Here is a 72,089-nt window from a genome sequence, read left to right on the forward strand (position 1 = left end):
GCAGCGCCCCTACTGCGCACGCTCAGCCGCCCGCGCCTGCGCCCCGCGGCGGCTCCGTTCATTCTAAGGGAGGATTAATTCTGACAGGACGGGCGGGATGGGGCAAAGGGATCCCCTTCCCTCACAGCGCGGCCCGGCCGCGGCATGCGGCGCTCCCCGCCACTGCCGCCTCTCCGCAGGCGGCGAGGCGCCGGTCCCCCCTGAGCGCTCCCTCCGAGCAGCGCACACCCACCTGCAGCCAACACCCGCAGCTCACCGACCGGTCTGGCCCACCCTCCGCAGCAGCCACGCCGGCAGATTGGCTCTTTCCGGCGTCATTCTCCTGCTCCTTGCACTTGGAATGGCTCCGCTGGCCGCCACTCCAGGTGAGGGCCCGCCCACCTGCCCTCTCCGACGACACCGCGGGTGCCGCTCCGCCGCAGGCACCGCCTTTCCCCTGATAGGTCGCTACCTGGCGCATTCCGCTGTCACTCACAGGGCGCTCTGACATCTGGTTGGGTATTGCTCTCAGGGGCGGGGCCCTCCGCGCTTCCCTCACGCCGATTGGCTGCCGCCAGGCCCGGGGGGCGGGCGCAGGGAGCGCGGCCGGGCCGTGGCGGCGGGGCCGGCTATGGGCAGCGTGCGCTGGGCCTTCCCGTGCGGCGCATGGCGGCCCCGCCGCCGTGAGTGGCTGCTGGCCGCGCAGCTGGTGCAGCCCGAGGAGAAGGAGCGCATCGGCAAGTTTGTGTTTGCCCGCGATGCCAAAGCAGCCTTGGTACATGGGGAGCCGGGGCGCGGTTGTCTCTCTGCACAGTCAGCGGTGCCCAAGTTCCTGAATTGCCGTGGGAAGACGTGCCGTGTGAGGGCATTTCAGGGGCGCAAAGCTAAAGGAGAAGGCTTGTATAAAAGTATGAAGCCAGGAGGGACGGCAGGCTGCTGTCAGTAGTTACTCTGAAAGACTTCGCAACTTCTAAGTCGCGATACCAAGTCAGGAGACAATATCAGCATACCCCGAGGGATTCTACATGGGACATCGGGGTAACGACTGGGAGAATAAAGCTAGTTTACAACATCCAGGGTTTAAACCTCGCCTAATAACATAGTAGTACACGCTTGCTAATTAGTCTGAAAGGAGTTACTCATCACTCTTAGCTGTTGAGAATTTCATTTAGCACCTAGGTAGTAAATGGATGTACTGAAAGGAAGTCTGTTGAGACAATTTTACTGTTCGAGATGGTGTAAAAAGTATTTATTTGTGCCATAAAGTATCATGAATAAGTTGCTAATGTAGAGAAAAGAACTACTACGATTTGTATGGGCTGGGACTTATGTTAATTGTGCTAATAGTGACCGTGTGTTTGATGCTCTGATGGACTCTCCTGCTTAAACTTACTTGACACAGGTTTTATAAAAGGGAGAAATTTTAATTATTTGGCTAAAAGACACAAAGTGATATCAAGAGTAATAAAGCAACATTTTTTAGCTGGGTGGTTTTTTAGCAGCCTCGTAGCACAGTAGTTCTGTATGAATTACTTCCATTTTATTTCACAGGCTGGTCGCCTGCTGATGCGGAAATTAATGGCAGAGGAGCTGTGCATACCTTGGAACGAAGTCCACTTGCAAAGGACACCAAAAGGAAAACCTTTCCTGGCCAGTAACTTAGTTGGTATCAACTCAAATTACAGCTTCAATGTCTCTCATCAAGGAGATTATGCAGTCCTTGCAGCTGAGCCTGAGCTTCAAGTTGGCATTGATATTATGAAGACTGATTTACCAGGTAATTCATTATGGTGACTGAAGCAGATTCTGCAGTGTTTGAGTACTGAACATTTTCATATTTCCCAAAGAACCAATCTGTGTCCTAGAAATGTAGTGTAATTAGCAGAGGGTGTGTGAATGTTTTGTGTATTTGGGATTTCTAGCTGTTAAATGCACTCCTCATTGTTTATTTTGGGGTGCATTATAGGACAGATACAGTTATATTTCTCTTTCAGAGAAACAGAACTCTGGGAAAATAAGGTCATGAATCTTTTTATCAGATGGGCAGCATCTGCAGATACTTTAATTATGGATTTGCTGTGTGTGAGGCAGAAGGAGGAACATCTTTCCAAACAGGGACAATGGGATCCATCCCCATGAGAGCTTGATAGACTGTTACTCAGTTGTCCCATATGTATGGACATTTTGTGTGTCAGTAACACAGATTAGCTGTGAATGTGCAGTAATCCTCAGTGAGAAGGGATCATGAGGTGGTCTTGGGAAAAGACTACACTTTACAAACTTTAGCTATTGGCCTATTTATTAGTATGAAATGACTGGATAGGTTGGTGAACTTCAGGATCCAAATTAGGATTGTAGCAAAGTGTGTTTTTAAATACAGTTTTATGGAGGTGATTTAGCTTGCAGATGTTCATCAATGCATAGTCATGGGTTAAAGGAGAAACATACTGGGATTTATGATTCACTGGAATTCTTTTTTTCTTTAGAATCTTCCTTAAACATTTAACCAGATATGACAGTAGTAGCTGTGTTCTTAGAGGATCTTTCTTCTAATTTTTTGGAGTTGCCCGGCATTTTATGCTGCAAAATATGTTGTATTGTAAGGGAGAGGTTCAGGTAAACCCTGACTGGATAACTTTCTATCTGATCACTTTACACCTCTTTAATGACAAATACAAGTGTGTAGTTTTCCACTGTCACATTCAGCTAGGATTCACGGAAGCTTTGCTGCAATCTGAAGTTCATTCCTGTGACTCACAACTGCTGTAGACCCTCACTCTGAGCCCAGTGGTCAGCAGATGAGGCCCAGGGCAGCCTTTGGAGGGTCCTCCAGCAGAGCTGTTGTGTGTTTGGTGACAGGAGCTGTGTCCAGTGGGTAAGCCTGCTTTGGTACAGGGCCACACCTGACAGGACTGCAGGAACTCAGGGCCCAAATAACCAGATTAAGCTTGAGGCTGGTGCTTCTGTCATAGCTCTCTCAGGCAAAGCAAGCAAGGTGATGTCCCAGCTGTGTCTCCTCACAGCATCTTGCACATCCTCAGCCTCTTCACTGGGGGAGCAGAGTGACAGAGAGGGCCTTGATGCTGTGCAAACACTGCTGATACCAATGTGCTATCAACACTGGGTTATGCATAGACATAAAACACAGCAGTCCACAGGCTGCCATGGCAAAGGTAACCCCTGGACCCAGTACCCTTGGAAACACCCTGGTTGGGCTGCCACTGGCCTTACCACAGAACTCGCTAATTTTAATTCCTCATTCCAAAAAAGCTTCTCGTTTCAGCAGGTAAACAGTGAAAATCAAAACATTCAAACTCTTGTATTTGAAGCTTTTCTTGAGAACTGCAAAATTAAAATTTATACAGAAAAATAAAAAAAATTATATGTGGAAGTAGGGATATCTTACATCCTCTGCTGGTATTTTATGCAGGGGTAAATGTAGGTGGCATTTTAAAGGCATGTTGTCAATGTCCAGCAGACAAGTTTTATGAAGGGTGTTAAACTTTATTTCTGAAGTCTAAAGACTAAGTAATACTTTGAGGTCTGATGCAGACAGGCTTTAGTTTTTGAGAGATGCTGGTGGTTTCAAAAAACTGAACAGCGAAAAATGACTCATATGTGTTCCTTTTTGTAATTATAATTTCTATTTTTGAGAAAGAAATAAGAAATAAGATAAATGGAAATGTAATAATTGTATGTTGAAAAGAGAGCCAGTAAATAAGTAATATTAAGGTTAGAACTTCATATTCCAGAGACTATAATTTAAAGCTGGCCATCTTTTCACCTGAAATTATTCTGAGGAAGATTTTTGTCTTAGTAGAATCACCTTCAGCTCTATTTTGTTGCTGGGCTATGAATAAGTAGCACTGACTTTACCAGTATTATTTTATCTGATAGTTCCACTGAGTGGTGCTCTTGTCCTGCACTTGCTAAGTACATTGTATTTCTGAAGGTGCATCCACTATAAATCTCTTTCCTTGGAACGGCTACAAGGACAAAGAGTTCCCTATGAACAAAGTACATTTCAGTAGGTTTGTTTGTTTTCTTCAGACACTTGTTTAACTACAAAGTTCTTCTTCTTATGGTGTTATCCAACAGCATCTTGATTGAGGTCTGTTGTATTGTAGCTCTTATATTCCTTTATTGTTCAACCAGTGAGCATGCAAAATCTGCAGTGCAGTTATACAAGAGTATCGTGCAGCTGAAAGTTTTGAGAAATCTGCTGTTTGTGTGCTACTATGTAACAAGGAGTCCTGGTGCACATAAACATTTTATGTCACTTCTTAATCCATCCTATGCATTTTTGTTTTACTTATTGTTCATAAGAAATTGCTTCTTTCCATATTACTTGTGCTTCCTTATTAAAATCTGAGAAATGAAACTACTGCAAGACATAGCCTTCTTCAAAGGTGAAGGCTGGCCACACTAGAAGCTATTCTTACCATTGCAAAAAGCAGCAGTTCTACAGAAGTTCCACAGGTGTGCAATGGTTTATCACCTTTTTTCCTCTATTCAGATACTGCAGTAAATACTGTAGTGATGGTAGAAAAGGAAAATATCCTCTTCAGGTATTGTGTGTTGCTACCTTTTGGTTTTCTGGCAGGTTACTGTAGATTTAAATAAGTCTTTCAATTTAATTGTTTTTGAAGAATTACTGAGATCAATGGTTATTTTTCTTCTGTTTAGATCAATTTAAGATGAACTCTTGAGTCATTTGGAAAAATGCGGACTGTCCTGTAAATTTGTTAGTAGAAGTGTCTGTGTACATTATTTGCCCAGGTAATGCATGTGAGTTTATTTTAAGCCTTTCAAAAAAGACATGAGAAGGATTCTCACAATCCTATTAACTCCTGTGGAAAAAAATGAGCTTGTGTTTGGTTTTTTCACTTATGAAAAAGAAATTCTGCAACAAGTGTCAGCTTGGTTTGAGTGGTGTGTGGGATGTTGATTGACCAGTCACTTAAGCTCTGTAAAGCAGAACATTTTCAGAGACTTAGGAAATAATTACAGCTTAATAAAAATTGCTTTGAGCATTTGAAAAAAGTTTAGATCTTAGGCTCAAGAGCTTTCCTGCTGTGCAAGTGAATTTCTTTTCATGATGCTATTTTTTAGCTTAGATGGATTTGCAAAGATAAATAAATTAACAGTTCATTCCGTATATTTGAAAATCAACCTGCAATCTTTCTTACATATCCCACTATATTTACTTTGATCCAGATGTCTCCAATATCAGTTTTATTCCAGAATTAAATATTTGACATGCAGTAGAATTAGCTTTTCTCATTAATATTTTGATTTTATGCTAGGCTTGCTTGTTAAAAGACACAAAAGGGTAGATTATCTGCATGTGGATTTCACAGAAAAATTAATTTGATCTAAAAATACTCAAATAAATACTTTTTTAAGAAAGTAGGCTATTATGTGCAAACACCTAATTATTTGAAACAGGTTTTCTCTGAGGCAAGAAAATATAAAAAAAGAACTTGACTCATTTTTCTCTTTTAATTCTCATTATCACATTATTGGGGTGAGGTAATGCAAGAGATGATAGAGTTCTTCAAATCAGAGACAGGTCAAATGTGTATATAAGTCCCACATGAAGAAGCTAAATACCATACTTCAGTCTAGCTAGTGGAGGAAAGCTCTCTCTCCAGACAGTTTTAAACTTTGTGCTGTTAATTTAAACTTTGTGCTGTTAATTTTGGTGTATTCCTAAGCCTAGTTGAGTTAGGCTCACCTACATCATAGTTCAGATATTTGGCATGTCTTTTGTCTAGCAGCCATGTTCAGTTTTTTAAATTGCAATGCTTCTTTAATTGCTGCATTTCAGCTTTTCAATAAGAATTTCCTGACCTAGAAATAAATTTCAAATCAGATTGTTCTTTAGAGTGCTTTTGTCCTTGAAGTGATTTACCTTAAACAAAGTTTTAACTGTTCCTGGTTTTATTGTTGTATTTCAGTAAATCTTATAGCAGCAATCAGTATCTAATCTTTTACTGCTAGAGATAATCACCAAATTGTTAGCTAATGTTACAGCTTTAGGTGTGTAGGTGCGCTGCTTGGAATGAAGAAATTAACAAAGGGTTTGATTTAAATGTTACTTGTTACAGATCAAAGAAGTCATCATTTTTCAATACTTCTGTAAGCACATCATTTTTAGATGTGAAGGATGTTAAAACAGCTGATATTCTTGCTGAGCTAAAGAATCACAGTGATGTTATGCACTTACACTGAGTAAACAGGGAGGCATTTCTTTGTTCTTGTTCTGTTTGCAACTGGGAAGAAACAGCCATCTTAAATGTATTCTTAAAGGATGTATAATATGTAACAATTTCATTGCTGTGCTTTATTCACATTTCTAACACAGTTTTAATTGGAAATGAGACAATTCTGTAATTGATAAAGCACCAATGCTTGATAAACTGTGAAAGAGAGTTGATCTTGTGATTAAATCTCCTCTTTAAAAGAAAATTTCTTTATTTTCCAAAGAAACATTCTTAATTCTTTATGATTATTTCTTTAATAGAAAAATGTAAAACAATTTGGATTAAAATATAAACTGATGGCAAAATGCAAAACTATAAAATTAAGCAGTGAAGAATATATATTTAAAATGAGGAATAAACTAGTGATTAGGAAAAGAAATATCCTAAACTAGGAGGTTTTATTAAAAATAAGAGTTGGAATAAAGCGTAACTATAAAAATGCTTGTCAGATTGTTTTGGTGTTGTGGGTTTTTTCATTCTGCACAATAATCACAATTTATTACTGAATTGGTATTTTGGGAAATTAAGTTGCACAGTCACAATGAGCAGCTAAATAGAACTGATTTTTTTAACAAAACCAAAAGTGCTTCTCAGCTTTTGACAGTTAGCTTTGGCTTTCCAAATTAAGAAAGTGTAACAGAAGAATCTGATCCAAGGACTAAGGTGATGCAATTACTATGTAGGTGTTAAAAAATTGCCCTTTGAGGAGTTTCTTGCTAACGCTGCCCAGTTCTGATAGCTTCAGCCCTGCAGATACATCTGTTTGTTGCAAGACTGCAACATAGAAGCTGAGTTTGCTTTGTGTTGTCACAAGCTTTAGATATTGGCTGTGCAGGTATTGGAGTTTGGAGCCCTTACTGGTTTCAAGGTTGTGAGACAGCCTTTTAGTGACAGACTTGCAGATTTTTTTTTGTACTGACTTATGAAATGCTAGAAACTTATCTTAAAAATTTCACAACTCTTCTCAGTAAATATAAGAAAAAATAGCCTCAGCTGTATTTGCCTGATATATTTCCTTTCAAAGAGAAATTCTTATTTTCAACAAGGCAAATATTTTTGTATTTCCTAAATAAAGATGACAGGTTGCTTATGTCCAGTTTTCAGGAGCGTTTAGGATTGGGAGACATTTGGTAGTTCCATAGGTAGATGCTTTCTTTCCATTTATTGGGTTGGTGCTGGGAATTCTGAGCATTCATAGCCATTATGTGCTGTGTTGTATTTTGATAGAAAATCCAATTTTGTAGTGTATTAAAAAGTTATTACTTGCCCTGCACAGTTTTCTGGTTTGTTCATCAGATTTGTTGGGTTCTGTGTTAAGCATGTATATCTTCCTTTTTCTTTCCTAGTAAAAAGAAATTTAATAAAAGCAAAGCAAACACTTGGAGATGATATCTGCAAGAGTAGATACAGCTGATACAGGTGAATAGACCTTTGAAGTTCATCAGTTTTTCATCTGTGGGCCTCTGCTTTTTCATCTGCTTTTGCCATGTTGCAGCACATTTATCTTACACTTGCATCTTTCCTTGTATATTTTGGCTGGATAAAAGACAGCTCCTGTAGTGGCAAAATTTAATTTGTGTGATGTTAAGGGGAAGGATGTGGGGGGACAACATGCCAATGACCAGCTGACTGCTGTCTCTTCTCTGTGAGAAGACCAAACAAAGCAAAACATGCTGGATTTTAGCTGTCAGATGGCACAAACAGTCTTCCATCTGCTGGCAAGCCAAACAAATGGCTTTATAAGGTTTTGGTTTTTGGATTTTTGTTCATTTGTTTTTAAAGAATGTCCTTATGTAGGAGAGATTGATTCCCAAATTTGAAACACTAATACTACTTCTCTCATCATGTGGAGTTTTTAGGACTTCATTATGAAGGAGGAGTACAGACAGAAGTGGGAAAGTTTTAAGTGTGAACAGAAGGGATATTTTTACTGCATTCAGCTATGCAATTCATGTTCTGGGACAGCTTCTGTGCCGTGTCCTGACTTCTTCCATTAAAGAGCAACTCTCATCAGACCTGTTCAGGGAAACCAGCTCAGTTTGAATCAGCTTCTGCTTTCTAAGGTCGCAGAGCTTCCCAGGAAAAATTTGCATTAGTCAGATGAAGGAGGTGTTAGAAAGTATGAATCATGTAGTGAAATTCATGTGGAAGATGAGGATGACTTAGGTACTGAGAATTTGCTCCCTGCCACTCCTTTTATACAGTATAGTATTTTATATACCAAATATCAACTGGATTCCAGTGCAAACCAAGGTTTTGCAGTGGTGTTAGCTTCTTAAAGATGGGGCTACTTTCCCTATAATTACTTTGTTGCTAAATACCTAACTTTTTCTGCTTGATAAACTGTGAAAGGGAGATCGTAAAATGTAACAAAACTTTTCAGAGATCTGGTGGCTTGGTAGTACTAGGTAGTGTAAGGCTGAAGGTGGTCAGACACCATCTAGACTTTCTGTTTACATCTGTAGTTGTGTCCTCATGACTTGCTTTATAAAGGAAAACATATATTTATGTTTATTTATATTTTTGTGGTTGTGTTTTAGTGTGATGTAGCATAACTTCCTAACTGTTGAAAGGAAGTAGAGTTCCTGCTATTCTGGCAATGCAGTGATTGCTGTAACTGTTTGATATATGTCTGTAATGAGAAACTGATTAAAATGTCTTTTTTGTGGGGTAATTTTTGGTTTTGCTGAAATATTATGGCTACCTAGAGCTCTGTTAGCTGTGGTCATGCAACTTCTTGTAAAGAGCTTAAGCAAGTAAAAGGTATAAGAGTTGGCAAGCACAAATTAGGAAACTTCTTATTTTATTACTGCTCGTTTTCTTATTTGCTATCACTTATTTAGTTGTATGTGCATTTTCCTCAAAGAGTTTGAGGTCCCTGAATCATCATAGTGATTAAGATCTTTTGTATTTTACATGTTTTTATTTTCTCCACTCAGAAGTACGCTAAAACCATGAGCTTGCATCCGGGTGAGTTTGTCTGCAATCTCTTCAATAGCAAGTGTATATTCCAGCTGAATGTTTGGCATGATAAGAACATGCAGAAATATTCTGGAGTCTGGACAAAATTTGAGAGGATCTGGAATTTCTTTTTCAATTTTAAGAATAAATGACAAAAAGCATGAGTCTGTTGCAGACAGTGTGCTACTTGTCTTTAAATTTATCAGCTCTGCGATATGCTGTTAACAGCTTTTAATGTTATTTCAGGTTTTTTTAACCAAGTCATAGCTGCTGATTTTCCAGCAGTTTTAGAGTTAGAGCTATCTAAGCCATTATGACTCTTTACTTCCTTTTGTTTTATATTGTCTGTCAAGGCAGCTTGCTTAAATTTTCATCACTGCTGTTAGACCCAACCACATTAATGCAGTTGAAACCTTAGCAGTTTCTCTAATATTGCAGAGACTTAATGGTGCTATCTGCAGAGAAAATATCAAACATTATCAAATTATTTCAGTCTCTTTATGGCTGAATTTTCCAGATTGACACTTTTATAATCTGGAAGATGTTGGGTAATTCAAAGGAGGCAATGTCAAATTTTCAGGCATTTTAGAGTTAGTGCTTCTCTGGGGTATGCCAAGATAAAACACATGGAAGTTAACATGATGAGAATAGATGTTTAACATACATATAATTGGTAGAATTGTGGAATACCAACAGGAAGTGTGGAGGTCAGAGAATCTAAATCCAATTTCCAATTCACATGAAAGCTGTGTGAGCTGGTAGATTGAGAAAACATGAATTGTTAATGTTCTATCTGGTTCTTGTAAGTTACTCATTTATCTCACTAATTATTTGCCTTGTGTTGTTTCTAAATGTCTGTACAAGGGTTAGTTGATATTAATAAAAAATTAGGGCTTGGGCATCTGTTGCACAGAAATGTTTTCTCTGTATCAGGTTTCTTTGGTTTCCTTTAGAGATGGTAAAATGTGATCAAATATGGTTGTACACCAAAAGGATTGTCAGCCCAAGCATCCAGGACTTGAAACATCCATCCAATACAGTTGGTTAGTTTAGAAGCTCCATAGCTATCTTGTGTTTCACATTTTAGGTTCACATTTAGGTTTCATATTTTAGACTGAGCTGTTCATGCTTCAGTTGTTTGTTTTGCTGTGTATGAGGTGTCACACTGCCACTTTGCCTGTTTTCCATCTGAAAGTGAACTGATCATATTGATTAGATATCACTTCTGAACCACTGACCTCTTTCTTTTATGCAGTTCAAGCTGGTGAGGAGGCTGTTTGCATTCTGGGATTTCTGTCATATTTTTGGTTTGGGTGTTTGTTTGGGTTTGGTTTTGTTTGTTTGTTGTGTTTTTTCAGGAGATTAGTTGATCAATGAGGTGGCAGTGGTAGCTTTATAAGCTAGTTTGTTTGGATCTGACCAAACCAAGTTGAGAACTGTAAACTCATAAAACCTGAAGTGAAGATGGTCGATCATCTACTCTTCTCATTTTTTTTGAGAATGCATGGCATGGTTATAATAATTTTTGATACAAGTTTTGTACCATGCCTTTGTGAAGTATACACTGTGTTACCAAAGCTGATTTAAGATTAACCTGATGTTTGTAAAAATGTAAAAAATTTCTGTATTAGCCTTATAGATTGTAATTTTCACTATTAATAGCATCAGAGTTTATATGGATCTTAATTCTGATTGCCTTTATCTTCCTACAAATGTAGCTTGTTGGGATTCTTTAGCAGGCAGAAAAATGGGGGAAATTACAGTGTATTTATGTGCTATTTCTACAGTACATTTGCAAACAGGACTAGAGACTATAGTCTGTTTTCTTATTTTTCACTCCTGCCTCTTTTTAAAATCAATTTTTATAGCTGATCTGTGGCATTTCTGTTCTACAGGGAAAATGCAAAGCATATTTTTGTCTAGTCTTTAAAAAGGTTTAACAAAAACTCAGTTGTCATTGCAGTGGAAAACATGGCATTATGTATTAATTGAAATAGCTCATGCAAAAAATCCAAAATGCAGACACATATGCACACATAGGAACACACACACTTACCTGTATATAGCATGTTTACTTTACAGACTTAATATTGGAGTCTTTTTTACAGTATCACTCACTATTTCCTCTCATCACTCTTCCTGAAATTTCCAGGGTGTTGTGTGCTTTTAATTTAATGAAGAAACTTAACTTTGGGTTTAGGGTTTATTTATAACGACTAGAATGCAATTTTTGAAAGATTACTTAGTTTATATTCTTAAGGAGCTGATGTACTTAAAAGTTGATTAACAAGTCATGTGTTTTAAAATCAGACAGCAGTATGATTAATGCTCAGCATTAAAAGGAGTTAGTTTGTTATTTTGAAGAACTCTATTTCCTGACACAGGCTGGTAAGAAGTACTTACTTAAGAAGTCAGTTTATTTCTGAAACAAGTTGACAAGGGGGAGCTACTTTAGAAATGCAAATTTAAAACCAAATAATTAATTGCTATATGGACTCATTCCAGTTCTTTCAAATGAAGTTTTTTATAAATTGTGGCAAGTAGTTGGCCATAACTTGAGGCTGTTTTTCTAAATCAAACTAAAAGCAAAAAACAGAGCATTTAAACATAAACTTTCTGCTGCTTCTACTTTTGTCCCCTTCCTATGTTGTGAGAGATAAAGGGAAAATTGAAGGGGATTTAGCAAAGGGCCACCAGGTGTTAGAGGGTGGGGAGCTTGACTGACGTAGAAATGCTGATGGAGCTGTGTTTGTTGAACCTGAAAAGGTGAAAGTTCTGAAGAGGGGAACCTAATCACAGCCTCCCTGAAATGTAGCTGCAGAGAGGATGTTCATAGTTGTCTTCATGAGGGTGCACAGGAACAGGGCAAAAGGCAGCAGGCTCCGGTTGCTTCAGGGGGAATTCTGTCTCTGTAGAACAAGTCTGCACCATGAGAACAGCAGAATACTGGACTAGGTTCCCCAGAGAAGGGGTGAAATACTCTGCTTGACAGAGCCCTGGATAACCCAACAGAAGGCTCTGTTTTTCAACAGAAGGTTAGACCAGGTGGTCTCCAAAGGTCCTTTCCAACCTACACATTCCCCATGGTTCTGTGAATCTGTCTTTCTCTGATACTGAAGCACATATGGAGAAAGGACTAGGCAGGCTGTGGAACTGCAGGTAGCTTGTGGAGAATAGGAGTCCTAAGTCTCCTGATCCACTCCTCAGAGCAAAGCAACTGTACTGCCTTAGGAAACAGGGAGTAAGTGCACTTAAGGACAAAGGGGTGCCCGAGCTTCTCAAAGGAGGAATGTGACAGACGGTGGAAACGGAGGGGAAAGTGCTGTGTGAATCTGAACTTGAGTGTTGAGAAGGGTAGCTGAACAGTTGAAGAAATCTAGGCCAGGAAAAGGGGTGAACAATGAGGAAGAAAGCAGTAGCATATGGGTTTGATATGCACTTGGTGTACTAAATGATTTAAGCATCAAGTATATTTGCATGTGATAAAGCTGGGGTGGCAGGACTGACAAAGCTGGAGCCTTTCTATACCTCTGCATGCTGAAGGTAGTGTAGTGTAGTGTGAATAGTCTTGGGTGGTTTTCTCTGGTAGTCCCGGGTTATTGAAAGGAGGACAACTCTCTGAAAGTAATAGGGGAGGAAAGGTACACCAGGACATTCTGGAATGTTTTGTAGTTTGATTCGCAAGAACAGGCTGGAATCTCACAACTGATGTCTTAAATATTCAAGAAAAGAGAGAAAGGGGAGAAAAAAGTGGATTAGAGCAGGTATTAATGTAGTTATTTGTAAAATGGGCCATACAAACACAGAGGCGAAAGAAAGTACCCTTCTCCAAGTTCAACAATGTTTTTTCTTTTGTTTCAGGAAAGTTGGATTGTGTTAGTAGATGGATATGGAATTTTGCCTCGGTAATTCATTAAGGCATACTTAACGTTGTGGTTGCTTTTTTCTTCTACTTTATTTTCTTCAGAGGGAAGGTAGTCCTATCCTTAGACTGTTCTGGATCATTCCATTCATAGCTTAGTGCTTCAACTGTCAACAAAATTCTGTCTTAAGATGTTCGCTTTAAAATGCCATTGAGGGTATCTCTGAAATGTCACTGCCACGTCTTGTGGGATGTGTATGTCAGACTTTGCAGTTGGTTTGGAAATTGTGAGAAAACCTGAATGTGTGCTTTAGTGTTACATTGGTTTGGTCAGATCAGTTATTACTGCTGCCAGTACCTGTTTTAATTTACTGCTTAGATAGCTGTGGAAGACAACCACTTTATAGAGGAGGCTTGATGCCTTTACCCATGGTTGAGTATGGGGAACATAAGCACAGGAAAGGAAAGTTCCTTGCCCAGTCAACTCAAAAAAATTACTGGTACAACTAGTTAGAATCTGCATCTCGAGCAATTATTTAGTGAGTGAGTTCTTCAGAGTAGTGTGGTATATGAAGGGGGAAAATGTTTTATATTTTTAGTAAGAACACTAAGTAACTTATCAAAGAACTTGTCTCGGTATGTGGAATTGTCTCTATCCAGATTTTTATTATCCCTACTAGAGAAAAGAGATTGTTTTCTGCCCTTGTCTCTTTAGCCACCTGTAAGTCCAGTTGGACTTGGATGCTTGCATGGGATACTGATTAACACAGGCTATGGGTAGCCAAGCTTGTAACAAGGTTCACAGATTTCAATTTACTATAAAAATGCCATTGATCACTATAACTACACACCGTAGTGTCTTCTAGAAGGCAAATTTAGACTAGTGGGGAAAAGTGGTGTAGCCCCCAAAGAGCTGCTGCAGTGCCACTCAGCTGTGATTATTTTTAGAGGTAGCTTAAATTTAATCTAAGGATTTGAAGGTTTGGTAGTTTAAGGCTGGATTTTTTGGAGGATTTTTTTTTTCCATTGGTATATTTCTTACTGTTATTATGGGCACCTCTCTGTCTCCATTTTCTTCCAGAATAAATCCAATCCAAATAGCTAAATGTGTGTGATAAATTCAGAAGACTGTGCTTTTACAAGTGCTTAAAAAAGTGTTTCTTCTGTATCTCACCGTCCAAGGGTGGGAGGCAGAATAGCTTGATAAATTTTGACAAACAGCATGCTATTTTATAAAATGTTACTAGATCAAGCTGTCAGGTGCCAGAGACTGTATATCCTACTTTTGTAGTTGAATATAATTTTTTTATGTTTATATAAAAATTATCCTTGGTTAAATACTTTGCCTTTTAGAGAATGCTGGAAATACTACATCCTGTACAACCAGCAGCTCACTGCTTTGAGGCTGTATAAATTCAAATTGTGGAGCAGAGTTGGTTCATATTTTTTTTTCTCATGAGTTTTTTTCTAGAGCAATAATGTGAGGTAATTCATTTGCTTATTATTACTACTCTGTTAAAATTTCTGTAAATATCTCTGTCTGATTTATAGGTAGTAGCTCAATTCCAAATTTCTTTCACTTAATGAAGCGACAGTTTACTGAAACAGAGTGGGATGTAATCAAGTCCATGAGTAATGAATGGATGCAGCTGGATATGTTTTATCGGCACTGGGTAATACTTCTTTTCCTATTTAAAGCCTGCAAATGTTCACATTCTTTTCTGATGTAATTTTTTATTTTCATTATAGTAAAAATGTAATCCTTTTGTATTTGCGCAGAATCATAGAATGGTTTAGCTTGGAAAAGACATCTAAGATCATCAAATCCACCACTAAGCTATGTCCCTAAGCACCACCTCTACCCATATTTTAAAAAATTTCAGGATCACTCAATCACTTCCCTGGGCAGCTTGTTTCAGTGCTTGAAATGCCATTTGATGGAAAAGTTTCTCCTGTTATCCAGTCTAAACTCCCTGGTGCTACCTGGTACCATTTCCATGTGAAGATATTTGTGGACTTTATATTTCAGTGATTATTTTAATATCAGAATAACTTTGAGAACCATGGTACAGCTGACATTTCCAATGGGATTTATTAGTAGTTTTAAACACATAGCCAGAACAAGATAAAGCACTTCTATCTCTATGCACCACTGAATAATTTCAGTTGCATATTTATTTTAATGCAGCAGGTTAGGCTGGGTATAAACTATGCTGATAACTTTTTCTCTTGATAATTCCATCAGTCTACCCTCACATTTACAGTAGTGTAAGTCTTAAATTTATTTTATCTGCAATGTGCACTCAGAATTAATGTTTATAGAGCAGTAAATAGCAGTTTAAAAAACAGCTTGTAGTCAGTATAAATAAAATACATTTTTGTCTTTTAGGCCTTAAAAGAAAGCTTCTTAAAGGCCATTGGAGTTGGAATTGGCTTTAACTTGCAAAGAATTGAATTTAATGTGTCTCCATTGCAACTGGAAATAGGAAAGGTGTATAAGGAGACAAAAATGTTTCTGGATGGAGAAAAAGAAGAGGAGTGGACATTTGAGGTAAAGAAAATGTTTTCACTAGTGATAAGCAGTCTCAACTCCTTATCGTTGCATTGCATGTTTGTTTTTTTTTTTTTTTTTATAATTGCAGCTTTGCCTCTTTCCTCTGTAGAACCCCACTGAGCTTATATTAATCAAAACTTAGAATATAAATCTGCAGCATTTGAAAGATTTTTTTATATTGCAAAGACACCTCATAGATGGATTAGTCATAATGTCTTTTTGTTTTTTTCTGTGTCTGGAATATACTTCCTGCACTCTGGGAAGGACATTCCTATGCAGGAAGTTCACAGAAATATATTCAGGCCTGATTTCTTGAACAGGTCTAAGATTCTAAAGTTCTTCATCAGAAGGTGTAGAACTGTTGGTCTCGATATCTGAGTCTTAGGGTTTAGGCTTTTGTTTTCCTCCTTCAGAGTTACTGGGGCTTATCACTAAAACATCTGTCATTTCAGATTTGGTAAGAAATCATCAGTATCATCTCAGGTAGCTTAAAGGATACATAGGGAAAAAATGGATAGGGACATGTTTACTGATGGACCTGGCAGTGCTGGGTTAACAGTTGGACTTGCTGGCATTGAAGGTGTTTTCCAGCTGAGATGATTCTGATTCATAATGTTCTCAAATTATTTTGTTACCCGAAAAACAAAATAAATGACAGTCCCATATCTCTACACCCCAGAGGCATGTTTGTTCAACCACTTTAAACAAAGCAAAAAATGGCACAAACTGTCAAGTGCACTTTTCAGTAAGATTATTCAGTTTCAAATTCATATTTGCATTTTGAAAGTACCTATATTATTGTAGACAGCTGTTCCAATAGAGCTATCTGAATGAGAAATTTCTGCTGTATGTTTATTTTCTTTAGTATACAAACTACATGTACCCTGTGCATGTGGTCTGAAAGAATGAATGTTCCAGTAATGTTTAATTTCAGAGTATAAGTTTTTTCTTCACAGTTCATTCCTTCATTCAGCACTCCTGTCCATTTTTGGTTTTGTGTTCCAAGTCTACGCATAGTAAATCAGTCCCCTTATTCAATTCCTGTATAGTATAACAATATTAGTATGTCATGGAATTCACTAGTTGGAATTACACTGGCAAAGGAGGTTATTGGGAAAGCCTGTGGTAGGTCTTGTAGCAGAATGCTTTCTGTGTTACTGCAGTGTCCCATGGCCAAGGGAGCATCTGCCTGTCTTCATTGAATTCTGGAACTCCTAATTTTGGTCCTCCATGTGCCTGTGGTTCATTTACAGAAATAGCCTGAAGATGATGATGCAGATAGCTCCCTGTAATACTTAAATGCTTTCTAATTGATTGAATTTTTTCCTAGTACTTAGTAATTACTGCTAGAACATTCATGCAGTTTTTGTCTGAGGAATGTCTCCACTTCCAAGCTTGCCCACCTGCTTCCCAAAAGTGCAGTATTATAATGAGGCAGATTCTTGTATTTCAAAGAAAGGGCTTAATATCAAGTTTCCTTTAAGTACAACCTCAATTGGGATATAATTTCATTTAAATATCAACATTCATTAAAATTAAATAAATAAAATGTTTTTCAGTTACCAAGCTCTGGAGAGCCAAAAATTATGCATAGCTTTACTTTTTTGTCTCTTCCCAAGTTTTCTTTCAATTTTGTGTTTGTTTTCTTACTTAGAAAAGTCTTTATTTTCTCATCAGATTTTTTGAAATAACTTTTTAGTTGAAAACACTAATTTTGAGAAATCTGAAAGTGTCACTTGTAAGACTACATATTACTGATACAGTCTTTTCCTTAGGTTCCCTGTTGTGCCAGTTTTACTTTAGGGAGCTTTTTCTATCAAATAAAAAAATATAATGACCTCACTTCTACATTTCAGAACTGCCTATATCTTAGTGAAAGGAAATGATCAAAGTGAGCAAGACTCTTTAAAAGTCAGTTATCACATATTTTTGATTGATTTATTTCAGTTTTTAAGAGAAAGATTTTAAAGCTTCTCTTTAAATAGAAGCTAATTTACTAAAAATAGAAGGGAGAAATAAAGGGGATTTTATCCATTTAAGTTACACAAAATATTCTGAAATCTCCTTCAGAAAGTACCATGTAATATGAAAAAGATAACTTTAAATTCATAAAGACCAAGAAAAGATCCTCCACCTTATACTTGTCATGACTAAAAGGTCAAGAGAAATACTAATGAATCAGAACAAATCAAAATTGACACTATTTAGACACCCTGTAACTGTTCACAGTCAGAGCAAAGCCAATTCAAATTGGAGATAGAATTTTCTGTGAACAGTGCAGAAAGGTTTCTCTTATTTCATTGTAAATACCAAATTAACTACTATGTAGTTAATAGTTGACTGTGTGTGGTTCTTTTACCAAGGGCTTAGTTTTGCTAGAAGTATCTTTGCCCTCATTCACACCCCGCATTTTTTGGCTTCAGTGGAAGGCAGTTGATCAGAAATAGGCTATTCTTGTTTGGTCTTGATGGAAGGATTTAGCTTTAGGGTCTTGGTTTTGTATATTACTCTAGAGATTGCTACGCAGATTCCCTTCAGCTGTTTTGGAAGGAGTTGGAGGAAAAAAAGCTTTGTTTAAAAGCATCAATTTCATTTTAAGATATGACTGCTATACGTGTTGAATATGCTTTATTCATATAGACAATACATGCTTTCCTCATTTTAAAAAGGTGACTTTAGCTGTTGCTAAACAAAGGACAGCTAGCCCAGTGGAGAGTGATAACAGTATTTTGTCAGGGTGTTGATTTAGGATGGAGTCATTATGATGATGGTGATGATGATTATTATTATTATGGGTAATTCTGTATGCTCCGTTTACTTCCTTTGAAGAAAATAAACTTGGAAAATTATACTAGTTTTATTTCTGGTACAGTTAATTTTCTTCTTAGTAGCTGGTGTAGTGCTGTGTTTTGAATTCAGGATGAGAGTAGTGCTGTTAACACATTGAAACAAAGTCAAGGACTCCAGTTTCTCATAGTACCCTCCTGTGTGGTATGAGCTGCCTACTACTATGACAAGAATGAAGAAATAGTTAATTCTAGTAAAAACAAAAGAAGATGATTGAAAACAGCTATGACAAGTTCTATAATTTAAAGAGATCAATGCAAGTTTATAAGATAGACAGATTTGTAGCAGATCTTAAATATGGAAATATATATTGGCACAGGAAAAGGTTTCCCAGAGAACTTATGGATGTCCCATCCCTGGAAGTGTGTAAGGCTAGATTGGATGGGACCCTGAGCAACCTGGTCTAGTGGAAAGTATCCCTGTCCAAGGCAGGGGTGTTGGAATGAGATGATCTTTGAGGTCCCTTACAATGTAAGCCATTCCATGAGATTATAAAAAATGAATTCCTAGTCAGTGATTTGCAAAATGTTAAATATATTCGTGACCCTTTCCTTATTAGTCCCAGTTGTGTACAATTGATCAGGAAGAATAACTGGATACTACTTACTGGAATCGATGTTAAAGAAGAATTTTAAATGAGACATAACACTTATTTTTGTACCTACCTCAACTTTGGATGCAATTATTTTATACAGGAAGTACATGATTTATCCTAAACTTTGCTCTGGGATTAAGAATCACCTGGCAGGACTGCTGTTGCACAGATAACATTTTGCATTTTTTCACAACAAATATTTGCTTGTTTTGTTTATGTGCAAATAAATTACTTCCAGAATATGAATTTCAAAGAGAGATTACCTGGGTCAATTTGAAACATCTTTAGTAATTGCTGGTGTGCAACTGTAGTTGGCATCTTTCACCCTCAGTAAGAGAAGTTAATCCTGTTGCATTGTCAGGAATAAATGAGAATAGAAACTTTCATTTCTAAGACTAGCTAATCCAACTGGATTCACTCATCAATCAGTTCTACTGGCTGGGAAGGTACAGATTCATCATAAGCTGTCTGTTGTTGAGTGAATTCATAATGATTTGAATTCCAGACACATCATTCTGCCAAGTCTTTGAAATGAGATCATTGTAAACCTCTGTGTGCTCTAGTAACACTTTTGTTCTGTGCAGACAAAAACAAATTTTGGTCCATTATATGACTTCTGGTTTATAGAGAGGAATCTTAACAGAACAATCTCTCTACCCTGAAGGAATTCTGTAGGATTGTCCTCTTTTTGTTAATTATCTATTTCCATTTAAGATACTAATTTTATAAGCTGGTATAGCAATATCTCCAGGGAAACAAGCTGATCCACTGGTTTTTATAGTTTCAGTATGTTTCATTAATTCCATTGCTTAAGGTTTTGCTGGCCACTGGTAAAGGCCAGGAAGGATGTTCCTTCTGTATTTCATCTGGATTTACATTGCTCTGAAACAGCAAGGATAGATGAAGGGCACAGTTTATGTTTTATTGTAAGATGCTGAAAACTCTCTTGTGACCACAGAGGATACATGAAATAAATGAAATGGAACCTTTTTCATTTACTGTTCATTGGGCAGGGTCTCCGCAGGGAAGGTCTATCTAAACAATCACTGCCTGTTAAATGTAGCTTTGAACTGAAAACACCATTATTTTGCTAACAATATGTGAAATAGCATCTATAATATGTTTTTAGTTGAACAAACAAGAAGTAATATAAGTTGACCTCTTAGCTGATAAAAAGAAAATTCTGTGCTTAAAGCTGTTTGCAGATTTCTGATTACAGGTGTAAGCCACTGCTGAATGTGCTGTACTGTGCTCTCTGTTCTGATCTGTCTTTGACCTCTTGGACATGCAAAAAAAATGAAGAAGGGTGGAAAATGAAGCAGTTAAAAAGAGGATACAGTAATTTTTCCATCTAGAAAAACAAAACACTGCCACCCCAGAACTATAGAAATGGTTTAGCAACACCTGATCAAGCATCTAATATTCAGAGTTTCTTATTTTTGAGGAAGTTACAGAAATGTTCATGCTGACTACAAGTGGTTACCTCTGAGATAGCATTCTTTATGCTTGACTTACTTTCAGTTTTGTATCCTAGTAAAGGAGTGGAAAACCCAGTAAAATCCCCCTTAGGAAGTACATTTATAGCTCTTGCAGTTATATAAAGTACTGCTTATTCTGTAGGTTTTTTAGTTTTTCTTACATGAAATATTTTTCTTAATCTAGACAGAATTGAAATATTCATTTTCTTACTAGCACTTTGCAGAAGGGTATGACAACATGAGCTTGATGGGGTTTTTTTTTAAGTAGGTGAGGTTTCTAAAGTTCACTGCTAAAGCTGTCAAATGGGCACAGTTTTGGTGCTGAAGAGATCAAAGTAAAAGCATAGCTCTATCTCCTCACCAGCACCTCTCAGCCAAGGCACCACGTTTGCCAGAAACATTCCCCAACCTTACAGTTGTACTGGTGCTCCACATGACTGGAGCAGCAGCTGCTGCTGGGATGAGTAGATTTGAGCAGAGCAGCTTTGCATTTTTTTTTATATATGTATTTATTTATATTTATATATATATGCACAGGGCTGTTTTGGAATCACAGGAATGGTATTCTGGCAACTGAAGCCTTTGAAAATTCTGTATATTAGATGAACTGTAGAAAAGCCTGATGCCCACTGACACCATTCTTCTAAAAGACATTTTGCTTAGATTAAAAGGGGAGAAAAATAAGGCAACCGACCACCTGTCAGAGGAAATAGGAGGAAATCATGTTGCTTTCTTTATATTATAATACAGTGCAGTTAAAATAATTCCCAAGGAAGCCAAAAATTGGAGATTTAGTATTAAGTCCCAGGAGAATATCCCAATGACTTTCTAATTTTCAGATGAATGGCAATATCGAAACAGATCACCTTCCTAGGTAAAATTCTTCTTACTCTTCATTTCTAGTTTAGAAAGTGTGCAGAAAATACATGAAAGCTTTTGAATAAATAAGCAGGGAAATTTTTATTTTGTCCCTTTAGATATATATATTTTTAAAATCAATGGAATTATGGCTTGGCTATGGATTAAGCATTATTCAGAAGTAGTAAATGTCTTTGGGGTTCTTTATCCTGAAATTGTTTAGGATGAATTTTTAGTCTTTCTAGAAGAAAACATTTTCAAACCAAACTTTTAAATAGATAAAACACTACATTACTAAATATATAGTTATACATCTAAAAATTGTTGATTAGTATTTACACACAGCAGTACACAGACTGTGTCAGGAATTCAAAATTGCGCTCTTACATGCTGTCTGAAGCCGAGGGAAAGAATCCTTGGTTTAAGTTTACACTGACATCACTGTTTTTCAGAATACCTTCTTGAGGTTCACAGTTATCTCACTGGAAAAGGATAACTAAGATGGGTTATATTGTTTGGGAGTTAGAAAGGACTGGTAAAGGAGTGCTTAGGTCACAAACTTGAATACAAATATTTACAAATGGGTAAGATGGTGGCAACCTGTAGTAATCTGTCCTCAGCCCTGTGAACATTTAATGTGTCTGCATCATTGAACTCTTTAGGAAAACTGCTAAAAAGTACTATTGCTTTTTGAATTTCATTATTTTAAAGTATTTTAAATGGTCTTGTGCTATTGTTCTGAACCATTCTCTAAAAACTTATATACTCTGTACTCTGGAAACAGATAAAAGAGAATGCATTTACATTGCCATTTTTGATCTTTCTAGGAAACCCGCTTGGATGACAATCATCATGTTGCAGTGGCACTTGGGAAACAGGAGGGATTTGCACAGAAGGATTCTGATGTAAGGAATTGGGAAGTAGTTCTATCTCTTGGTGACCACTTGAAGATAAACTTAGAGTGTAGCTAAAAGTGTGTCATCTCATAAACAGGGCCAAGAAGAAGGCTTATCTTAGGCATGGTATTAACCAGAACCAAGCAGTGTTACTGAAGTGTTTTCTCTAGTTCTGTTGTGCCTATTTCAGGAAAAGTCTGTGAAGGAGAAATGGTTTCAGAGGACAGCAACAGATAATGTCAAGTCTGTAATGCATGTGTTTAATGTGTTCATTCAAGAGAAGATTAAGTGATTTTTCTCACAGCCTGCTAGTACTCATGTGGGAAAGATGGTTTTCACAGAGGGAAATGGAAACAGTGAACCAATCTGGACTGCTAAACTTGTGTGACACCTCACCAAGTTGATTATAGTGGGGGACTGTCAGTGCTTGTATCCCAGAGCAGATCCATCGCTCAAACACCATTATGACAAGATAACCCTTGAGACAAGCAGCAACAACCAACAGATGGGAAGAACAGCAGTGTTAGTCTTCATTCCATGTGGTGTCTCTGTAGAGAGAAAGAGAAAAGCTACTTAAAAGCTTTTCATGATTTTCTGTGTAATTTAAAAAATACCTCAGTCCTAAAAATAACAATAAAAGTCAAATTTAAGGGACAGGCAGATTGGCAAGTTGTAGCCAAAACAGCCAGACAGTCAACAAATGAGAGTGTGACAAATTGCCAGATTTTCTCTGTTGTTCTAGTTGCTCACAAGAAAATTGGTTAGTTGTTTTATGTTATTTAGATACAAAGATTCTACCAGGAACTAGAAAGAATAAAGAAAATTAGTATAGGAATGGATAAAAGCATGGAAGTGGTAACGCACACTATCTATCATGGTAACAAAGTCAATGTTCATGGATAGCAAAGGGATGCAGACCTTTTAACTCATATTGGTTAGATTGAGAAAAAGAGGTGTTAAACTACCTTTGAGGATTTAATGTGATAAATCAGTGGACAGATATTTTTTAAGAAATTATGTGCATTTTTTTTGGCAGGACTTACTTAAGTTAATTATCCAAGTATTCTACAGGAATCCAGGATTTTTAAGTATTGACTTTCACCATCGTGGTCACTTAGCTTAAACGTACCATAGAAAAAATAGTCATGATATCAAAGGTTATGATGAAAAATCTTTGAATCAAGAGTCTCAAAGGCTAACTTGTCCATTGACTAAATTTATGATGGGCCTAAATTTCATTATTTCAGTTCTATGAAGAAAGGTCACTTTAAGCAGAACAAGAGCGCGTTCTGTGACTCCCCAGTAAGGAAATTAAGTGAAAATTTATGTACTATTGCATTGTGCCTTTTTAGGCCTCCTTCTAACAGGAACATGGAGGAAATGAATGTTACCTTCTCTCTTTTTAAAAGAACCATAAAAATTATTATATTTATTGCTAGATGTGTTGAAAGAAAAAGTTGTTCATTCTAGCTTAACATGTGGGTAAATATTACCCAGTTGTTTTAGGATGTCAGTGTTTGTGTCGGTTTCCTCTCTGCAGTCACAGGAGTAATTCATTATGGTCTGCTTGCAGAACATCTGTTTTCAGTTTTCTTCACAAAATGATGGCATGTACCTACAATTCCCAGGAAAGATCAATTGTTATGTCAATGTACTGTAATTAAAAATCTCTAGTGTCAAGAGTCTTATCAAAATGCTAGTGACTGCTATATGCTTGAGGGAACAGAATGTTTATCTATGCTTTTAACCTAGATCTAGACATTTATCTAAGGCTAGTCTCAATAAAAGATGTCTGAGTTTAAAATTCTTTATAAATCCTGTGTAGGATATAAAGGATAGACAGTCTGTCTCTTGCTGTACTTCACAAGAGTTGTGATGCATTCTGTCAGGACACGCTTCCTTCAGACAAGCACGTGCTGAGGTTCAAACTACATCTGTTAACAACTTCTTAGCTCAGAGGCTTGGTTCATATTTGGTATGCATCTGTAATGTCACTTGCATGGCTCTAGGCACCATTCCTGCAGCTTTACCTCATCTCCAGAATGTCAGATGAGCAGAAATGTCTCAACACCATGTCACTTGTGTAAGGACGTAAAGTGAGAGGCAGCTCAATCTTTTTCACTTTCAGTCTGCATTGACAGCTAAGAGTTCTTCTGTGCTGTTACAACAAGCACAAACCATTTTGTTGTCTCTGCATTTATTCTTGATAGTAGCCTATTGCTCAAATACTGACGTGGAGAATTTTTGCTTTTTGCCTATTTACTGACCTACCTTCACTGATGTGACAGAAAGGAATAACAAAATCCTCAAATTTGACCTTGGACCAAGTCACCTCCAGCACTTGGATGTAAGGAAGGAAGGGTCTACAGGGCACAATTATGAACAAATTCCCCAAATCTTCTCCTGAAAGTCAATGTGCTGGAGTGCTTCTGGAGTGCCTGTACACCAGTGCACTCAGGATGAGGAATAAACATGATGAGTCACAGATCTGTCTGTGGCTGCAGGGTTCCAACAGCACGAGATGCTGGAGTTCAGGATCCTAGGGCAGTGAGGAGGACTCACTCCTTAACATGAGGAGAGCAAACTTTCTCCTCCTCAAAGGACAAAGAGGGGTCCTGTGGGATAGGGCCTCAGAGGAAAGCTGAGGCCAAGAAAGCTGCTTTTGATTCAAAGATCATCTCCACTCTCAAGATAGTTCCATCTCATTGCCTATGAAGTCAGGCAAAAATACCAGGAGGTCTGCATGGATGAACAGGGAGGTCCTAGCCAAACTTGGACATAGAAAGGGAAGCATACAGAGGGTAGGAGCAAGAATGGGTAACATGAGAAGAATACAGAAATATCTGAGCATCCAGGGATGAAGTTTAAAAAGCTAAAGCTCAAATAGAATTTAATCTGACCAGGGATGTTCAAAGCAACAAGAAGCACTTCTGTAAGTGCAAAGAAGCCAGAGGGAAGGGTTTTACTCAACAAGACAAATGTTGAAAGAGGCTGTGGTGCTGAATACCCCTTTTGCATCAGTATTTGTTAGCAAGACTGGATGTCAGGAATCCCAGGTTGCAGGGATGAAAGAAGAAGAAGGAGCAAGGAAGATGTGCCCTTGGAGGAAGAGGATTAGGCCAGGGAATGCTTGAGCAAACTGGATGAGTGTAAGTCAGTAATATTTATGGGATACAGCTGGCATTGCAAGGCCCCTCTCAATAATCCAAAGATTATTGAGTCCCCAAATATCACGGGGACTGGGAGAAGTGCCCGAAGACTGGAAGAAAGCATGGGAGAAGTAGGACTCAGGCAATTACAGATCTGACAGTTTCACCATGACTGCTGGAAAGGTGGTAGAACAGCCAGTCCTGAGCACCATTTCCAGGCACAGGAATGACAAAGAAATCACCAAGACTGGTCAGCCTAGCTTTGCCAAGAGAAAATCATGCTCTACCAACTTGGTAAATTTGTGTCATGAAATGACTGGCCTGGTAGATGAGGTTAGAGCAGTGGGTAGTTGTCTGCCTGTATTTCAGTACCTTCTGTCTCTGGCACTGTCTCTCATAAGATCCTCCTAGAAAAATGCTGAGAGCTGGGTAAGCAAACAGTGATGTATATTGGAAACTGGCGGAATGTTTGAGCACAGGGTGTGGTGATAGAGGTACAAAGTCTGGTTGGAGGCCAGTTACCAGTGCTGTGCCCCAGGGGTCAGTACTGGTCCAGTCCTGTGTCACATCTTCACTAATGAACTGGATGATGGTGCAGTGCACCCTCGGCGGGTTTGCTGGTGACACCAAACTGGGAGGAGTGGCTGATGCACCAGAGGCTGTAGTGCCACACAGAGAGACTCTGACAAGCTCATCAAAAATGAGTCAGTTTGCCTGATGTACTGAGTAACACCACTGCAGAGGAGCCCTACTGAATTTTATGAAATATTAAACATTAAGAATAGGTTGCTCCTGCAAATGCCTATTTAGAAGAATCAGCTATATTTATGCTTGATTTGTGCAGGCTGTACTATCTGCCCTGCTGTCTCCAAACAATTACATTTGGAGATGGCATACAGCAGGCTGCACAGTAGCGTGCTAAAAAAAAAAAAACCAAGCAAACAAAAAACCCTAATCTTTTTCTTCTTTGAATTGTGATTTTTTTTTTTTTGTTGGAGTGATGAACCTATCATGGAGACCCTGACACCATCATCTCTAATATCTCAGTCCACATTTAATTGGTTTTAACATGGGGAATTGCAGGTTGATTGTGACCACTTCAGTTTTTAAGTAGTACTTGAGTCTGAGAGAAGCATGCAAAACATCAGTGACTACTGTATTAAAATGAGTACAAATAGGCACACCTAGTGGAATAAATCCTCACACAATTGACTCAAATAATCTTATCCGCTGAAGAATGAAGAATGTTTGATGGTGGTCTTTCTCTTTACTCGACTTAAATAGTCATTCTGTCATACTTGCAGCATTCTGTAGCCCTTATTCCATCAGTTTTGTGAACTGTGTTTGAACAAAAAGCTCAATTTTTCTGTGTGGCCTGTTACATGCTTCTAATAGTAACTGTATAGCCTAAATGAGGGGAAGTGATATTAGTCTCAAATATAGACTGTCTTCTTTCTTCTTCAGTTAGCAATGTGTAGTTTAAATGTGACAGAGAATTTTACAGGAAGAAAATTTATATTTATTGATTCATGTTGTGCTAATATGTTTTTTCTTTAGGTCCATTCCATGGAGCCCAACCAACCACAATTTACATTATTGACTTTTGAAGACTTAGTTGCATCTGGTATTCCTGTCGCACCCGAGGATTCTGCATATTGGGACAATTTCTGTTCAAAGCAGGAGGGTCCAGTGAGACAGAGTTCACATTCAAGATAGGACTGTGTATAAGAAAAAGAAACTTGACAAAGTTCTTATGCTGTTATCCTGTTTAATTTGAAGTACGTGAATAAATGCACATATGTAAATGAAATGTATCTTTCTCTATTAAAGCTGACAACCTGATTTTCATGACACTTCATTGGAATTCTAAGGAAAACATGTTTCCTTTCTGAAGGAATTCAGAATTAGAAGCCTAAACCAACATGCCTTTTTGCATCTCCTTGCCTGTGGTTCTTACACTTCAGTAATTATCCAGGCTAGGAACAGAAAGCAGCTGTATAATAATGTTGTTTATAATGAACAAGTGTTTAGTATATAAAAATGTGTTTCCATACTAATTTATGCTGAAACTTAAATTATGATACTGCTTTTTCTCTTACAAAAATTATTCATTTATTCTCAGATGGACGAATAAAAAAAATACTACAAATTCTTATGCTGTACAAAACTTGGTGTTTGTATGTAAAATCTTAGTTTAGAGTGGTTCATAAAGAATTTTCTAGAAGACTGCTGTTTCTCAGGGTGTGATTTTTTTCTGTGTCTTTTAATTTACACTGAAGTGTTTGAAAAATAAGGTCAATCTCATTTTTAGTTTTAATAGCAGTTAGGTTAGATGATGGTAATGCCTTTTGAAGAACCACTTGAGTCAGGTTGTTTTATGTCATTGCAAATGGACACAATTGTTGTACTTGCTTTTACCTCAGTGGGAAAGAGCAGCTAGATCATTATGGAATTTTTGGCTAAAAGCATGCTGCTAAAAGGCCAGCAGGACATTCTGACTCCTTAGAAATGTGAATGATCCTTCTTAAAATCAGAAGTAAGTTTTTCTGGATATCTGTGCTGTGGAGGCACATACTGAAATTAGTGTTGTTAGTGTGTACAAATAAATTAATGTTATTTCACAGTTCTAAGATAAATTTCTTTTTTAATTCACTGTCACACTTTTCGCTGATAAGAAGATAATTGAGTCTTTTCTCCACACAAGGCCAGAACACTAACTTACTTGCATTTCTACAGAATACAGAGCCAATGGCCACAGAGCCTCTCTGCCATTTGAGAGCAACTCCAGCTTCCCTTGCTAGGTCAAGCTGTCGGCCCAGTCCAGGCTAGGTGAGCTGACCTTTGCTGTCTCCCATCATTCTTCTGTCCCATTTACATCAAAAAGCCTCAGCGCCTTTTGATTCCTTCTCCAGAGCTCCATTCCTTCATCTGTTTTGTTTTCTGCATAGTGTCCTTGACATAACCCTACCACATGCCTATGAGGGTAAGAAGCTGTAAAAACACAAGCTCTGCTCCACATGAGCCTTTTCCAGCAGTGGCTGCAGCTAGGTAGACTTTTTCCCTATGGAACAGCATTGACCCATCCTCCCATTTCTCAAATTCTCAGATTTCGGTCTTAGATTGGATCCTATGTTTTCCTAGGTGGCAAATCAACACAGTGTTTCTGAGAAGTATTTCTTAAGTCTCTGATCAAAAAATAAATTTCAAAAGTTTTGGTCTGCGGTGAAAAGATGGTTAAAAGTGAATAGATGTGTTTTAGTTTGGACTTGTTCAAAACTTTTTGTATCTTACATCAAAAACGGTTGAGCGGATTAGGAACTTCAGGGGGTAAAACTGGGTTCAAGGCACTTAGCAACTGTGTGACAAGAGACAGGTGCCATTTGATGTGAAAATCTGTAACTGAAAAGTGGATCATGAGAGTTCCCTCAGCCTTCTACGGAGTCTGTAAACTTACACAAGATGTAGATTGTTACTATCTTATGGGATCAAGTCCACTGGTGTTAATCAAGTATGCTCATCTTAGACAAGAAATCAGAGGTGCATCAACAGAAGAAATGTATATATGGTTGTTATATGTGTGCTCTGGGAAACATCTGGGGAACAGCTCAACTTTAAACTACCATCTCTACCCAAGACACTGCAATAAGGAGATGATTTGTGGAAAAGTTGAAAAGATGGTTATGCAAGTCAGCATAGAGTGGCCTTTGTGGGAGTTTTTCACGATTATAGTGCTACATTCTACAAAGATAAGTGGTTCTCGGCAAAATTGAAACCATGTCTAAAACAGCAATTGAGACTGTCAGCCTTAACTGCTGCCTAATTCTGCAGGTGTACTTCATTATCCTCCAGAATTCAGTTAGTTTTGATTACTTTGCTCTTTGTAGAAAATGTAAGCATGAAAATGAATTCTGAATTTTCAAGGGAGACAGACTTTATTTATTTGAAATAAAGTTTCTTTTTTCAAAAAGTCATTTTTTGCAATATGTTATTTTCTTGCTCTGCACAGGCAAATTATTGTTATGAATCCTCTTTCTTCTAAGATTGGGTAAAATTTCTTTACTGCAATAAAATGTGGACTATTTCGTGTTTGAGTTGTTTGTTTGTGGTTATTATTTTATCTTGCTATTACTTAGATTAAGACAGAGGTAAGATTATTGAAACACTTGTCTAGCACTCCTTTGCGATTTTGGAAACAAATTATGGGATCATTAAACTGTACATTCTTAATGACATCCTTTGGATGAATCATGAAGCCAAGGTCTGGACCAGTTCTCCACTACTTAGCTTTCAATTTTAATTTTATAACATGCAACCCAGTTTCTGACAAATAGGACGTAATATTGGTGCATTCTGTGCTGGAGTCTTTCTCATCTTGTGGTCGAAACTGGCATAGTGTGAAGTTAACACTCTTAGGAGGATGAACATTTTCAAATACTAGACTACAGTGCTGCCCAGTGTTGCTTAAAATGAAATTTCTGAAGATTTGTTTTTTAATTAGGACATGGAACTCAAAGGTTTTTTAGGCTGTAGTAGGAGCTTCTTCATACAGAAAAAGCTCTTTTACTTGCACAAGACTTTCTTTGAAATATGTGAAAACTTGTTTGTATTTATAAGTGAGTTAAACAATAAGGAAACGCATTGAAATGCATCAATTGAAATGCATCTTCTGTTTTCCAACACCTCTTAGAGTACTTCAGAGGTTTGCCAGGATGCTTGCCAGATATGTCCTAGGGATTTAGTGATGCCTTTTGACATTTGGAGCAGGAACACCAAGATTCCCAGCATTATCAAGATGCAATGCCAGATCAATAGGCGATGCCAGAACTTGGAAGGACTTTAAGAGCTTTGATAAATGGTAACGCTATAGTTATAAATGGCAAAGCTCTGAAGGGGTTGTATAAGAGTTTTCTTCAGGTTCATACTTTTAAAAGTTGTATAAATGTCTCACTTTGGACTTGGTAATTACCTCATAAACACAGGCATTTAATTCTAGCCAGATATTCTGCAAAAACACTGAGATTTTCATTTTATACTTGCCCCTTTTTGTTGAAACATCTGAGTAGACAGGTACCTCATTTCTGTCCTGTTTCTCTGTGTGTTGGTGTGCCTTGTGCTGTGCCCTTGGTACCATAGGACCTCTAACACACCCACCTGAGGTACTTTTGCTGCAACAAATTTCAGTAGGGCTACTCCCATAATTCCCAGCATGCTGAGAATTCCTGCTGGCAAAGTTGTCTTTGAGCTGAGAAGAAAATGTATTGTTACCATTACAAAACTCTAGTAGATTAATTGAAAATATGGGTAAAGAAATTACATGTAAAGACTTTAATGCTGTAATGCAAATGATGAAAAGTAAATATAAAAGAAAAGGTATACTAATGCTAGCTTTTAACTCACAGAAGTTCTTAGTTTTGCTTTGTTCTAAGTTTTCAAAGCAACTGAACTTGCTTCGATGCTATTATTTGGGTTTCTGGGGTTTTTTTCCCCTCAAGGTTAAATAGCATCTGTGTTACAACTTCAAAGTCCCGGTTAAGATTTCCCCACTGTGAGTTTCTCTTGTCCCTGTAGCTTAATGTTTCCAGACTTGGTTCAGTGTTCTAAGAAATTGCTTTCCTTTAATCATGAAATAGGCTGAAGTTCACCCAAGTAGCCAGTCACATCCACTTAATCCCTGGGAATCTTTGTCCAGAGGCAGAAGTCAGGAGCTTGGTGTGCCCTGCTCCAGCAGCCTGGTGCTGCTTGAGCAGGCAGTGATGTCTCAGCTGTTGGGTGTGACACTGGCTTGCTCAGAGGAGGAGAGGACATGCTCCTGCTGCAGGGGCTCTAAAGCTGCCTCCTGGTTTCTGGAATTACTCTCTCTGCTGAGTGATATTGCTGCATTATGTACCAAATATCAAACTCTCCGTGGCATGACTGTTTTGATTTTTTGTTTCGCAGTGTTGGAGTTCTGCCCCATGAATTTGCTGCCACCTGTTGTCACCACTGTTTTCAGTTTTTGCCTTTGCATGAATATACTGCTGGTTTTGGCTTTAAGGCATCATAGATAGCAATCTTAATAACTAGTGCAGAAGGGAAATGCAATAAGAATAGCAAAAAAAAAAACTTAATAAAAATGATTGCAGATTTTATATGCATTATTGCATGTTATATGTAGTAAGCTGTATATGTAATATTTTACATCAATAATTTAATACATGTATTCTATGTTTATAAATGCGGACTTCTATATAAATGCGCACACTGCTTATCTTATCTTTCAATTAAGCACAGGTCTGTGTTTTCCTCTGCAAATAAGTACACAAATATCTGTACGTAGTTGAAATACTCATTTGTTATTTTTCATCATAGGGGTGTTTTGATATATTTAAATGATTCCCTATTGAAATTACTTGGGGTTTGCATTTAAAACAGCACACAGGCAAAAATCAAAAAATACTCCCATGAAAATATTTTCTCTTTAAAATGAATACCCTATGTTTTCTCAGCTTCAGTAGCAAAGTTTTCAGTAATTTATCACAGCTGCCATCAGGTGAGTGGATTCTCAATCCACTCAGTTTCTGTATCTGTTGTACAATGTGCTCCTCATCCTGATTGAGAGCTTTTGTGAAAGGCACAGTGAAATGCTTATTCAGTGAGGTCACTGGTCTCTTTGTTAGAGAAATGGAATTTTCCTGCAGTTATTAAGTTCATACACTGTTTACTGAATAGAATAATATTCTCAGCAAGCAGTGTTTACTACCTGCATAAAAGCATTTTGTTAATCTTGTGACAATTATGTGGTCTACAATTAATTAGCTGCCTGTACAACATTAGGAAAATGTGTTAGATTAATTTTGTATAGTAAAACTGTGTGGGTAGAGGTTGGTTGTATTCTGGTTTTGTATTTCCACATACCACAATTACTGTTCTCATGTGAGTGAAAACAGTGTATTACAAAGAGACTGATCTTTCTGATATCATTGTTTCTGCCTAATTGCTTGTTAGGATCTTTAGATTATTTGCTTTGTTAATTTAGAACGTTTTCCCTAGAGTGCAGTAGGATATTTATTTGTATTTCAAGTCTAGCAGTCAGACTTCTCCTATTTGCAGAAATCATTGTTATCTCTTGGCCACCTTTTGGGATAAAACCAGAAAGTAAGAAATTGTTGATTGCAGTGGAAGCACATTAGTTTCAGTTGGATTGGATAAAGTCAGATGTGCTGGCCATAGGGCTATAGAGCACTGCTTGTGTAAATGCCTTTAAGAAATCAGAAGATACTTTTATTCTCTGAGGTGAGCCTTCAGAGAAAGGAAGGAAGGAAGGAAGGAAGGAAGGAAGGAAGGAAGGAAGGAAGGAAGGAAGGAAGGAAGGAAGGAAGGAAGGAAGGAAGGAAGGAAGGAAGGAAGGAAGGAAGGAAGGAAGGAAGGAAGGAAGGAAGGAAGGAAGGAAGGAAGGAAGGAAGGAAGGAAGGAAGGAAGGAAGGAAGGAAGGAAGGAAGGAAGGAAGGAAGGAAGGAAGGAAGGAAGGAAGGAAGGAAGGAAGGAAGGAAGGAAGGAAGGAAGGAAGGAAGGAAGGAAGGAAGGAAGGAAGGAAGGAAGGAAGGAAGGAAGGAAGGAAGGAAGGAAGGAAGGAAGGAAGGAAGGAAGGAAGGAAGGAAGGAAGGAAGGAAGGAAGGAAGGAAGGAAGGAAGGAAGGAAGGAAGGAAGGAAGGAAGGAAGGAAGGAAGGAAGGAAGGAAATGTCAGATGAAGGCAATAATTTCTTCTGAAGGACTGCTGAAAGAGTGAAGATCTGAATGTAGTAGGAATTCTAAAACACGTATGATTTATTTATAGATGCCAATTTGAGGACTTGAGAAGTCTTTCAATAGAATGATTATGGTTTTGGTTTTGTTGGGGTTTTTTTTCTTTGAGTGACAGCAGTTGGAATGCAGCATTGATTGGATTGAGTTGTTTAGTTTGTATACACAGACTTTTAAAAGGCAAATGAAAATTCAATTGCATTAGAATTTAAATGTGTTGATGCAAGCATCTGTTTGCTACATTGATACAGATATTTAGAGTGCACACATATACATACGCATATATATACACATAATAAGCCTTACAAGAACTAGAAACCAACCCCATCTTTATTACCTCTGTAACCAAGAAGTGTCAGAGAAGTGCTTCAAGAGTTGGTAATACAAATGGTACAAATAACTTGGGCTGATGCAGAAAATTTGGGATCCAGCAGCTGAGAAATAAAAAAACGGTGCCTTGAACAAACAGGAGAAGGAGCAGATTAAGATATAATTTTTTTATCTGTTGGAAAGTTTTGTTAAAAATACAAGAGTTAAAATACTGCGCAAATGAGTGAATATAGTAGGTAAATATCTATTTTCTTTATCATTTAGGGATTGATATGAAGGAAGTCAGCAGGAACTGAAGCAACTGCACTGAATTTATTTTGCTTTAGTCCATTGCTCTTAAAGGCTTTCCTAGTTCAACATCCAGTGGGACACAGGAAAAATCCATGGTAGCTTTACAGGACATGCTTGCAATTTTTTTTGAAAAGAGAGACCAGAAGCAACTGTTTCAGAAAACAAATGCTTCTGGAAAAGAGAAGCTCATGGTGGCTTGGCAGGTAGCAAAACACCTATTAATTAGAAAAACAAGTGGGCACATCACAGTCAAATGACTACAGTGTCCTGCTTTGAAAGGGTGGTTTCGTGGTGCTGGTATAAGGCAGGGTATCAGAAATGCTGCCTACATGTTCTTTGTGCAGTACAGGTCCTTAGAACTTAGACAAACGTGCTCTCGGTGTCTGTAAAATTATTGATAAAAGAGTAATCAAGAGCATAAGTGTTAATGGAAATCTGAATCTGAATCTCAACTCTTGTGGATTCTTCAGTCTTGAGCTTCTGAGAATGGACACCTGTTTTCTGTTGTGTGTGATGATTCCCTCTCTAAAGTTTCCCATTTCTACCATAGGACACTGAGTCAGATGTTTGTCCATTACAGCATGCAGGGCTTCCCTCCTGGACCCACGAGGTTCTCTAAGAACTCACATAGGTTGGGGAAATTGATGAGAAAAATGAATCAGGCCAAGCACTGCAAACCAGTCTAGCACCTGAGCTGACATCAAACAAGACTTTGGAAGAAGAAGCTTTAATTCTTAAGGTAAGTACAAAAGCAGCTAAAACTGGAATGTCTAGTGTGCTATTTGTGGTGAAAACTACTGTTTCAGGATTTATAGATTCTAAGATAAGAGCCCCAGTCTGTCACTTTTTCATTTATGTACATCAAGGCATGCACTTTCAATTACAAATAATACAGGACAATAGCACAGTGGGGAGATAAGAATTAAGGAGCTTCCTATTCTGGTGATAAAGTATTTTTTAAAGAGTCTTCCAATTCTGGTGGTAAAATATTTTTCTCCATTCCTTTAGCTTCCAAAGTTTAGGATTTCTGCATGTGTAACATACATTTTCTTGTTATTGTGATATATGAGTTTTTGTTTATTTTATTGGTCTAAAATTACCTTACTTCTATTTTAACTATTGAAGGGTATGTAGTTATGTTTTTACTGGATGTCTGATAATATAAAAGTGTCATTTTAGAATTAGTGTCTTCCTGCTGCCTGTATTTCTGTGCAACCATAATAAAATCTCTTCTTGTTGCCTCTGTTTTCCCTCTGTCTGTGTATCATCAGCTGAAACTGCAAGCCCCTTTTGAGAAAAAAAACTGTCTCCCAGTAAAATGGAGGCTTTGTCCCAGCTGGAGCCCCTTTGGATTACTCTTACATAAATACTGCAGGAATAATTGAATCCCACCAATAGCAAACTTAATAATCCAACAGCAGCTCCTTCGAGCTCTGATGATGTTGTTGTGCATGGGGATCATCCTGAGCTGCTGTGCTGATACAAGAATGATTTGATGTTTGTCTGCTAATACACTAAAGATATGGGCAGAGACCTTGGGTGACTCCTGTGAGTGAAGACATTGCTGCCACCCTGGCACATTGCATTTCTCTGTCTGAAGCAGAGGTGGGTTTCAGATGAAATTTCCAGCTGGTTTCATTCCTGCCTGCTCCTCCATTTGAATTAGTAAGTCTGTAATGGAATTATAGAATATCTGTGCCAGTAATGTTTATACAGCAGGCAGTATGCCAAAGGCTTGACAATATCATAAGTTAATTAAATGTGAGTGTATGTATGAACAAAAAGATAATTCAGTTGTGCTTAGGGTATATAGCCTCTGCTTGTCAGGCTTTCCTGCTTAACCTACAACTTCTTGGACAGGATATTTTTATCTTCTGCAGGCCAAGGTCTCTTTTGTGATGCTGCTTGCATCCCAAGCCAGTTCACAAACACTTTGTAATCACAGCACATTACCAGCACTCTCTTCCTCCTGCTCTTATTCTTTTACCCATTTCTGTTTAATTTCCCTCCATGGGCGACTGAGTCCGAGTCCCTCCTTGCAGCAGAGATATTCCTTCCCTTGACTGCAAAGGTGTTCTGAGCAATAGGGTCCCATTTTGTACAAGTGAAATTGAATATCTGCAGTGTGAGTCTGGATATTTTCTTTCCCAATTTTATAATTTCCCTTTTTTCTTTCTCAATTCCTTTTTTATTTCTCTGGATACGTTTTCCTCTTCTTCAATCTTAAGCTACTTCTATTTTGTCTCATAGAACATATCCACATTTTACTTCCCAGTTTGCTCCCTCTTCACAGCCTGAAGGTCTCACACTGCTGTGTTCTGGCTACAGAGGTGGGGAAGGTGCATTGAGTTAGACTGACTCAATCTGCCCTGTGACACTGTTTCCAGGTAGGGGTAGAGTCTTCCAGGTTCTGGCATAGATGATGTTCACTCTTTTTGAACAGCAGTCAGACTAGGGTTATGTTGATTTAATAAATATTTTTTATTTTATCTTTTTGGGGCAGGACCTGAATTTATAATGAGGAAAGGAAAGTGTAAAGGTTTGTACCACATGGGTCTCACTGGCCTTGTTTTCCTCTTCACATGGGACCTGCATCAAGTTATCAATGCATTTGCTTCCTCACGTGTAAAATGGACTGAGACAGTTCTATTACCCAGTGGCTTGATTTGTTTAGTGCCTCAGAGCCCTTGGATTCAAGCTTTTAAAGAGATGAAAATGTCCTAAAAAATTGTTATTCTGGTTGGGTCTATGGGTTTTGGAAATCAATGGATTTCTTTTATTTTAGAAAGAAATTGGCACACACCTTGGCTGTGCTCAAGCAGAAATCAGCATAATCCACTGTGAAGGTTTCTGAGTGCATCCACACACACTACCAGCAGAATAGAGTTAAGTTTTAGACTATACCTGAATGGATTTAGGTGACAGCCTACCAATTTCTTTACTTCTAGCAGTGCAGGCAGAGCCAAAAAAGCCAACTACACAGCCACTGTCAACCCTCTGGGATGCACTATACGAGCTCTCTGGGATCCACTGAGTCTCTGCTGCTTCTTTGCACCTCCCAGGCTGGTCCAGTCTGGCTTTGAGTCAATTAAACAAAAATGTTCAAATTATCGGTTTGATGGAAAGGGTGAAATCACCCACAAAATAGTTAAGTCTCCTCACTGACGTGGCTGATGCTAGCCAAAAGACTGCAAAAAGCAGATAACCCCACCCAAAGACTTTAAAAAAGAAGTACCCCAACAGTGTGGCAAGTCAAAAGAGAACACTGGTTTCCTGTGGATTGTGTGAGCAGTCTGAGTGCAACTGGAATTTTTGATGAGATCATTTGCATAAAGGACATATAAAGTTTCATTTTAAGTCTTAAGGTATTTAGAAGTTTTAAGGATAAAATTATTTCTCAGGGGTATCAAAATGTAGTAGATAGCTGGAGGTCACACAGCTGAGCTGTAGGAATTGGATAAATGTTCATTTAATGTGACAAGTGAATAATTTTATGTTAGCTTAATGTTTTCAAAAGCTTGGGTTTTATTTTAATTGCTTATCAATGATTTATGTTGCACACCACAGGAACAGAAACAGTGACTAGCTTAATTATGCATAAAAAGTAAAATGCTTATGAGTTTATTTGTTTCTGCACTACATAATAAGTTTTCTATTGTTTCCCCATGAGAGAAATATGAATATTTCAGTATATTTGAATATATTATCAAATAAATATAAACTGAGCCATTGCTTCTCTTCAATCTTTGTCCAACAGACTTATGAGGTCCAAATCACTCATTATGTCATCTGTGGTAGAGAATCTGTATCTGGGCATTGACCTTCTGGCTGCTGACTTGTATTGGACAGTGAACAAAGCTGTAATCAAAGCAGCATTTAAACTTGACATATAACTATTTTGCTGCTTCTCTTCCACTGGATATATAAGCCATAAGAAATGAAGATTGTCATTGTGGGAGTAGCATGAAGCAATCTAGAAAAGATACCTTTGAGGTTTTAAAATACCAGCTGTTTTGATCGGTCTTAAACATCCTGGGGCAGGTTCCAATGAGGGTCTCGGGAGCAGCCATGTCCAAAAGGCATGCATGAGCTGATGAAGAGAAGCTACAACCTAGAAGCCTTTAAATAGCATTCTCAATAGAAGAGATTTTGGGCACAGATGTATATAAACTGTGAAAGAGGAAGCAATATCTTCTGGTTCCTGGACAGGTCAGACAGGTCAATGTATGAGATGAAATTCCATCATTGTAGGTGACAAAGCCCAAGAGGCAGAGACCCCAGACCTTTTATGCCTACAACCATTTGAGAAATAAGAGCAGTAGAGGCAAGACAGAACATCCCATGCCCCTCTGGGCACCCAATGAATTTCATAAACTGTTACAGGTTACAGGATGATAGGTTTGAAATTCTGTATTGTGTTAATTTAGTATTATGTTAATTTTTTAGTTCTTAATATTATGTCTGACTAGAGCAGGAAGATGTAATAAGCTCTGACTTACTGAACTCTGGTAAGAGCTGGGTGATTCCATAAAGTGGTAGCTCATAAGAAGCAGACCTCAGATTCCTCAAAAAGTATAGCCCTGTACAGCAATGGAGGCAAAATCAAATTTTGCCACAAAGAGGATAAAACAAATAATGAGAATGCACTGCCTGGGCTAGAAAATGTATCATTGCCCTGCAGAGAAGGTGAGATGAAGAGAATATGGTTATCCTGTGCTTCCCTCCTCTGCCAAGGGAGGTGGTAGAGTCACCATCCCTCAAAGAGTTTAAAAAAAGACTGGATGTGGCACTTGGTGCCATGATCTAGTTGAGGTGTTAGAACATGGGTTGGACGCGATGATCTTAAAGGTCTCTTCCAACCTAGAATTTCTGTGATTCTGTGATTCTGCTCCATATCTAATGTAAAGACATTCCTCTATTGTGACCTTCTCGTGTCACTGTCATATTTTCTGGAAAAATCCCCTTGCCCAGGATTCTTCTCCTGGTTAAGAAGAAGCCTCAGTGAAAAAGGAAAACAATATTATCTCATTTGATTCTTCTGTGTTTTGCTGCTTTGGAATGTGGTTTGGAGATTGTTTATCCAACAGGTGGTTGTTTGATTGGTTTGATTTAATGACCAATCACGGTCCAGCTGTGTTGGGACTCTGGTGAGAGTCACGGGTTTTTAATTAGTATCTTGTTAAGCTTTCTGTAAGTATCCTTTCTCTATTCTTTAGTATAGTTTTAGTATAGCATAATATAATATAGTATAATATTGTCGCAGACATTTTTTCACAGAAATCCTTTCTTTCAGATTTCTGTGTCTTCTGGAGGGCAGAGGCCTCAGAAGATAATGTAAACAATTGTTATCAGCTGCGGTGGAATGCGATAGGATGCACCTATTTTGATTGGTGATTGGTTCATGTTCCCATGTTTATAATTAAGGGCCAATCACAAGGAACAAGCTAGGGACAGAGTCCTTGGACACAACTTTGTTATAGATTCTCTTCTTTCTATTCTTAGCCTAGCTTGAGCAGCTCTGCAAACCTCTCTCTTATTTCTATTTAGTATAGTCATAATGTATTATATATGATATATCAATAAATCCAGCCTTCTGATCAAGAAACAAGATTCACCATCTCTCTCTCACCAGCAGCGACCCACTCAGGGCACAGTAATATAATATAGTATAATATAGTATAATATAGTATAATATAAGCCTTCTAAGAACATGGAGTCAGATTCATCATTTCCTTCCTGCCATGGAGGACCCTAAAAATACCACATTCTCCCTCTATTTCAGGGGTGGCTCACGGACAGTCACGGGGTGAGGACTGAGCTGGATATGCAGCAGGGTGGCCCAGCTGTCACTGGCACTGGGGAGGTCCTTAGATGGAGTCACACAGGAGTGGTGCCTACCCCTGCCTCTTTGTTTGCAATGGCAGCTGAATTCCTGCCTCTCCCTGAAGGCAGCTGGGACTTGTGTGATCGCTGAGGTGACCACAGTGCTGCAGCCAGGAAAACTTGATAAATGGGATCAAAAGCTTGTGTTGGCTGTTGGTACTGGACCTTTTCTGCAAGTTCCTTACTGTCCCACATTTACAGGATCAGCATCCAGCTTAGCCTATAGTTAGTCCTACCTGGATGCAGCAGAGGAGAGTGTTAGAGGCAGCAGAGATGTGAAACAAGAGGAGTGTTTGCACTGGCGCACATGGGTGATTGTCCTGCAGGCACTGACTGACAGATGGGCCAGGAGAGAGTCAGACCCTCGTGTGCGAGCTGCACTGCCATGTGGGAGCAAATGAGACTTTCTCCTCCTTGATTCCAGGCACTGGAAATCTTCAGAAAGAATCAGAAAGCAAAGTTCACTCATCAGCTTTTTCTCTGTGACTTGTCTCAGCAGTTGCAAAAAGGAGAAAACATCTCAAAATTTTACTTAGGCTTCTGCTCTAGTTTTTGGCTAGTACTCACAGGTTTATCCTCTCCCTCAAGTCAGAAGTAATCATAAAAATGTAGAGAAGTTCAAATAGTGTTTGGGAATGCTTTCTGGAGAAAAGCCTTTCCTGGTTTCTCTTCTCTATTCCATATACTAGGCTTCTGATTACTTTTAAATTTTTTTTTTTATCCATGAATTTTTGTTTATAAAAATTGTGTCCTTTAAGTTTGACCAGACTAAGTCTTTTCTCTAACTTTCCTTACTTCAATGCCACATATTTTACTTTTGAATTTGAAACAACTTACAGAATATGATGAAGGAATAAGAACTGTTCATATAAATCAGCCTTGGCTGAACGACCAATATACATTTACCTTTAAATTATTTCTACAATATAATTATTATTTAAATTATTGCAGGAGAACACATTTCTGGTGCTATTGCCAGACAGCTTTTGATGGATGTAAATGAGGATGAGTTTACCCTGAATCAGCAAAGGCAGATATGTGGGCAGACCTCTCTGCCACTGAGGCGTGTCAGGCTCAGAGGCTTCCAGTGGAAACACTGGATTTGAATTTCCAAAGGACCTGGAGCTATGCCTAGGAAGAGCAGGGGCTGTATCCACTCAGTCTAGTTAGGTGGGTGCTGTATTTAATTTTTTGTTTCAAATTTATTTTCTAGTCGCACCATTTGTACAATTGTCTCAAAGTCCTCCAGCTTATTTCTATCAGATTATAGTTAGGCCCGATATTCTGGAAATAATGATCCCATTCAAAATCCACACCTTGCCTGATGTTTTCAAGGCTGGCCTTGGTTTGAATGTAGAAGTACAGGGTGTCTAATGCAAATCTAATGATGCATAGAAAGTAACTATTTCAGCTAAGTGGAGCATAGTATTTACAACTAGAACCCATTTAAGTATTCTCAGTATCGCTACTACTTGTGTTTATAATGTTTATCTATATGCAAATGAGAACACTGCTGTTCATATTTATGTTTGTCATTTTGTCTCAGTTTGTCAGGAAAAGAGCTTTGATAAACTTTCTGAAAAGAATTCTTACAGCTTTCTAAAATAAAACTTTGATTGGTGCAAGAAACAGATGCGGAGGTTTTTTAAATTATAACTCTTTGCCTAAAAAATACTGCTGAAGTTTTAAGTAAATGTTTTCTGTATTAGGTGTTTAGAATAGGCCCTGTACCTTGGTATATTGCAAAATAATATGTAAAGCTAAATCAATAGATGTTCATCCAGTTTGCCTCTCTTTGCTGTAAAAGACCTCCTTCATCCTATTCATGATTCACACGCTTAGGCTACTGTCCCCTCTTCACTACTGCAATCCATCAAGCAAAAGGTTGAATTTGTCACAATGCTGAAGAGCTGAAGTGCAGTGAGATGCTAGCTCTAAAAGGTGCAGCTTGACCACACAAGTCAAACACAGAGCATATGTTGTGTAGGTGTCTTCTAGAGAAGCCCGTGGACTTCTGAGGGCACAGTTTTCAGCTGGCTCAGTTCCCTTCACTGGCCTGCCCACCATGGCTTCAGCACTGGTACCTGGGAGGGGAGCTTGAGTGGCAGAGGACAGGGCACATGGAACAGCCTCAATCACAGCCTCTAACTGCTTCATAATTCATCTTGTGCAGGTTTCCATATGACATAAAGGCCCATTTTTAAAGGTCAGCCTTCATTTCAGCATGAAACAGTGGTGAGACATCCCTGCCTCTTACTTCATCACTTGCATCATTTTACGTTGTAAAAAGAATACTGTTGGAAACCAAGGGTTCATGTTGAAGCCCCACAGTTACTGGTGGGCTGGAGTTGATGTCTTGCTCTCCACATGGATGACAAAAATTTTGCCTGAATTCTGGCATGGGGGATGCTCCTTATGGGGAGCAGAGTCTGTGTAGCTGCTCAGCCCAGGAGTGTGTGGTGACTGCAGTGCCCTCAGCCTGCTCTGTGGCTTGTAGGAAACAGCCAACCGCAATCGAAGCTGAAGGACTAAACCCATGCTTCACCTTTTACAAGGTACTTTTCTAGCAGTGGATTTGGCTTTTCTTGGTGCTGGGGCACAGACTCCAGAGAGGAGGAAAGTTTGAAATGTCAGTGAGGTACTTTACATTCGGCAGTTCTGAGCACACGGGTGTTTTTGGGGAAAGACATACATCATTAAATGGAGTCTGTTGGTGCCCAGCACTGGGGGGCCTAAGTGCTCTGCTGGGCTTTGAATGCTGTAATTTGTGCTGTCCAACATGAAGAGTGGCTGTAATTTGCTGCCTGCTTCCCTTATAGATGGTGAAAGAAGGCTAATTATTTGGCCAGACTTATTGGTATTTGGGGCTTTATGAATTTTATCATACAACTTGATTAGTTTCCCAAAGAGGTGCTCCAAGTTATGTTTCCTCAGGGGACAAGCAATTTGTGGGAGCTCCTTCTGAGTATCTCCCATTGCCCACCCACCACTCCCCACCCCAAAATCACACACTATCTCTTAGCACTCAGTTGTTGATCAGCCTGGGAGCAGCACCACCTCCCAGGTTACTCTGCCTTTCATGCAGCTCAGTTTCTAACCACATCAATGTGCTTTTTGGGCAAAGGCCCTTCTCATTTCTTGGAGACACTTAGCTGCTTTTCAGTTTTACTCTGAGTGAAAGGTGAATGCTGATGTTCCTGGCTTTGGGAGTCTTCATCCACCCTCCTGGTTAAAAATTTTAATAGTGACTTACCTAAACAAGGTGGTACCTTCTGAGCAATTAATGATTAAGAGCTTGCACAAGATCTGGAATGTGTAAAAGCCTTAACATCAGCAATGAAGTAGGAAAACAGTAATTTCAAAATTATTTTTATATTAAAGTATTTAAGTGACTTGCAGTACATTAAAATCTATCATATTGTATTATACATGATTAAAAACTCCCCTAAGAAACACAACAGATATAAGATTACTGTATCATCATTGTAATTTTAAGAAGCATTATTATGCTTTGTGCTTTGCACAATGCTGCATTGGTGACAGCTCAGAGAATTTCTTCAATAATGCATTTTCATTTGTGTCAGACAATTGTTTTGGTGAGTGTGTACTGAATTCAGTGAGAATGGCAAATTAAATCCAGCCTAAGGTGGAGTCGGCAGTGGTGCTGGTGTAGGGAGCAGGTGTTTATTTTGCAGTCTGTCCCCAGTGCAGATGGCTTTAGGAGGCAGGAATGCCTCCTGCCCTGCTGGTCTGAGGTGTCTGCAAATGAGTAGTCTTCCTCACAGATTATACAGTATTTTGTTTCTTTATTGCTGTAACCTATTTCAGAACTCTATCTAAAAATGGCAGAAAGCAGAACAGTAACTTGACTTGTCTTAGACTGGCACTCTCCAGGAGAAGAGAAATATGAGACTAATTACTAATTTTTCCTGCAAAACTGCTTGACTAAGTAGCTGTAGCCATTGTAAGTCACTATTAAGCCCCACGACCAAGTGCTGCTGAGGAAAAAGCATATCTTAAAAATCTTGCTTAGCTGTTTTCCATTCATGTTTAAACAATCATCTGTGATTACTTCAATTTTCAAGATGCAATGTACAGAGGGAGCTCTGAAACTCATTGCTTTTCGCTGTTCAAACCTTATTTAGCTAAACCTGTTCGAATAAAACCAAATAAGAATGTACAAAGTAGATAAGCGGTGATTTTTTTCTTTCTGATAGAAGTAGAGGAATTTTTAGTAAACCACTTCAATTCAGCATTTGTAGGTGGAATTGCAGAGGTTAATATGTGCTGCTAAGATAGAGCTTCTGAAAAAATTGTTTCTTGGTAGTTATATGGAAGCTATTAGCTACAATCTGAACCATCAAAAATATAACAGGTACTGTTTGCAGTATGAGTTTTCCATTTCTTGAACATTATTGACAACTTCTAAGAAGTGGTCCAAAAAAGAAAATTTTGAGAGAGTCAGCAGTAGAAGCCAAAAAAGAAGGATGAAGACAGTCCAGAGATTTCCATGTTTCTCAGAGATAATTGCTCTCCTCTTTGCAAGCAAAGGTCACTTCAAAAAGTATGAGATATTGCAAAAAGAGAATTTTAAAAAGAAATTAAAAACAGGTGTGAAATCTTTTGGAAAATAGTATAAGATGGAAACCAACTGAATTTGCTGAGTTATAAACAAATTCTCCAACTGGCTGTATGACAAATGAATGGCTGTGCCACTTAAATCAGCATGGAAATTCCGCAGCACTGCATGCCAGATCTGAAATGGGGCAGACTGCTTGTTATCTCTGCAGCATTTCAAAACTGTAGAAAATAAATGAAATTACCTATCCAAAATAAATCCCCAATGCAAAAATGTTTTGCACTTGGATGTGAATTTTCCCATCTGGAGAAGAATGACTGTCAATAGTGAGCTGATGCTTAAAAGACAAGCCAGAGGACGCAATCTGGCTGCTCCTTTGAGTCCAGGGGCTATCTGAAAGTGAACAAGTGACCCAGGGGCAGCATCCAGGTTACAAAGTTTTTGCAACTTTTAATGAAAAAGGCTGTTTATACTAATTAATGTAAATATTAAAATAAACACTATAAACACATAGAGAAAAAAGACCACCTCTCTGCAGAAACACTTATGGCCCAGCATTGAACCAAACACAGAAAATGGAAAAGGCCAAAGGGATAAAAATGAAGATTTTCTTCTAATTAAATCATCAGTTTCTGACAGGAGCATCAGCACAGGAAATGCATGGTCTCACTTTGAAGTTTCCAAGGGGAAAATCAAGGAAAGATGAACCCTTTGTGTGTTGGTGGCTCTTCACCCATTGCTAGTGTCCACGCTCCTGCTCCACAGGACTGACCAGCTCATCCCTTGGCTGCTGAGAGGGGCCCCAGACACTGCCTGGGAAGAGCACTGCCGAATGAAATAAGTGTAAGAGATTGAATAAGTTGAGTAAGCCAAAACCATTGTCAGAAACTGCATACAAGCAAACAATTCCCTCTAGCAACAGTCTGCGGATAAAAGTTTTAAAAGCAGTTGCAGGTGTGAGGACCATGCATGGAGTTTCCCCTTTTTGGAATGTCTCTGGTTTGTACTAAGGTCACACTAGTGACAGTCGCTCAGCTGCGTGGTCAACCTTCCAACCATGTATCCTTTGGGAAAGGCAATATTTGTCTGCTGCAGTCCCGAAGAGATCTGTATCTGCAGAATTGGCTTTTCAGTCCACTTTGTTGGATGTGATGTGCTGTCTCATCCCCTTATCCATAACTACTGTTTTTTGGGGATTAAAATCTGAACAAACAGTGACTATTTATATTAAAGATTTTAAAATCTACTGTTTATTCTAACTTCCATTTACTCTCAAATCTGCTGCGAACAGTAATTAAACAATATTTGAAATGTCACTACAAAATATAATTATAGAAATAGCTGATTTTCATGAAAAATTAGCAGAAGAGATAAAACCATGAGTTTGAAGAAATCCACCTTAGCAAATCTAGATTAAATATTTTAAAATTTATTTTATGAAATCATGAGCTATAGTTAATGTTCTGTGCATATCTTAACATTTTCCTTAAGTTTTCCACAATGCTTAGTTTTCAACTTTCAGAACAGAAGAACTTGGGCAGGTTTTGCTGTGGATTCAAGAAAGACAGGAAATAGATCTTTCTTAGCCTTGAAAGCAGTTGTCACTTCCCTGTTGGGGAAGTTCTCTCCGTGTACAGAGTTGCAAACACCTCTGACACAAACACAGATATTTGCAGCCTCCAACATTTGCTCAGAGAATTAGAGCAGAGGCAGCTGCGCAAACTTTGTGTCTGAAATTCTTTGAATGGACTGGGCACTGACTGAAAATCATGGTTTTTAAAGTGATCTGACCCTGTGACCAAATATGCAATATTTGAATGGAGGGAGAATAAAAAATATAATTGCAATAGAATTGAACTCTGCAAAGACACATTTAAATATGCTGGGTCAGTGAAAGGTTTTCTAACTTACAGTTCCCTCTGGGATATACAGTGATGTAAACTGTTTGTACCAGCCTCAGGAGCACAACCTCTCCAGCACGTGATAGAGGTTTAATGGTGGCATCTCAGTTCTTTTGCCTCATGCAAAGCTTTTTAGTTTTGTCTCACAAAGGCAGAATGATCATCCAGTCCCTTTTCCCATCAATATTTTCTCTGAAACTCAAATTTTTCTTTTAAGTTGGGGTGGAGACTGTTACTGTGTACAGGAAGTGTCAAAAAAATCCCCATGTTTGGTCTGAATTGTCATCTTCTCTCCATCCTAGAAGAGGTCTTCACCCTCAGGTCTGTCTGCTGTGGCACAGCCCGTAAGGGAGCCCAATGGCAACACTCCAAAATGTTGCACTTTCTGATTTCACTAACAGCAGAATTCATGTGCCAGTCGTGAGGTACAGGAATTCTCCTTTCATTTCTCTCCCAGCTGCCCTGCTCTTCGGACCCTGCAGGCAGCCAGGGAATGTAGCACACCTTCTTTCTCTGCCCTTAGCAACCTGATGCTGTCCTTGCATGCAGGATAGACAGATGAGAAAGAAAATCCCAGTCCCAAGTGTTCTCTCCCTCCTTATGAGCACAGACAGATTTTAAACCTCTGTATGTGCCTTTCCTAATGCAAATTCATTCACAGGTCCTAGATTAAAATAATAATAGATTAAAAATTTTAAAAGAAGTTTAGAATGGAATTGCCGACCTGAATTTGCTTTTGTCAGTGTGTTGCATAGCAGCCTGGATGACGGGTTTCTTTTAAGACCATGTTTTAATTGAAGATTTTTCTTAGTGCATCATACAAAGCATGCAGGTTTGATTTCTTTGTAATATTTTTGCTTGCTTATCAGTTTCTGTATGATCACATCCATTCTTAGAAGGAACACTGCAGCACAGAGTATTTGTTTGCATTAGGTTATCAGAAATGTGGTTCAGTCTGAGATTAAAAAAAGAAAGAGAATGAATTACAAGTCTCTTGAGATATGATAACTCTGTTCAGCGCTTCAGTTTTATATAAGGAGCACAGGAGAATAAATTAAAACTACACAGATAGTCTTATTCTTCTTAATTCTTAAATTCAAGTGCTTTATCCTCCTGAGATAGTTCCTTCAACCTATATTGTTTTGCGCATAATGTATGTAAGTATTTATATATAGCCTGCCTCTTCACCTACTGTTTTGAAAATTTCAGGTGATAAGAGGAGACGTTTTAAAAGCCTGACATAAAATTGGTGCAGTGCAGGGGAATGGTAAATAGGAAAGCAAAGCAGCAGTATAGTACTATTGACAGTCAAAGCCTGTACCACGTAACCTTTGGGCTGCAGCTTGGCATGCACAGCCAGTCTGGCATTTGCATTGCCTCGAGGGAGGCCCTGGTCTCTCTGACCTTGAGAGTCTTTGAATGAGCAGAAAATGGGATAATACTGAGGTAATACCTTCTCTCCTGAGGGATGTGCCATTTATTAGCAGCTTTTACACGTTGCTATTTTGTTCATCATGGAAAATAGCCTCAGAAAGAGCAGGTTGCCTCAGTTCCCTGAACACAATTATGTGTTAAGGGACTGTGGGAACATCGAGTTAGGAGAAGCAGACCACAAAAATACAGGAGAGTGTTGCATTAAAGGCACATCTGACACAATATCTGAGCAGAAATTCTCCAAACATACCACAGTGAAGTGTAGGAGTCCTGATATATCCCAGCCACAAACATCCTGCTCTCCTGCCCAAGCAGGTCAGCATCTCTGGGCAGGTTGATCCACTCTCCCAGGGTCAGAGACCCTCAAGGGTTTTCTGGTTAAACAGTTCCCTGTTGGAAAGAACTGCCTCAGTGAGGCTGAAATGTGTAATCAATTGTGACACAATTCAGCTTTGAAACAAGCTTTGGTTTTACTTTGAAAAGAAACTGCTGGTTTTGAAGGTGGCAAATAAAACATATCTTCAGTGATGCTTTGCTTTACCACTTCTGAATTATTTTTATTTTTATAGTGCTTTCTGGCTTCCAATTTGTTGTCTGAGAGTTGTATGTGTAACTAAATCAGACATGAAATACAGTCAGTGATAATTTTAAAATAATATTTAACATGAACTTTCACAAATTTGCCCTTAATTTTAAGGAGAAATCATTGTAATTGTTTAGAGCCCAATTCCAGCATGATATACTTCAGGTTTTCCTCTGTACATTTCAGTTTTAACTCCAGTGGTCGGAATAGGAATCCTCTCTTAGTACAACATCATTACATATCTGTACAGTCACTGATGAGTCCTCTGGAAAACAGTGCTTAGATGTGCATTTTTCATTGAAAAACCAAAAATGGGAGTGATGCGCGACCATTCTGCTCAGCTAATACAAACTGCACTCTTACAATATCAACTACAAATTCATTGGAACACTATGAACTCCAGAGAAGCACATAAGAAAATTAAAGAAGCAGCATCTGTAATATAATAAGTAGACATAAGGTGGGCAGGTACTCTAAAACTACAGCCGTCCAGTCTCCCAATAAATTTATGCAGAAATGAAAATTTTGATGATACAGTGCATCTAACTAGGTTATACCACCATTAAGGGATGTTCTGAGTACATTGGTACAGTAATTTACCATAAAGAAGCAAGCAACCTGTTTTCCTTACAGGAAAAAATCGAGTTTGACAACACCAGTCAGACAGATTTAGAAAGGGCTTTTTACAAAGGAGTTTGACAGCTAGCCATCCATTTTCCAATTATAATCTAATTGAGGGTCTGATTTTCTCTGGTTTGTATCAAAATCACATAAAAAAATGTACTTGTGTTCATCATACAAGTGTATATTTGAGTAAAACATTATTTGCTTGACTATAGCATATTTCCCCAAAAAACATCAATATCTTCACCTGAAGGCAGTAGAAATCTTCAGCTGAGGACACCAAAGGGTGAAAAATCCTTCACTTTCTCAGGTGCCTTCTTAATAGCCATTGCTCATATCACATTTTTCATGGTACGTATGATTTCATTATTGCTCACATCATTGCTCACATCAGGCTTCACCATTCCTCATCTACATGTTTTCCCTCCTGGACATCTGATACCTACTTTGAGATTATGGATTAAAAACATTCAAAATTGATGGTCTTTGTTTTGATTCCTGTGACTGTCCAACAGGCATGCTTATACACCACAAGCAGATTAGGCATGAAGTCACCACAAGGTGATTTTGCTCATCACATTCTTTCATTCAAACAATATTTTTTCTGTTTTCTAATTTTGTTGTGATGCTGTCTTGGAAAAGCAAAGTACATTCTTTTTGCTCCATCAGTTCAAGGTGTTTTTCAACATTTATATAAAGACATACCGTTTACATAGATATTCATTATTCATTTTTACTCTGAAGTTTTGAGATCACGCTACCCAGAAATATCGCATCTGAGGCAATAGCTATTTCCCAACACTGATCAAAAAAATTTTTTAAATTGGTGTTTACATTAGATTTACCCTCTTACTATAGGCATGTAAAACTAGTAATAACAGAAAAAAAAGACCGGGCATGTTTATAATTTTGAGAGCAAGAGGTCTATGAACCTGTTCTAAGACTTTCCAAATATGGATTAAACACATCCACAGTGTCAGTAGACCTTTATACCAGCTCCAGTTCAGAAAAGAATCACAAAATGTCTAACGTTACTCACAGCAAGTTTTGAAAATGCTAAAAAAATATGATCTTCTGATGTTGAATTTTGCTCTTCAACAGCTGGATTTCAAGGCTTGGTTGCAGTTTGTCAAAACTATTCAGAATTGCCATTTCTCTGAGGAAGATACTCCCACACACGAGCAGCCTTGGGTGTCATGGTGTCATTTGGGTGCCAAGCAACCTTTGGACAGAGTGATATGGGTATATTTTAAATTGACAGGCCCCAAAATAGCAAGCTTAAATTCCCACTGGAAAGGTGGTGTATTGAAAAGGATTTCATGTGCAGCCAGCAGGTAAAAAAGCTGGGAAACAAGCTACTAGCCATACTGTCACAGGTGCACAATAATGCAATATTGATTTTAAGCATGAGCAGTTTTGGCATGTAGAGCAGTCATGAAGAAAATGTGTGTTATTAGATCTAATTCAGACAAAAATGGATTCGATGCAAATCTTTGCATCAAACTGATAAACAGACTTGAAAGGTAAATATGCTACTGGCAGCCCATGGAGTAATGCTCATTTTTCAGTTTTAGAAAGAAAATGCCGGAACAATAAAAATACTAATTTCTGAATGCTTTATGTACTTGAAATTAAAAATCCTCTACAGACTTTGAAACTGTTTGGACCATCTGCTTGTCAGAGAGCAGCAGCTACAGGCTGCTTTGTGGAAGAGGGTGGTTTTGGAGCCAAGGGTGACAGCCACAGTGGCACGGCTGTCCCCATTCCGCCAAGGTGCCATGCCCCATGGCACCCAGACAGCAAGGACAGAGCAGGTGCTGTGTCCATGACCATGGCCAGTGATTGCCAGTCACATCTGCAGTGGCAAGGCAGGACCATGGCCAAGCCAGGAATCCAGGTCACCAGGCTGGGGCAGGGGGAAGTGTGGGACAGCGCTGGGTGCAGGAAACTCTGCAATGAAGCTCAGGCAAGGGCTGAGGTCATTAACTCAGCTCCTCAGTGAGAAGTGACGCCCCAAAGTCTTCCAGCTCTTGTGCTGCATGTCTGAGCCAAGGTTACCCAGCCGTGCTGTATCAGGGCAGGCTTGGAACACAGGCAGCCAAATCCACGGGAGAGGGGAAGGACTTGCAGAGGCTCTCCGTGCAGTCAGAGCCCTGACACTGCTCACCTTTGGGTAACACAGCTGAAGTGTTTGGGCTAACAGAATTTAAAAACTTTCGGAGACTGGAAACTTTCAAAGATCCTTGCCAGCCTGTGGTTACTGCCCTATTAAGAAAATGTTATGAGTCAAATTATTTTCTGGTACTCCTCTGTTGGTAGGTTTTGAACATTGGAATATTCTGCTGGAGCAAGTCATAATCCAGCAGATATGACAGAAGTGGAAAACATTTGGATAACCAGTCCATCTAGGTTTTAGTGAAGAAATAACAATGACAAACAAGTTATAATGTGCTATTTAGCAAATCTAAGAGCCATCTGAGCTGTACAGAATCCACAGACCTGATTTTTCTCACTGGTGCTTCAGAGAAACAAAAGTAGAATTTTACAAAAACAAAAGCTTCTGCAGAGTTGTTAATTCAAAACAAGCAGTTTTGTCAATACCCAGCAAGAAAATGGAAAGTCAACATTATCTTAGGGCACTCTCTTCTTCCATTCACATTAACCTTTGGCACCTTGATTAGCCACTGCCTTTTTACTCATAGATCATCAAAACAGTGAAGACATGTCTTAGTCTGCCAGCATGGTCTGCTTTCAATTCTGACCGGAGAAGGATAGTTGAATGTTTCATAAAACAGATTCTGTTCTAATGAGTCCAACAAAATGACTGTCAATAACTTTCTGCTTGTGGTGAGTGCAAACATTTAAATACCATTGCAAAGTGTGGCTTGCATCTGGTCTTCTTTGGTGTGAAGCTAGCCCAAGTGTTAGACTTTTAGGAGTGTATGTCAAAAATAATCCTTGTAATGCACTAACTAGCTGGCTCAGCCCGATTGCACATGCTCATATACTTCCCAAATCTGCAACTCAGCTTCAGAACTCTGTTCATCTCTGTTGTCACAGAGAGCTGATTGATGTGTGGTTCTGTTTCATTCTGTTTAACACATGAAAATGTTTCTGTCTTCACAGTTGCTGGTGTTAAGCATATGTGTTCATCACAGGGATGCAACTCATTAACTACTAAGGAAGTTCCAAGCTATCATTTGTCTTCCCTTTGTAGTCTTTGAAATAATCCCTGTGGTGTAGGACTGAACACAGATAATCTGGAGTCAGTTCAGTGAGTCACATGTTCCTCATCAGGATCAAGAGAAAGATTCAGCAGTCCTACAGTCTGGAATGAAGATTCTTCAGTGGCACCAGCTGAATAGTTTACAAACTGGCCAGCTTGCAATCAGTTTATAACCCAGGGGTGGCCACTTTATTTGCAGAAATAATTAAAGAGCGGTGAACAAAGAAGACAGAAAGCAGACTTCTCTTAGAAGTGGTGGCATTCGTCAACATGACTAAGCACACAGGGAGCTGATGATGGACTTGACAAGGGGAATGTATTTGTTGAATGGCGAGGTTCCCTAGATGACACAGTTTTGCAATTCTTTGTCTGTAACTCTTCATTCTTGCAAAGCTTTTGAAGTTGCCACCATGATGGACAATTCTGCCTCCATCATTACCTGTGTGACCATAACACGAGGGTTACTAACATGCCTTCTGCCTCGGATGGATCCTAATGGGATCAGGACTTAATTGTATGTACAGCCCCAAAGACTACTAGTTGGTAAACACTGCCAGTTAATAAAGTTCCAAACTTCTGAAGCTTGACCATTTTTTGAACTTAATACACCTGAGCTTACTTTAGAGATTTTTCAGTTTGGAGAAAGGGAGGCTCACTGGCAACCTGATCTCACTCCACAACTTCCTGAGGAGAGGAAGTGAAGAGGGAGGTGCTGAGCTCTTCTCCCTGGTATCCAATGGCAGGGTGTGTGGGAATGGTCCAGCTCTGCAGTAGGGGAAGTTCAGACAAGAAATTAAGAAATATTTCTTTACCTAGATGGAATATTTCTTCACCAGTGGTCAAACACCGGAGCAGGCTTCCTGGAAAGGTGGTCAGTGCCCAAGCCTGGCAGTGTTTAAGAGACATTTGGACAATGCCCTTAATGCAATGGGACTGGAAGTCTTCCAGCAATGGTGAGTTAATTTTAGGGGCAACTCAGTAACAGAGACATGCCTACACAGATGTATTGTGTAGGGCATGAGCAATAAGTTCATTCCTGCCTGGTAGCGACGGATCTACTATTTTTTCATGTGGCCACTGATTTAATGCATTTTAAATATTTTTTGGGGATGTGGTATGTTCTGGTAACAAAAGGCTATCAGGGAATTTGCATTTTAAAAATTAAATTGATCATTGTGTCTCTATAATTTAATAATTTTATATAGTTTATGAATAATAATCTGATCAAAAGGTACAACATTCACTATTAAAGCTGTTCTCTGTATTTCACTCTGAATTTGAGTTACTTCAAACTCAAGCCATTTTACATTGTTATGTTCTTAACTGCCAGATTAGGGTCCACTAATATATTTGTGTACTGCATTAGAAAAGGAGCTGGAGAACCAATTTGAAGATCAAAGAAGATTAGACAGATATAGCTGCTTATTTCAACCATTTGGATTTATCATTAAAACGTATATTGCTTTGGTCTAAACACTGAAGTTTTAATCACTGTTGGTTTTCGGCTCTCAGAATTAAATTTGATCAGGATTTTCCATTATAGGAAAGGATTTCTTATTTAGAATAAACTCAAGATCAGAAGTCCTATGGCTATATTTTGCAAGAAGCATCTGTGTGTTTGTTTTCAAGAACAAAAAAACCTCTAGGCTGTACTGTAAGAACTTTCTTATGCAGAAAAGATAGTTGCTTACAAATAATGCTTCAGGGCAGCCTGTGAAGACTTGTAGCACTGAGAGTCAATCCCTATACTAAAAAATCCCTTCTCACTCCTTTAGAAGCTTAATAGCAGCGCGTGCCAGAACACTGTCAGAGTTAATGGCAGGAACTGTTATTTTTTGACTCCACTGAGCATGCCAGTGAGGTAATGCATGGCCACAAAAATCAAATGATGGGGAAAAAATCCAGCACTATCAAATCAGACTCCAGGTAGTTTCAGAAGTTCAGTCAGGCAATTGAATTAATTGTTATTTGTGCCCAATTCCCTCCTCCTGAGTGTGTTAAAATGTGCTACCCTTGATTGCATGGGAACAAATATTTCCCTACTTTCGACCATGGCAGGGACAGCTGACACAATTACTGAAAACATCAAAGGCTCTGGCTTGTTCTGCTCCCTGGCAGCACGTAAGAGACTGAAGCACAAACACGCACAGTGTCTTGGCACTGGTGGACAAAGGGCACCTTCACCCACCTGGACGTGGTTACAGATCAAGCCAAAAGCACATGGGTTAATCATGTTCCTACATCTGTGCAGCCTTAAAATCAACAAATATTGCAAGATTGATGAAGAACGTACGGAACTACAGCCGTGAATTATTTTTTGGAAGTCTAAATGTTAAGCCTCCAGTTTTAACAAGTAGCTATATCAAAGCAGTAATCAAAGCCAGATTCCCCATTTGCAAAGAGCTCAGCACAGACTGCTGGGTTGTAAATATGGCCTCCTGAGGTAAATTTGGATAATGTCTGCTCTACTCTGCTGGCACAGTTTGAGAGGCAATTCTGACCTGCCAGAGTAGGCTGCAATGCATATGCTTGTCCAGCATGGCCATGGGGGGTCACTGCCTTGGGCTCACATAGGCCCCTTGGCTTCCCCTGGGAGCAGCACGGTGCAAGCTATCCTGCCACCTGCACAGTGCCAGATGTGCAGCTTTTAACCTCGTTGTAGAGGCTTGCAGGCCCCTGCAAGGCTGAGGAGGGCTGACTTGAGAAGATGCAACCATACTGTCCACAGTTGTTGCCATTGTGTAACTCAATGTTTCACATTTTCCCAGGAGCATCGTCTCTGGGAGCCAATAATATGGAATTCAGCCCTGAAAAAGCTGAGTATAATGAGATTTAAGAGTATCTTTCCCAAACAATTACACAAGGAAATCTCCTTCCTTCATGTATTGAACAATGTAAGTATTTTGATCATGACTTAGGGAAATATGAGAGTAAGTTCCTATAGATCCTAATTTCAAAAGCAATCACTGCACTGCCTCCAACTCTGCATTGGATTCCTCTCTGCATCAGGACATGTGTGTGACAGAAAATGGGGTTGCTGTGTGCTGCGTCTGGTAGCATCATGTAGCAGACCTCAAGGACTTCTGCATGGCTCTGCTGACTTTGAAACACCCCTCATGATGAATAAAACAAGGGATCTGGTAACAACTGGAGAAGACTAATATTTTCAACAACTTTTTGGCATCAGTTTTCACTAGCGATTGCACTTCCCACATCTCTTGAGTCCCTGAATCTCCAAAACGGAAAAAAGTATTCAGTGAATATTCCACTGAAATGTAGGCAAAGCAATAGACAAGACTTCTTGATCAGGATAATGCCCTTATGTGTATCAGAGATGATAACATGGTGGAAAGCAGAAGAACATAAAATTAACATGATTTTAGTAGTAACTTCATCAACTTCCTACAAAAGCTTTCTTTCCTCCAGGCATCTGAATAGCAACAGACATTCCCAGAAGCACCTTGCTTCTCTAAAAGCATAAGTCATCAAAACACACAATGAGAAGGAAAGAAAGCAAGAAAAACAAGAGAAGAGGGAGAAGGTGAGATGCAAACCTCAAAACCAACTTCCTCTTCTCTAACCCCCAACTTCAAAGAACAAAAAAGACCTCAGGGCAAAAGAAGCCCAAGTGAGTCCTAGAGATTTGAAGGGCTGTACGGAAAACCTAGGGAGAGCACTCCTTCTGGTTTCAAGAGGAGGCACTTTTTTCACTGCATCAAGAACAGAAGTAAAAGTTCTTTGTAAATGACAAATTCATCATCTGTCTCTTTGGTTTCCAAATATGGGCAGAGTTGTTGTACCTTCATCTTCCCCATGAGCAACACTCAAAGCTACCGGGGGAGGAAGAGAAGAAGAAGCAGCAGGAAAGTTAGCTAACACAAATAAAGGCTTTAAAACTTGTATTATCATGATGTCCCTTTGTTCCTGATACCTCCAGGCTAAAGAAGCAAGAGGAGTCTTCTAGCAACAACAACAATGGGCAGCAATGGGCAAGCAGAGCAGAGTGTGCATGGGGAAAGCCTTCCTTGCTACATGGTCCTGGATCCCAGTTGCGCCCCAGGTTTGGTGCAATCTGCAGTCTTGCTGAGGGGGGAATTCTGTCTCCTCCTTTAGATAACTGATATGTATGTGTTATTCTCCTTGTTCTTGGCCTCCAGAAGGAGTACAGCCCATTAAACACTGCACTCCACCTCTCAAAAGCATCTGCTGGTCCACCTTCCAGACCATCATGTCCTCAGGTGCATCCAAAGATATTGTGGGAGACACTGCTCTCTTTCATTCAGAAACACAGTCATTTTGTTAGAGAAAGTCACTGAGTCATCTGTGTCCTGTCTCTCCATACTTACCTTATAGACTCAAACTGGGTCTTGGAGTTTTAAGGGGTCTGTCAATCAAACACTCCCTATTTGTAATGCTAGCTATGGAGCTGGCGGTGGACCTGTAGGATCTACCACCTTCTCCTCCAGCCCTTCCCTCTCAGGCAGGATCAGGCAAAAACCACATGGGACAGCAGGGTCATGACTATGGTCCTGACAGAGCCCTGGAGATCTGGTCTCTGTGCTTTTTGAGATCCTAACTCTAGGTGTAACCCTAACCCTAACCCTAGGAAGAGAATGCAGCCTTGGCCTCAGAGTGGTCCCAAGGGAAAAGCTGTGGTTGAAGCAGGGATATGACAGTTTCGAATTCCCCTTGGGACACCCTTGGCAGTAGTGGTGTGCCTGGAGCTCTGGGCTCTATGGTTGTTACGATGCTACCCCTAGGTGTAACCCTTGGCAGAAAATGCAGCCTTGGCCTCAGGGTGGTCTCAAGGAAAAAGCCGTGCAGGCAGCCATGTTTTTGCAGTTTTGTGTTCCCCTTGGGATGCCTTTGGCAACTGCAGTGTGCCTGGTGCTCTGGGCTCTGTGCTTTTTGAGATGCTAAACCTAGGTTTAATCTTAATCCTAGGCATTTAATCCAAGTATGGCTGCTGGGTGATCCCAAGGAAAATCCTAAATGCAGCCATGTTGAGGCAGTTTTTCGCTCCCCTTGGAATGACTTTCGCAGCTGCAGTGTGCCTGGAGGTCTGGACTTCCTGGTTTAAAAAACCCTAACCCTAGGCATGACCCTAACCCGTACCGTAGGCAGGCAATTGGCCAAGGATTAAGGATGGTAGCAAGGAAAAAGCTCTGGAGGCAGCCGTGTTGTGGCAGTTTTGTGCTCCCTTTGGGATGCCTTTGGCAGTTGCAGTGTGCCTGAGGCTCTGGGCTCTGTGGTTTTTGAGATGCTAAACCTAGGTGTAACCCTTATCCTTGGCATTTAATCCAACCATATCCTCAGGTTGATCCCAAGAACAATCCCATGGTGGCAGCCATGTTGTGGCAGTTTTGGTTTCCCCTTGGGAGTCCTTTCGCAGCTGCAGTGTGCCTGGAGCTCTGGGCTTCCTGCTTTAAAAAACCCTAACCCTAGGCATAACCCTAACCCTAACCCTAACCCTAGGCTGTAAATCATCCTAAGGTTACGGATGGTCTCAAGGAGAAAGCTCTAGAGGCAGCCATGTTGTGGCAGTTTTTCCTTTCCTGTGGTATGCCTTTTGCGGCTGCAGTGTGCCTGGAGCTGAGGGCTTTCTCTTTTAAAAACCCTAACCCTAAGCCCAATCCTAACCCTAGGCAGGTAATTTAGCCTAGGCTGAGGGATGGTCCTAAGGAAAAAGCCGTGGAGGCAGCCATGTTATGGCAGTTTTGCATTCCACTTTGGATGCCTTTAGCAGGTGCGGTGTTCCTGGAGCTCTGGGCTCGGTGCTCTATGAAGTGCTCACTGTAGTCATAACTCTAACCGTAACCCTGGGCAGATGATGCAGCCTTGGCCACAGGGTCGTCCCAGAGAAAAAGCCATGGAGGAAGCCATGTTGTGGCAGTTTTGCGCTCCTCTTGGGATGCTTTTGGCTGATGTGGTTTCCCTGGAGGTCTGGGTTCTCTGCTTTTTGGGATGCTAACCTTAAGTGTAACTCTAACCCTAGGCCTAGGCAGTAGAAGCAGAATGGGTCTAAGGCTGGTGTCTAGGAAAAAGCCATGGAGGCAGCCATGTTGTGGCAGTTTGCATTCCTCTTGGGATGCTTTTGGCAGCTGCAGTTTGCCTGGAGCTCTGGGCTGTGTGGTTTTTGAAATGCTTACCCTAGGTCTAACCCTAATCCTAGTAATTAAAAGCAGCCTTATACTATGGGTTGTCCCATGGAAAAAGCCATGGAGACAGCCATGTTGTGGCAGTGTTTCATTCCCCTTGGGACACCTTTAGCAGCTGTGGTGTCCCTGGAGCTCTGGGCTTTGTGCTTTTTGAGATGCTAACCCTAGCATCTCAAACCTAACCCTGACCCTATGCAGTAAATGCAGCCTTGGCCTCACGGTGGTCCCAAGGAAAAGGCCATGGAGGCAGCCATGTTTTGACAGTTTTGTGCTCCCCTTGAGATGCCTTTTGTAGGTGGAGTGTATTTGGAGCTCTGGGCTCTGTGGTTCTTCAGATGCTAACCCTAGGTGTAACCCTAACCCTAGGAATTAAAAGCAGCTTTTATCTCAGGGTAGTCCCAAGGAAAAAGCCGTGACGCCAGCCATGTTGTGGCAGTTTTGTGCTCCCCTTGGGATGCCCTTCACTGCTGAGGTGTGCCTGGAGATCTGGGCTCAGTTATTTCTGAGATGCTAACCTGAGGTGTTACCCTAACCGTAACCCTAGGAAGATAATGCAACCTTAGACTCTGAGTGGTCCAAGGAAAATTCCATTAAGGCAGCCATGTGGTGGAAATTTTGTGTTCCCCTTGGTATGCCTTTAGCAGGTGCGGTGTGCCTGGAGCTCTGGGCTGCGTGGGTTTTGAGATGCTAACCCTAGGTGTAACCCAAACCCTAACCTTAGGTAGTAAAAGCAGATCGGGGTGAAGGCTGGTGCCAAGGAGAAAGCCATGGAGGCAGCCATTCTGTGGCAGTTTTGCGATCCCCTTGGGACACCTTTTGCAACTGTGGTGTCCCGGGAGCTCATGGCTCTGTGCTTTTTGAGATGCTCATGGTAGGCGTAACCGTAACCCTAGCCCTAGGCAGTAAAAACAGCCTTGGCCTCACGGTGGTCCCAAGGAAAAAGCCATGGAGGCATCCATGTTGTGGCAGTTTTGCGTTCCCCTTGGGATGCTTTTGGCAGCTGCAGTTTTCCTGGAGCTCTGGGGTCTGTCATTTTTGAGACCCTAACCCTACGTGTAACCCTAGGAATTAAATTTTAATTCCTAACCCTAGGAATTAAAAGCAGCCTTGGCGTCAGGGTAGTCCCAAGGAAAAAGCCATGCTGGCAGCCATGTTGTGTCAGTTTTGCATTCTCCTTGGGATGCCTTTCACTGCTGAGGTGTTCCTGGAGATCTGGGCTCTGTGGTTTTTTAGATGCTAACCCTAGGTGTAACCCTTACCCTAGCGCTCGGAATATAATGCAACCTTGGACTCTGAGTGGTCCCAAAGACAAAGCTGTGCCAGCAGCCATATTGTGGCAGTTTTGCTTTCCCCGTGGGATGCCTTTAGCAGCTGTGGTGTCCCTGGAAATGTGGACTGTGTGGTTTTTGAGATGCTAGCCCTAGGTTTAATGCTAACCCTAACCCTAGTCAGTAAAAGCAGCCTTGGCCTCAGGGTGGGCCCAAGGAAAATGTCGTGCAGGCAGCCATGTTGTGGCAGTTGTGCATTCCACTTGGGATGCCTTTCGCTGATGTGGTGTGTCTGGGGCTCTGGGCTCTGTGCTTTTTGAAATGCTAACCCTAGTTGTAACCCTAACCCTAACCCTAGGCAGTAAAAGCAGACTGGGGCTAAAGCTGGTGCCAAGGAAAAAGTCTTGAAGGCAGGCATCCTGTGGCAGGTTTTGTTCCCCTTGGGATGACTTTTGCAGCCCTGGTGTTCCTGGAGCTCATGGCTCTGTGGTTTTTGAGACACTAAACCTAGGCTTAACCCTAACACTAACACTAGGCAGTGAAAGCAGCCTTGGCCTCCGGATGGTTCCAAGGAAAACCTGTTGTGGGAGTTTTGCGTTCCCCTTGGGATGTCTTTAGCTGGTGTGGTGTCCCCGGAGCTCTGGGGTCTCTGGTTTTTGAGACACTAACCCTAGGCGTAACCCTAAACCTAACCCTAAACCTAGGCAGTAAAAGCAGAATGGGGGTAAGGCTGGTGCCAAGGATAAAGCCATGGAGGCAGCCATGTTGTGGCAGGTTTGGGGTCCCCTTGGGATGCCTTTGGCAGGTGCACTTTGCCTGGAGCTCTGGGATGCGTGGTTTTTGAGATGCTAACCACAGGTGTAACCCTTACCCTAGGCAGAAAATGCAGCCTTGGACTCAGGGTGGTCCCAAGGAAAAAGCCATGGAGGGAGCCATGCTGTGGCAGTTTTGCATTTCCCTTGGAACGCGATTAGCAGCTGTGGTGTCCCTGGAGCTCAGGGTTCTGTGTTTTTTGAGATGCTAAACTGAGGTGTAACCCTAAACCTTACCCTTGGCAGGTAATGCAGCCTTGGACTCAGGGTGGGCCCAAGGAAAAAGCCATTTGGGCAGCCATGTTGTTGCAGTTTTGCGTTCTACTTTGGATGCCTTTCACTGATGTGCTGTCCCTGGAGCTCTGGGCTCTGTGCTTTTTCAGATACTATCCCTAGGTGTAACCCTAACCCTAATCCTATGCAGTAAAAGCAGATTGGGGCTATGGTTGGTGCCAAGGATAAAGCCATGGAGGCTGCTGTTTTGTGGCAGTTTTGCGTTCCCCTTGGGATGGCTTTGGCAGGTGTGGCGTGCCAGGAGCTCTGGTCTCTGTGGTTTTTGAGATGCTAGCTCTTGATGTACCCCTAACCCTAGGCAGAAAATGCAGCTGTGGCCTCAGTGTGGTCTCAAGGGAAAAGCCGTGGAGGCAGCCATGTTGTGGGAGTTTTGCATTCCCCTTGGGATGCCTTTGGCAGCTGCAGTGGTCTCTCCAAAACACTCCAGCTCTTCCAGGCCATATTATTTGTTCCCATTTGGAGGAGCACTCTGGGTTATCATCCAAGGAGTGCATGAACCTCAGCAGTCTTTTTCCTGGCCTGTTCACCTTAGCTAAGCCCCTTTCCTTTTTTTTTTTTACCTGGGATAGTTTTGACCTTGCCTTTTTCCTCTAACAAAAATACTGTAAAATAGCCATCTGCATAATGCCACTTCTTTCCTATAAATCACAGGAAATTCATACAGCTCTGCATGGGAGAGCACTGCATCATTTGCTCTGCTTTCTGATCTAACTCGTGAGTTGGTTGGTCAGCCTTTCTTCTAGAGTGAGTTGTGCTGCCTTGTCCCAGCGTCTCCAGGAATTTGCCGCAGTTGGATTTCAGTCAGATTAGTTAGAGAAGATCCATTTTTTATCCCTAAGGAAATATTTCTGTTGTTCACCAGCTGCAAAATTTTCTTCATTAAGTCATGTCAATAGCAGAAGGAGATTATTTCTTACCTGCATGAGAAACGCACCCTGGTGCCCTCATTATGCTTTTTAACTTGTGGTAGGGAAGGAATTTTTTTTTCTTTTTTCCTCCTTCTTTTACATTACCTTAATACTGAAAGTTGCCTAGCTTTTCTTTTGGGAAAGCCACCCCTAAGGCACAGAGACCATACACCAGGTGTCAGTTCACTTCTCATCAGTTGAAAAACACTCAGAGTTTTCTGTAGGGCAAATTTATCAGCTGAGGATATGGTCTGAGGATCAGACTGAGACTGGTGTTAGTCAGGGTAAATGGGCTCTTTCTCCCTTGTCTGGGCATGTGGGGGCAGTTTTGTTTCTGGAAGGATTTGAGTCAGTTTTAAGAATTCACGTCTCTCTCTCAGTTGTGCTCAGACTCCTCCTAAGACACTGCAGGACTGTGGGCCCACCAGGACAGAATAATCCTAAGCAATTTCTGCTCCTACTCCACTTCTGAAAACAGAGCTCCATTTCTCAAAACAGAAGCATCAATTCATCTTTGAATTTGCAAGAATATGCCTGAACATGGAGCAGATGCCCCTATACTGAATGGGAAAGATAAATTTAGTCTCCAAATCCCTTTGCAGATCTGACTCTTTTTACCTTACTGCCTGTTTCTGTCTTCATTAGAGCTAATGAAGACAACACAAAAGCATATGAAATTTAGTATGTGAGTTGTAAATAATTGCAATGGTCATTAAGCATGCTAAACAAAATGTGAATATTTAAATGGAACTCTTTCAGGTGGGTGTGAGCCCGACAGAAAAGTGCATGCTCTTACATAGCCAGCTGAAAAAGTTTGACAGTGAGGAAAGATAGCATCTGGAAAGTATTTCTTAGACAGGGTGCTCATTACAAAATTCTTTGTGAGGAGCCATAAAACTCAGATATCTTTTTTGGCTGTTTTTTACCTATGTTCATTTTGTCTGTGTAAGAGGGAAGGTAATCTCATGGAACAAGAAGCCACCTTGGCGTACATTCAACAAGGTCTAGTTTCGGGTTCTCGCTCTAGCTTTACACCATTTACAGTATTACTCTGTTCATAACTCCACTGGGAATATTACAGGATGAAATCAAGATGTCAGAGCATGTCAGAGCAAGCTCACTGACTGCTTATTATCATGTACTTTAATTGTAATTTTTTAATAGTACTTAAAGCTCAGAAATCTTTGCAGGGACTGACATAGGCCCAAGATACTTCCATAAACAAAGCCCATGAGGAATTTCTGAAGCCCCTCCTGCTTCCCAGATTGCTCAGCTGACTTGGAGAAGAGTCGTTGTTTTACACTGGTTTAATTTTTGGCTGGTTGCTTTGGTACAACTTCTAGGTGTTTTCTCTGAGCATATCAGCATTTTCATTGCACAAAAGTTGATCTGCAAATGAAGAAGTTCTTATTTTTCTTTGTGTTTTGTTGCCACAGAAGGACTTTTCTAGTCAACAGAACAAACACTCATGTTTAGAGGTGGATGAGATGAAATGGAAGGGCTGGGTCACAGAAAGTTGAAAAAAGGGCTTGATAACAACACTTCAAGGGGGTAAGAGTTTTCTCTTCAGGAGGGGAAAGCTTTAAAATTCCCACCTTTAAAATGCTGACCTTTAAGCATCTTTGAACAATATTATTAAGAATAATCTGTCATTCTTTACCTTTTATGCTTCAGAACAGCATTTAGACAGAAAGCATTTTCAATCCAGTCTTCATTTTCAATCCAGTCTACAGTGTCTACATTTTCAAACTTCAGCAGCACATTAACATTTACAGAAAGTTTTAATCAAAGTTTGAATGCCAAAATCACTGTGGGATTAATTATTTAGTATTTTGAAAGCACTTTGTAGAAGAAAAGTGCAAAAGGAAAATATAATTTCTTATTTTTGATGCAAATTACATTTCCATAGTGCAGATTTTCCATTTAACTCAATGCCAAAAAGGTCCCAATACAGGACTCAGTTCAGTCATGTTTTCGCATCCAAACTGTTGAATAGAATGCTAAAAAACAGCTCAAAACTGTCCTGAATTAGGACTGCATTATAAAAAGAGAACAGCATGCAGAAATTGTGCTCCTGGAACAGTAAAGCCAACGACAACAGAATAAGAGATGCCAGACTTTCACTATGAAACGTTCATAAATGCATTGTCTTGTCCCTTAGTACTCTGATAATGATTGCCAAATGGAACAGAGTGACTCTGTCTCCAGACTTAAAGAAGTTTTCTGCGTGAAATAAACTGCCTTAGATGAAATGCAAAAAGGGAGCAAAAACTAAAAATACCTGTAAGGAATCACAGTTCCATGTTTGCCTTGGCTAATTTGGATGGGCTGATGAAAATTTCCTTTCAAAGCCCTGAGGATGGCAGTGAGGGACCAGACTGCAATCGGGGATAGTAAATAGCTCTGAAACTGAGGATTAACAGAACAGAAATGTTTACTCTTTGTGTTGAAAGCTTTTGACCTAAATATGTTTTCTTTGCCTTGGGTATCTTGTTCACCAGCTCTGTGAGAGCGGAGGACCAGCACCCACACCATACCTACTGGGGGATCACAGTAAGAGACAGGAGGAAGGAAAAGTGCCTGGGATGAGGAGAAGGGCACAGGATCCATCCCAGAGGGGTCAGAGCTGGAAAAGCAACACTTTGTGGCTTCAGAAAGATTTAAAGGAAGAGGTTGCCATTTCCATTTCAACTTCAACTTGGCTTGTGACAAGAGCTCTTGAATCAAGCAAATGAAGCACTACAAACCATAGTGATTGAAAACTGGAATTAGATAAATTCAGGTTAAAAACAAAGTTCTGTTCTCCAGAGGGAGGGTAGCCACCAGACAGGCAGCTGGCCAGTATGCCTGGTGCTGTCTCCATCACCAGTAAAATGGTCTGCTGGGAAGCTGTGAAGTGAATTCAGGGCAGATCTCTCTTCTACAGGGTGTCACACTAAAGGATCTGTCCTTTTTCCCATGAACTTTTTAACAATAGTGTAATAAATTTGACTGAAAAGGAAGCATTTGTACAACATTTATAGAATAGGTGGTGTAGACCACTAGGATATTTAAGTTTTTGATCTCTATGCCTCTTATCAAGATTTGCAATGGCTTGTTCTGCACCCTCTTAGGCCAGACTGCAGTCTCCATCTGTGCTCTTATTAAACTCATCTTCTTGTTTAATTGTGGATAAAGTTTATGCCCAATCTGATTCAGTTCAAGCAACATAGATAGGAGTTGTCAGGTGTCTCAGATCTGGATCTGTCATTCATAAGCATCTCTCGTGGTTTTTTTCTGCCTGTACCCCCTGCAACCTTCAGAGGCATGGGGAAGTAGCATGCTGCTGCTCAGGTCTGCCACTCTGGCTCCTAAAATCTGTCCTTGAAAAGGAAAGAAAATGAAAACTAAAAATTAAACCAAAATATCCCAGTCACCAATACTGAGATAAATTGAGACAAAAGAAGAAGACATGAGAGAGTACAATGCATATGGACTTGCCAGCAGAGTTCAAATCTAAAAAAGAGTGAGGGCCAAAAGTTGACAAAAACCATTAAGGCAGTAATTCTAAAACATGTGCCTCTGCTCTGTATGCAGCATGTGATGTAGAGGCATATAAAAATGCTATGAATTGTCCCAGACATCCATCAAAAATCTAATCTTTATGTGTTGAAAAAGAATTGCTTAAAAATAGATTTAAGTAGAGAAAATAATAAAATCCTTGGAAATTTATTTAATGAGACAGTTTCTGATGTACAGCACAAAACAAAGATTATATAATGAGTGTCAAGATAATAAATTGTACTCAAATTCGTCTCACGCTTCTGAGTCATTTAGCCTGCTGTCCTTTTGAGCTGTCACTTGAACAAAGCAGCTGAAATGAACTAATTTGATAGCTTATGTCATTTGTCTTTCTTTGGGAAGCATTCCTTTTCTCCAGAAGTCTCTAAAAGCAGGCTAAAAGGAGACACAAATATAAGTGAAAATGCCAGTAGGAAAGACAGTTAGGTATTTTCATTAGCTGAAAATTTGAGATATCTATTCTAGGCACATTTGGTGTGTACACCACATATCTTTCTAAAGAAACGCCATGGAAATTCTCCCACTTACTGGAGAGTCTTTTAGAATCCAACACCACAGGTACAGCACAACAAGAATACAGCACAACTGTAACGTCGTGAAAGAACACCCAGACTGGCCTGGCTATCAGAAACCATACAGCTGCCTTAGCAGGACTCCCCCGTGAGCACATGGACAAATTGCAGAGCCAGTCGTTCCATCTTAGGGTGCCTGCCCATAAATAATGTAATTATTTGTGCTCCTCTGACCACTGGACATGTGGTGAGGCCACCAGTATGCTCTTGCTGAGGCTCCTGGGGCTATGTAGCAGAAATAGATAATAATACAACTAACAGGCCTGATGAGAGATCTCTTTGAAGGCACAGGGAGGATGCCAGGCTCACCCACCCGTGTGCCTGTCTGAACAAATGTGTGCCTCTTAACCTAACGGTCAGGTTATCTTTTTCTGGCACTCCTAGAGAATCCATGGCCATATCTCATTTTTCAAACAATTATTTGCTGTTCTTTACTTAGCAATCACCTGGATTAAGACAGACACTTAAAGGGAATTTAGTAAGGCTTGCTTCATTACCCAGGCTGGGTACACTCATGCTTCCAGCATTCTGAAAAGGTTTGAGGCGTGTATGAAAACTGCATGAAGGCCTAAACTTCAATGGGATTTTTCAGAGGGGATGTCAATGTGTCAAACTCTCTAGCAGACAAGTGGACCTGGAGCTCAACAGAATAGATTTACTTTGGAATAAAACTGAAAACAGGGTTATGTGTGGGGAAATATCTAGCAGCTGGACCAGGGTGCTCTGAAATGTAGTATGCCTTAAACCAATCAAAACGAGATGAGTGGGGAATTTAGGAACTCACAGAAATATATAGAGGATTATTAGACAGAATTATCATCCACAGAAAGAGATAGGGAAAACTAAGTAACAGTATTCTCAAACATTGTTGCCATCACTCAGTATTTTAACATGAAACAAGAAATTTAATTCTTTAGCTTTGGTGCTCATGCTATTCTGTAGCACCTCCACTGCCTTATCTCTCCCTCTTTTCTTTTTGGCATTTATGAATATTTCACGTTTTCCGTATGGCTGGGGAGAAAAATCATTGGATTGTAATTCTCTAAGACTTAAAAAGCACAAGGCAAATAGATCTTTAAACTTTTTTTTTTAATTAATCCTTTCAATTTAAATAGAAGCTGGTTGATTTTTTGAGACAGGATGATGATTTTTGAATACTTACAATACTTTTTATGGATTTTTTGTAATTTTGACAGAAACTCTAGAGTGCTGGACTGCAGCACAAGTGTACTAAACCACTCAGGTCTATTTGCACAGAAACAATTAAAACATGGATGAACAAAAATGAAAATCAGTCAAAGCAGAGAAACAGGGAAAAACTAGTAGGAACACCGATACATTAATACATGTGTTAATATCAGGGATTGTTCCATTTTATTTTTACGATGAACATGGGTGAATTACAACTACTTGAATAGCAATAAATAGAGGAATTATATGATAGGCAGGAGAGACACCTAATACAAAGGAATTTAACAGACAGCCAAGATAGTAAAAATAAATTTTAAAAAATTAATCTGATAAAAAACTAGGTATTATAAAAAGAAAAATCAATCTTCTAAGGTGGGATTAATCTTGCCTAATTTAAAGCATTTGAGATGTTAACTGTTTAAGCATCTCATTTCACCATAATCGTCTAGTTTCTTGTGTAGTCAGCGGAAAGAAATATGTGACAGCCAAATTTAATTCATCTCACTTATTTTGAACAATGCTTTAGGGTGGCTACCTTGAGAAGATCTGGGCTCTCTTTTAACTGTGAGGGAATTTGGAACCTCTGCCTTTGGAACTACATACTAGATAAATAACTAATTAGGCCAGTAATCAAAATTAGTTGAGGTGAATTTCACTCTTACATGGGGAAAAACTGTAGGGGGAAAAAAAAGCCAATACAGGTTTAAGAATGATGAAAAGAAGAAAAACAAGTCAAAGATATAAAATTACATAAAATATTTTCTTACAATTTTTAAATAGTATTTGAATATTTTTAGCCTGTGTTTTAATTAATACCCTAGTAATGCAGACAAGCTTGTCCTCTGAAGAATTTCTAAAATATCTGCTTTTTTCCTCTGCATGTGGAGAATTTACGCATTTTTAGGAGAACTAATTTATTAAAATTTGGAAGGCCAACTCAGGTGTTTAAATTTGAAGAATGAATTTGATTGCACAGTTTTGAAACAAATTTTGATAGAAAAAAATTACAAAAGACACAGGGATAAATAAATAAATAAATAAATAAATAAATAAATGCAATATGGTTTTGTCGAAGTTCTGTCAAAGTATTATTAATTTTCTTTAAAAGCTAAAATTATTTTTAATTTAAATATAGTAGGCATTTTACATTAAAAACATCATAATGAGACTGAAGAACAAGAGAGTTAATTGCAATGTGGATAATGTATTAGTGTAACTACTTTAAGGTGGGTAGGGAAGTGCACAAAGACCAAATGAAAATGGTGTTCTCCAGAGGGTAAGTCACCAGGGAAAGGCAACAGTGAGGATCCTCAAAAATTGCTTGTGAGATTAATCTACTATTATTTTCATTAATTATCATATCTCAAAAGCAAATATGTGATGACAGAACTCTCTGCTATCGTGACTTTCCCAGCAGACAGGCAGGCCAGGAAGAAGAGCATGATGTTGGAGATTGCATGATGGAAATGGAATTAAATTTAATGGTGTATAAAATGAAAGACCATGTGCTTAAGAATTTCTGCAGTAATAAGGAATTCATCAGCTGAATGAGGCAGAGAAATGGTGTTATGTGAGCACAAGTATCTTCTGAGGAACCATGGGGACGTGGACATGAAAGTAAGAGCGTTCCTCAGAGGAATGTGTTGAGATAGGTGTTTCCAGCAGAGGCTGCTTGTCTGTTTCACCTGCATGGCAGACTGAAGCTCAGTGCAGGCAAAAACATAAAAATGGCTCTTGTGAGAAGTAGTAATATTTTTTGTGGGACTTCTCTGCTGTTCTGCAAACCCATGTTCTCCCCCGTGTGCACTCCTTTGCAATTCCAAAGGAAAATGTGGCATATAATAAGGGACAAACACACTACATGACCAGATATTTAAGCCAAAGCACATTATTACTGCAAAGGGAGAAGCAAAAAATACCATCCTTAAAAACAACCCTTAGTAAACTTCAAAATGGATATATACTGAATGGGAATGCATTTAGGCTCAAAATAATAAAAAATAAAATATTTCCTTATCATCATTACATGCTATTAATGATACTTTCAATGGAAGGCTTTTAAGTAGTTTCACGATCGAGTTCAATTGTCTTCTGGAAAAAAATCATACAGTAATGATGCAATTCAAGCAGGGGACTGCACTCTGATTTAAGAGCTTCCTTCCAGTTTTCTGTCACAAACATGTGGAGTACTGACAGTGAACAGTGAAGAACAACTAGTACAGGAGTAACAGGCTCTTTTTAGAACATTTTATTACAAGATTTTAAAGGATTATACAAGGAACAGTAGCTTTATTTCCATTTGTGGAGGAATAAAATGAGGCATATAGTGTCTTTCCTTAGTTGCAGGTTTGTGGTAGATAGAATAAGGTTCTTTAATTCCCATGTAACTTCCTACTTCTGAAAATGAATGTGAAATGAGGGGAGTTTTTCTGTTAAAAATAGCTATTTGTAAGCAACAAGCTTATAATTAGAATACACAGCATGGCAATTTTCCTTTTGGTGGTGGTTATAAGAGTAGGGTTCTTTCCTAGGAAACAGTGCATTTTTGCGTTTGGGTGTGGCTCCAGGTGTGAAAAAGAGTGTTGTTTGGAGGGTAATAAATTAGAAGAGCTCCAAACTCCTCAATTCCCATGGGAAAGTGTAGTCTTGCTCACTTTCAGACTTTCAGACTTGGGTTGTGTTTAGTGTGCTCCTGCCCATGCACAAACCAAGGAACTTTGTGTCTTGCTAGGTCTGGTACCAGGGGGCAGGTCTGGTGCCTGCCATGGTAGGTCTGCCCTGGGGACCCCCAGATGTGCAGGTCTGCAGACAGCAGGGGTGGGGCTATATGTAAAAACAACCTTAAGATAATCTGAGACCACAATGACACTTTATCAACCTGACTTTGACACTTTTTGCAAGATGAATTTGGATAATTCAAACAATCTGTTCTAATTTTTCAAAAGTTTGCTTTAGCATGCTAGGCTGACAGTGAAGAAAGGAAATATCAGTCACAAGATGAACAGAAGTTATTTACTCTGAATTTGTTGTCTAGATGTGCTGTCTGTTCAGATTAGCTGAAATGTAATCAGAGGTAATTCCATTTCATCTCTGTTTCCGAAGTGGTGTTCATTCCAATAGACCTTTTCTTCATTTTCAGTGACAGACTTATACAAGACTAGTTCTGTTTACCAAACAAAAGGAACTTTGTAATAAATTATTTTAATACATTTTTAGAAAGAAGATCCCAGAGAATTATTCAGTAGAGTATATATATATTAGATACTGCTCATTGGCTCTCACACTTGAGAGATTTACAGATTTAGGAAATAATGCCTTTTACTGAATAAAAGAAAAATATTTACAAATACAACAAAACATTGATCTGCAGCCTGAGAATTTTAAATTATCTTTACGGTTCTGGGACATGAAATATATAGTATATACATTAATGACACAGGTAGGTTGGATTAGATAATGAAAAATTCTGTATTTTTAACTCATTAATTCTTTTATATGAATAAACCATACAAACTACTAACAAAGTAATTTCAATAATGTTGTTGCTTTATCCTTCAACAGTCTTACCTGGACAATTCCTGCATTTTCAGTTGCATTAATTATCCATTTATTTGGCTTTTTAAGAGCATTGAGGAGGCACTCCCTACCATGGCACTCACACCAGGAATTTATTCATCCTGTGCAAGGGTTATGGAAGGTCCAGGCAAGTGCGAGACTGTGGGACTCAGAGTGACTCACTGAGAGAAAACAGCCTGAGTCATTCTCTCTCTCTTTCACTGTCATATGATCTTTTCCAATGCCCATGGTCCTCTGGCTTCAGAGCATATAGAAGTAGTGTCAGGCAGTTCTGGTTGAGAAATCTTCTCTAGGGAGTTAGTGCATTGCCTATCCCATCCCTCATTGACTGAGAAGAGCTGAGGCTGTTGTAAAACACAATGGAATAGCAGTTAAAAAGAGCAGTTCCTTGAAAATCTGAATAATGTCTTTAATCCACTGTTCTCCTAGCCCTTTACCCTCCCTATGAACTTAAATGTATTGCCCTTTTATCATCCAGATTTTGCGTCCAGTTTTTTCCTTGCTTTCTTTTAATATTAGCTTAAATGTTTGATCGCATCTAAATTGCAGCATAACTAATATTAATACACAGCACAAAGTCATTAATTTTGTTTTCAAAATTTGATCAGAAACTGCAAATTGCATAGAGGATAATTTGTGGTAGAAATTGTCAGCCAAGATTAAAGTGCATTTGAATGAAGAATAGGGACATGCAATCAAGTATGTTCTTAAGGAATACACAAATATCTTGGATTTTGTATGCAAATGCTGTCACAACTCTGAGCCTTTCTTATAAATATACAATTATAATTGTGACAGTGAACGTCTTGCATTTCACTGTTATTCCCAAACGCAAATTCTCAGCACTCAGAAAAACTGTTATGAATTTATAACTCTGCCTAAAAAACTTCAAGTCTGTGAATAAATAAATGGAGCTTTTTTAAAGAATCCATAATTTTGCAAAAGGATTTTTCTTGAAAAGTAGATTTTTATGCATTTCTACCAGGTACCTTCAAGCAGAGAATGAGCCTTCTTATTTCTTTGACACTAAAAATTTGTAGCCTTCCACTTGGTGTCACAGACCCACCAAAACTCACAAATAATCTTTATGGAGCTATTTATCCTTCATTGTTGTACCTTGTAGTGATTTTCACTCCATCTCACAGTCAGTCCCTGAGCAGCAGAGTTCCTGTATGTGTCCCAGGACATAGGAGGACCCTAATATAAGGGGCATCCCAAAAATAAACATCATAGTTTATTGGTGGTTAGATTACTATTTCATATTTATATAAACAGCTATAAGTCCAAATCTACCCAAACCCAGCAAGCGATAGAAAAATTTTCTTCATTCCTAAGTACTCTGTTTAGTAATAAATGTATTGGTAAGATTATGAGTGGCTTATTGAATATTTGTGTCTGTCGTATTTTGGCTAGATTGTTTGAAATCCAGAATTACAGCTGAACAGTCTTCCTCTGTGTTTGAGACAGTTCTTGTACTCCTTTTACATGAGGATAGAGGGTGTTTTAGCAGTTTACTTGCCTGTATGACCCTGGGCTTTGTCACACTGTCTCAGAAAAGACAGCTCTTCTGTAAGCAGTAAAAAAGTGTGTTTTCCCCAGCAGTGTGTTGTTCATGACCACAATAAAGTCATCTCCATGCATCAGTGGGATCGTATGGAAGTGCCTGTCTCTCA

At 39.4% G+C, this 72,089-nt stretch overlaps 1 protein-coding gene across 1 annotated transcript; it reads left to right on the forward strand.

Annotated features, from left to right (window-relative positions):
• Positions 1–598: 598 nt before the first annotated feature.
• AASDHPPT (aminoadipate-semialdehyde dehydrogenase-phosphopantetheinyl transferase) lies at positions 599–29,493 on the forward strand. The gene is made up of 6 exons (XM_058825643.1): positions 599–754; positions 1,531–1,756; positions 14,620–14,741; positions 15,458–15,619; positions 22,228–22,305; positions 27,003–29,493. The coding sequence occupies exons 1-6, from the start codon at positions 611–613 to the stop codon at positions 27,159–27,161; spliced, it is 891 nt and encodes a 296-aa protein (XP_058681626.1). The 5' UTR covers positions 599–610; the 3' UTR covers positions 27,162–29,493.
• Positions 29,494–72,089: the final 42,596 nt, after the last annotated feature.

Source organism: Ammospiza caudacuta, chromosome 2, assembly GCF_027887145.1.
Source record: "Ammospiza caudacuta isolate bAmmCau1 chromosome 2, bAmmCau1.pri, whole genome shotgun sequence".
In the NCBI taxonomy this organism is placed as follows: domain Eukaryota; kingdom Metazoa; phylum Chordata; class Aves; order Passeriformes; family Passerellidae; genus Ammospiza; species Ammospiza caudacuta.

What these genes read in the sequence shown, in the direction of transcription:
- AASDHPPT (XM_058825643.1), top strand. Translation starts at nt 611, where the DNA reads ATGGGCAGCGTGCGCTGGGCCTTCCCGTGCGGCGCATGGCGGCCCCGC. An exon ending in GCGATGCCAAAGCAGCCTTG is followed by an intron (nt 755 to 1,530) that starts GTACATGGGGAG and finishes TTTATTTCACAG; the next exon opens with GCTGGTCGCCTGCTGATGCG. An exon ending in TTGCACAGAAGGATTCTGAT is followed by an intron (nt 22,306 to 27,002) that starts GTAAGGAATTGG and finishes TTTTTTCTTTAG; the next exon opens with GTCCATTCCATGGAGCCCAA.